The sequence below is a fragment of the Microtus oregoni genome, unplaced genomic scaffold (genome assembly GCF_018167655.1).
Source record: "Microtus oregoni isolate MIOR12 unplaced genomic scaffold, Mior012 000052F_ref0000163, whole genome shotgun sequence".
Taxonomy (NCBI): Eukaryota; Metazoa; Chordata; class Mammalia; order Rodentia; family Cricetidae; genus Microtus; species Microtus oregoni.
In genome coordinates, this window is record NW_024543828.1 from 6,207,756 (window position 1) to 6,279,844 (window position 72,089).

General features: G+C 40.3%; 1 protein-coding gene across 1 annotated transcript; it reads right to left on the minus strand.

Annotated features, from left to right (window-relative positions):
- Positions 1 to 32,897: 32,897 nt before the first annotated feature.
- Positions 32,898 to 36,305, minus strand: LOC121437547 (melanoma-associated antigen 9-like). The gene is given in 4 exon segments (XM_041637412.1): positions 32,898 to 34,179; positions 34,288 to 34,361; positions 35,013 to 35,034; positions 36,282 to 36,305. A coding segment is annotated over 1 exon segment (1,191 nt). The 5' UTR covers positions 34,155 to 34,179; positions 34,288 to 34,361; positions 35,013 to 35,034; positions 36,282 to 36,305; the 3' UTR covers positions 32,898 to 32,963.
- Between the last annotated feature and the right edge of the window lie 35,784 nt (positions 36,306 to 72,089).

Genomic DNA, 72,089 nt, shown 5'->3' on the forward strand with positions numbered 1-72,089 from the left:
AAATCATCATATTTCAAAGTCATTCATTACTATAAGACATAGTAAGTGTTCAATACTTCTCAATATTGTTATTTTAAAGTAGGCTTGTGATTTTCTTAAATCTCTTTAAATCTATGGGCTTTTCTTTTTAGCTTTTTAAAAGAATGGGAACATAAAAAATATTCCAAGACTATCATTTTACCATTAAATTTTGACTTTAAGATAATTATATATTCCCAGAAAGTTACTAGAAATAATAATAACAGAGACATCATGTACTTTTGACCCTATTTTTTCCAATAGTAAGCAGCACATTGTAAAAAAGATTATTGCAAAATACAGACAAGACACAGAAAAATTTACTTCACCCAAGGAGTTCCTAGCCATTTTCCTCCTGCCACTAAAGCTCCTTAATCTTTATCAACTATTGAACTGTTCTCAATTCATCGTGGTATCATTTTAAGAATGCTACATGAATGGAATCATATAGTATTTAAGCAGTAAAGTTTCAATTCAGTAAAACTCTCTGACCCAAGTTGCTGTGAATCTCAATAGCGCATTCATTTGTGCTGATAAATAATTCTCAGATTTATGGATATGCCAAGAGTTGCTTTAGCCAACAGGAGTTGAATAGCACCTACAAGAGCACCTTTTAGAAAGAGCACCTGTTTCTTATTTGGGGCTCTTAAGATAAAGATGTGATATATATACATATATATACATATATACATGTATATATGTGTATATATATAGTGCAGGGTTAAATTAACACAAAGTTCCATTTTTCTGGGATAAATGCACAAGTATAAATTTCAAAATCATGTAATTGAAATTTCTTTTAAGAAAGAATGTTTACTAGATGTTTACTGGCACCTATTTGGCCAGTCACTGGTACTTCATAATGCTCTTCCCATTGGGTCTTCTGTTTGGTCTGGATACATTTTGATTTCCCACTTGCTGCCTTCTTGAGCTTGTGGAGCATAAAGTATACTGTGTCCTATGGGTTCCTATGCCAGTCAGTTTCATTCTACACTCTATCTTTCACAGTCTTCCTAATTTTGTTTAAAATGATACCTAAGCATGTTAGCTGTTCTTACTAAGACTAATAGAGGAAATAAACCTCTACTCCACATCCCCAGGAGCAGAAGACCCTGGGCTGTATTTTGATGATTATATCTGTAAAGTCCGTTTTCTCTCTGCTTTCCAGATCAGTAAACTTCATTGATTTATTTTCGTTAACTGTTTTCTCTTTCTGTAATCCACACTCTTCCATCCAGCACAACCCACCAGATTTTTGTGTTTTCCATTTCCTTTTTTGTAAATGAGCTTTTCCTCTTTCCCGAGATTTTTTAGTTTTTGTTTATAAAGAATATGTACTGCTTTCTTAAACCAGTTTCATGAGAATTGCCTTAAAATTTTCATGATAAAATTCTAGCATTTTCATTATCTTAATTTTAATATTTGCTGTTTGCCTTTTGTAAATTTCAGAACTTATTATCATTACTATATGTAATTTTATCATCATCACTATTATATCCTTATAATGAAAGAGATTTCTTGTATCCTGGATACAAGAACATTATGAACTCTCTATTTTATTTCACCTTCTTCTTAGTAAGAAATCCGTTTGTTGAAGTGTATGTGAACGGCCCCGTGGATGTCAAATATTAGCTACCTTCTGAGCCCCACCATTATCTGTCTCCCCAGAAAAACAAGATACTAACTCACACAACTCTATTACCGACAACTAGAAAGTTAAGCTTCTTCTTTCACTGAGTGACACCTTTCTGGTGGATGTGGAAAACGAACTCTCATCCTTTGATCATTTCCCTTTCTACTGAACACCATGACCACCAGAAGTGGTAGATTTGATGAATAACTCACATTGCCTTATTGTCACACTGTAAATTGGGAGCTCATCTCATTACAGGAAAATGGCACCAGGAAAAAGGAAAGAGAACTTACAGTGCTATGACTAGTTCTGCTTCAAGGTCACTGCTCAGGATTATTACTCACAGATAGGTTGGCTGACATTACAGTACCAAGACAAGCAGAATATCTCCTATTCATATCAGCTGGAAGATGTAAGGCCACCTCTCTGTTCAATGCGTTTACACTACCCTATGGAAGAAATAGTATTTATTACTACTGTCAGACAGAGAATAGAATCTATAGAAGCTACATGCATGATAAATGCTGCCAAATTCTGACATTACTCTAGCATCAGCAACTTCACCTTGGTTGCAAATGTACAACCACACTTTGCCAACATCAGTTAATAATATATGGATGCTATTCCTTTGTGAATATGATTAGCAATAGCTATATATTGGTTAATAAATATCCTCCACAATCCCTTTGTTAAAGTCTTTTTTTACTGTTACTTTGTTGCCTTGTATTGATATTTTTTGAGATACAGTTTCACTGTATAACTTTGGCTGACCTGGAATTCTTTATGTAGAGCAGCCTGGCCTTAAACTCCATTCTCTGCTTCCCAAGTGTTGGGGTTAAAGACATGAGCTGCCACACTTGGCTATTTAAAGGTGAAAAGTGATAGAACCTTTAAGAGGTACAGCCTAGGAGGTCTTCTAGCCATTGAGAGCGTGTCATTGAAGGAGATACTAAGACCGCCCCCCCCAATTCTTTTTCGTTTTATATCCTACACATGAATTGAGCATCTGTATTCCCCAATATGGTTCCTACAATTATAAGCTGCTTTGCCACAAGCCTCAAAGAAATAGAGCAACAAACAATGGACGGAAACTTTCAAAACTGCAAACCCAAAATAAAACTTCCTACAAACTATCACAAGTATTCAGTTACAGGAGTGGGAAACTGACTAAGCACAAAATGTTGTGAACATTCCTGATTTGAATAGGTTCTTTGGTAGACATGAGTCTTGATTTATTTCTCTGTATAATGGGGGTGTGTAAAATTACCAAGGCAAATGTTGTTATACCAACCTTTTTGAAGAAGTGTCAAACTGTTTTCTACAATGGCTAAATCATTTTACATACCCAGAAGCAATATGTAAGACTTCACATTTTGCCACGCTTTTCAATGCTAAGCAAGACATTTTGATTACAGCAATCTTGGAAGGTATAAACTTACATCCACTTATGCTTGTTTGGTTACATGCTTGCTTGCAATAAACTCATAAAATATGAGCAAAGTTGGTCATGTACATGTGACTTATTAGGTCCCAGCCTCCCAAGTGCTGAGGTTGTAGGTATGAACCACCCCGTCTTGTTCATTATGGTTTTAAACTGAAGTCCCTGATGTTAATGATGTTGGGCATCTTTCTTTTTCCTGTCCAGTTGCATAGCCTCTTGGGAAAATGGTAGTTTAAATCTGCTCTCCGTTTGTCAGTTGGGTTTTTTAGTTATTTATGTCTAAACTGTAATTGTTCCTAATGTCTAATGGCTACATTCAAGTCCTTTTTCAGATATATGATTACCAAACTTTTCTCCAGTCTGTGGGTTAGTTTCCTGCTATACTGGTGTTGGTGTTTATAGTATGTGTTTTTAAATATTGATGGCATGCAAGCTTTAGGTTTAGCTTGTGCTTTTGAAATGAAACCGTTCTCAAGAAAACATTGTTTATTTGATTCTCTTAGACTTCCAAGGGTTTTTATGCTTCTGCTCTTGAAGTTGGTGTATAATTTCTGGTAATTTTTGTATGTAGTATAAGTCAGAGATATTTCCCTTTTATTTTTATTTTTATTTGATTTTGCATGTGATTATGCATTTGTCTTAGTAGTTTATTTTTTAAAAGAAAACTATTCTTTCCTTGTTTTGTTTCTTATGGGGAAAGATTCAGTAGTTCATTATTAATTAGGATGTTATTTAAGAGTACTTCACTGAAGCAATTTATCATTTTGATGAATGTCCTGGTTATTAATAGTTTAAAGAAATGTAAGATGTTTTGTATATTCAGTTCTTACTGTACAAACATATTTAACATTTTTACCAATTCAAACATAGAGAAACCCTGGTTTATACACAAAATTACATTATTTATGGAAAAAACTTTATTTTTTCCAATGGAGGCCTCTTTCGTTTCCTAATTTTTAATATTTCATATATGACAAAAAGGCTTACAACATTTTAAATTATTTCTTTGACTATCTTTAGAGTTAAATTAAATTTTGACTTTAAGAATAAGTTGTAAGTTATTCCTTTGTCTTCTACGTTTTGGAACATATTTTTGAAGAATAAATAATAATTCATCATTAAATTTTAGATAAATACACCATTCAAGCAATCTGGGCCTCGGTTCATCTTAGAATATTTTTAAATTACTAATTTGGTTGTATATACAAGTGATGATTCTATATGTAAGTTATTACTTAATATCACGTAAGTAATGTGTCATATAAAAATTCAAAATAATTGAGATTACTGATAGTGTAATATTCTACATTTTTATCTTTATGGTAATTGAACGACTGTATCCACTTAGAAAATCACCAAATTAAACACTTCTAAAATATTCTTTTTTCAATATGCTTACTATACATAATTGCAGTGATATCTTATTTGTATTTTAATAAATAAAGCTTGCCTGAAGATCAGAGTGCAAAGCTAAGCCACAAGCGGCCAGGGAGTCATGTCCCAGACCTTTAATCCCAGGACTCGGGAGACAGAGGCAGACGGATCTCTGTGAGTTCAAGGCTACCCTGAGCTACTCAAGATCGATTCAGAAACAGATCCAGGTGGTGGTGGCAGCTCACACCTTTAATACAAGGGTTTGGGAGTCACACACCTTTAATTCCAGTACTACGGAGGAGGAGACAGAAGCAATATGCCTGGGCGAAGAGAGAAATATAAAGGGGAAGAGACAAACTCATTGAAGTGTGGAGTCTGAGGTTTGATGGAGACACAGTACAGTCTAGGCAGTCTGATGATGGCCCCTTTGGTCTGAGCATTGGTAGAGGTAAAAAGTCTCTCTAGTGGCTTACTGTTCTGCTTTTCTGATCTTCAGCTTTAACCCTGTCTTTAATACCTGTCTCTGTTTTTTTTTACTATTCATGCCACACATAATTAGTGATTTATGTAAAATTTCATCATATATTAACAGGTTTGTATCACAAGGAAGTAAAAACAAATTTTCCAGACCACTTTTAGAAGAGGGTTTAGGATTATCTACTAAAGGTGAAATGTATGTAACTATATATAAGCAACAATTTATCTCTTAGAAATATATATATGTTTCAAGATTTGTTAAATATATGTATGTTAGCATTATTTATTGTACCATTAAGTCAGAAATCAGTATATACAGTCATCAACAATAGAATAGATTGAGCTATAGTCACACAATAAAATAGTGTAGGTTAATCAAAACAATATAGCAACATTAACAATTAAGATGAATCTCACAAATGTAATGCTAAATCAAAGCCGGCAGTCCCATCAAATGCATGCTTAAAAATTAGTAGATCTTTGGGAATTTCATGTCATGTGTTTTCATCATATCTACCCCTCTTAGCTATCGACCCAACTATCTGTTCTAGTTTGTTTGTTGTTTATATACATTAAGTCAAACTTGCAATGAAAATATATTCTTGGGTGTATGCCTTTCCATGCCAATAGTTCTTCAAACAGAGATGGGACTTAACACCACCTCTCCTCTGTGTGGTAGAATTTAGTCTGACTTGAGCTTCCATGGGTTTTGTGCATGCTGCCAAAACCACTCTGAGCTCCTAAGTGTAGCTGACCTGTTCTGTCCAGAAGACACTGAGTTTCCCTGTAGTTGTCTACCACTTTGGCCCATTCTAACTCCCTTTCCACAATAAACCTTGAAGGGAAGAGTGTAGTAATAAGGGCGGCGGGGCTGCGTTCTCAGCACCCCCAGCCGCCTGCCCGGCTAGCTTATGCCCGAAATAACAACACACAAACTGTATTCATTTAATCACTGCTTGGCCCATTCTTTTCTGGGCTAATTCTCACATATTAATTTAGCCCATTTCTAATCATCTGTGTATGGCACCCCAAGGTGAGCTTACCAGGAAGATTCTAGCCTATGTCCATCATGGGTCGGAGCTTCATCCCGGGAGCGGGGCATGGCGTCTCTCTCAGGCGTCTGCTCCCGAGAGGAGAGCTGGCGAGACTCTCACCTCACTTCCTCTTCCTCCCAGCGTTCTGTTCTGTTTACTCCACCTACCTACATCCTAACCAATAAAATGGGCCAAGGCAGTTCCTTTATTAGCCAATGACCTTCCTCCATCAGAAGGGGTATGATACAGTTGCTTCATTTAGGACTGAGCATTCTGAAGTCTTTTATTCTCTGCATCTTGTTTCTTTGTGTGTCTCTACACATTGTAGGACTTTTTGATGAGGCCTGGGAGATGCATTAATCTGAGGGTATAACAATTATTCGCCAAAGTTGACTTAAACTGTGTTCATTTAGCAGTATAGTAATTATAGGTTCTCCCCTAGGGCTTAGGACTTGTTTAGGCACAGGATGATGACCTGACACAATGGTACAAGGTATGAGTTTCATCCTGTGAAACTGGCTCAAATTCAGAAAGTGCTTGGTTTTCCATTAGAGGTTTGTACGTGTCTACCCAGGCCAGTCATTACCATATCCAGCAGGGTTCAGAACTAACATCCACAAATGAGAGAAAACATGACATTTGTCTTTCCAGATATGGGTAACCTCATTCAGAATGATTGTTTCCATCTCCAGCCTTTTAACTATGAAATTCATAATTTTGATTTTATTAATGGTAGAATAATATCCCATTTTAAACATAATACATTTTTATTATTCATTCCTCAGTTGATGGACATCTATGCTGTTTTTATTTCCTGGCTACTGTGATACAACGGGAATAAACATGGATGAGCAGAGACTCTATAGTAGGATGCAGAGTCCTTTAGATATATGGTGAAGGGTGGGATAGATGGACCAAGTTCTAATGTCTATTTCCAGCTTTTTGAGGAAGCTCCACACTGATTTCTATAGTGATTTCACCAGCCAAAAGAACATCCTTGAGGAAAAAACAACTCATTCAACAAATGGTACTAGTCAAATTCGATGTAGAAGAATGAAACTTGATTCTTATTTCATACCCTGTATTAAACCCAGTTCCAAATGAATTAAGGACATCAGCATGAGACCTAAAATTGTGATTCTGATAGAGGAGAAAGTAAGGAATATATTGGAACTCATTGTAACAAGAACGGACTTTGTGAACTGGACCCAAAAAGCACAGGCACTTAGACCAACAATTAATGAATAGGAACTCATGAAATTAGTTCCTGTACAGTGAGACATTATGTTTCAAGAAAAGAGGCAGTCTGCATAATGGAATACAATCTTCACCAGCTATACATCTTACATCTTACAGAGGGCTAGTATCTAGAATATACAATGAGCTAAAAAAAAAAAACAAAACCTCAAACATTCAAAAGAATGGAAGTAAGCAGAGAGTTCTCAAAAGATGAAAACCAAAGAGCTGAGAAAAAAAAATTTTTTTTTAAATGTTCAACATGCCTATCCATAAGAAACTGCAAATTACAATTACTCTGAGATTTAATCTTACCCCAGCTGGAATGGTAAAGATGAGAAAAAAAAATAAAACAAAGAAAAAAAACAAAATAACAACAGCAGAAAAAAATGACCACAAATGCTAGCTTGGATGTTGGCAAGAGAATCACTTAGTCCCTGTGGGTGGGAGTGCAAACCAGTGTAGCCAATATAAAAATCAGTACGAAAATTCCCCAAAAATCTAGAAACAGACATGCTCTTTTTTAAGGTTTCATTTTTATTCTTGTGTATGTGCATGTCTAAGTGTGAGTTTGAATATGTGTGTCACTTGTGTGAGGAAACAAGCAGATGCCATAAGAGGGAGTCAGGTTCCCCTGTAGCTGAAATTACAGGCAGTTGTGAGCTGCCTAATGTGTAGGCACTGGGGACTGAACTCCTGTGCTCTTAAGTTCTTATCCACTGAATTGCTTCTTTGCCCCTCAAATGGATATTTTTATTGTATTATTTTATTTTTTGTAGAGGATATGCACTGAACATAACTGAGAATCAGAAAACAAACTGTGCAAGTCACCTTTCATCAGGTCGGCTCTGAAGGACTGAACTTAAATCATCAGCCTTGGGGGCAGCACCTTCACCCATTGAGCCATCCTGTCAGACCCATAACTTAAGGCATCATAGCCAACCTATCAGTGAGAAAGCGGCTATTTTATAAAACCATAGTCGTTCTGAGAGTTAACATTGCAATAAGAGCAAAAAGCAAATCAATTAAATTCTAAGTATGCCATTCAAGAAAAGACAAGAAATATGAAGTTTTAACTTTAGGAGAACAGAGAAGTAATAGCCAATGCAGATAAGTGTTATGACACAATTAGCTAATTTATTAATGAATACTTGGAAAGCTAAATATCAGTGAAAGAGCAACATAGGCAACAGTCTTCAAACTCCCACACATCACTTTTCTCTGGAGGACCTCATTGAGTATAAATGAGGAAGAGTTAGTGGATTGTAGGACAATTGGAGTGTTTCCCTATAAGCAGTGCATGCTATAAACTCCAAGGTCTTTGGGACAGGAGAAAAAGAAACACTTGTCAGCCACAAGAAAGAAAGAAGAAAAGCATTTTCCACCTTCAAGAATTGGGTGATGAACTGGACTTCTTGGGAAAGAGTAAAATCAAAGTTCATCTGTCCTTAGAACAGAAACAGAAATTTTTTCTGGGTCTGGTAGTCTGCTTTCATACAAAGTGAAAGTCTGCCATCTATAGGACAGACAGAAAACTTCTACCTATGGCCTTCCATAGAGAAAAGGCCGAGACTCGCTGCTGGGGCAGGAGGGACAGAAGAGCTGCAAAGTCCATCCGTCTCTAAGAACCAGATACAGCCTCTGAATGTAAATAAAGTTAAAACAAAGAAACCAGCCTGCTGCCACAAGATAAGCACTGAACAGAGAACTGTAACAGTCCACCACTGCAAAGAGCACGCTTGCTGAGATGGGTGAAATCTGCAGGAAATTCTGGAACACTGAGAATGACTCTCTGGCAACATGCTTTGTGAACAGGTGAAGCAATCTGTGAATGAAAGACTGAGTCTGACAGCAATAACAAATCTCCAAACAATCTAGAGTACTGACTAAATTGACAACATCCCCCACATTAAGAACTCAGCCAAAGAACAAACATACCAATTTCAAAAGGCTTTTTAAATTAAGTCTTTACACTTCTGCAAGAGCTATTTCTCATTCAATCAAAAAACTTAGAAAATACAATAGGCGTATAGCCAGGAAGAAAAGCAAAGAAACAAAATTGACTTAGAGAATACCTAGATTCTATTATATTTCAAACTTTTTAAATTGTTTTTATTGAGCTATACTTTTTTCTCCACTGCCCTCCCTTCCTCTCCCCACCCTCCTACCCTCTCCCATGGTCCCCATGCTCCCAATTTATTCAGATCTTGTCTTTTTCTACTTCCCATGTAGATGAGATCCATGTATGTCTCTCTTAGGGTCCTCTTTGTTCTCTAAGTTCTCTGGGATTGTGAATTATAGGTTGCATTTTTTTTTTGCTTTATGTCTAAAAGCCACATATGAGTGAGTACATATATTTATTTGTCTTTCTGGGTCTGGGTTACCTCACTCAATATGATGTTTTCTAGATCCATCCATTTGCCTGCAAATTTCAAGATGTCATTGTTTTTTACTGTTGAGTAGTACTCTATTGTGTAAATGTACCACATTTTCCTTATCCATTCATCGGTTGAGGGGCATTTAGGTTGTTTCCAGGTTCTGGCGATGACAAACAATGCTGCTATGTATATAGTTGAGCACATGTCCTTGTGGCACGATTGAGCACCCTTTGGGTATATACCCAAAAGTGGTATTACTGGGTCTTGAGAAAGGTTGTTTCCTAATTTTCCGAGAAATCACCACACTGACATCCAAAGGGGTTGTACCAGTTTGCATTCCCACCAGCAATAGAGGAGTGTTCCCTTTACCCCACATCCTCTCCAGCATAAATTGTCATTTGTGTTTTTGATCTTGGCCATTCTTACAGGTGTAAGATGAAATCTCAGAGTTGTTTTGATTTGCATTTCTCTGATGGCTAAGAATGTTGAGCATTCCTTAAGTGTCTTTCAGACATTTTAGATTCCTCTGTGGAGAGTTCTCTGTTCAGGTCTGTGCCCCATTTTTATTGAATTGTTTCTTCTTCTGATGACTAATTTCTCGAATTCTTTATATATTTTGGAGATCAGCAGCCCTCTGTCTGATGTGGGGTTGGTGAAGATATTTTTCCCATTCTGTAGGCTGCCGAGGGAAACACTCCTCCACTGCTAGTAGGAATGCTAACCTGTATAGCCACTTTGGATTTCTGTGTAGCAGTTCCCCAGGAAGATGAGAATTGATTTATCTCAAAGCTATTCTTGGGAATATATCCAAAGGGCACTTAATCCTGCTACAGAGACACTTTCTCAACCATTTTCACTGCTGCTATATTCATAATAGCCAGAAACAGGAAACAATCTAAATGTCCATCAATGGATGAATGGATAACAAAATTGAGATACATTTACACAATGGAATATTACTCAGTCATTAAAAATAAAATTCATAGGTAAATAGAACTACAAAAAAATCATCCTTAATAAGGTAACCCAGATAAAGAAAGACAAATGTAATATGTATTAACTTATGTGTTGTTGATAAGCAGGCTGTCATCAAACTCCATAGGCTCTCCATAGGACTACAGAAGTTAGGTAGAGAATAAGAACCTATAGGCGAGGAATGGCTCTTCCAAAGACGGGAATACATTGGTGTGTATGGATGTGGATTAGAAGACTCCAGACAGGGAAGAGCAGCTGAAGGCCAGGACTCAATTGGTCCCAACAGGTGGAGGCTATAGGTAGGCAACAGCTTGACTTATCTGTGTTCAGAGATGGGGGGCAGGGTGGTCAAATGGGAAGGGGAAGAGAAGAGGGGATGAGGGAGAGAATATGGGGAGAGACAACTAAGGGACATTTGAGGGGTAATATGGAAGTCTAATACTGAAGAAGCTTCCTGCAATATATGCACATGTGAAGGCAATCAAAATGAAATTACCAAACAGGGGAAAGAGAGCTTCAACTGTACATCTCTCATCACCAAATGAAGCTTCCAATACTGGTAATTGGTTACAGCTACTTGAGTTCTTGCCCCAAGGGGTGGATCATGGGAACACCCACACAACCCAGGCTATTACCAAGGCTATGAATGGCTCTCTATAAGCAGATGGTAAGGCCCTACTCATGAAAAAAACACTGACACAAGTCAGTGAACACAGAGAAGTCAAGCTGTTGCTTACCTATAGCCTCCACCTGTTGGGACCAATGGAGTCCTGGCCTTCAGCTGCTCTTCCCTGTCTAGAGTCTTCTAATTGAAGTTACTAAAAGCTGTGCTTTACACCTAGAGGATCAGAGGATGGGATTTTCACCTGTTGGACGTTGACTGCAGTGTATTTAAGCCGACATGGTGCTATTAAAAGAGGGGCTTTTGGTACCAGTGATTGAAGGTCTGTGTGTCGGTCTGTCTCTGCGTGTGTTTCCTCAACCTCCAGCCCCTTGCCCGAAGCTAGCGCATAGAACACGATGGGGGCCGCGATATGCTGACTAGTAGTCATAATACTAAAAGGTACTCTGCACACTGCCAAAGGAGAAAGGGAAACGCCAAGCCAGCTACAAATCCTTGTCTATAAGAGTGACCTATCTGCAAGACATGCTGGTGCAATGGTGCCACACAGCTTGTGGGATTAACCAGCCAATATCTGATTTGAGTTAACACTGAGTTCACGAGATCAGACTTAGTTGACCACCAACCTGAGACTAGATAGGCCAGGGACCAAAGGGAAAATAAAATACTACTTCTCTGCTAAAGGAAAGTAGCAGGAAATGACTCCTAATGACATCCCACTATACTCATAGATCAGTGCCTTGCTCAGCCCTCATCAGAGAAGCTTCCTCCTGCAGTAGATGAGAACCTATAGCTAGACATTATGCAGAGAGTGAGAGACCTTGGAACATTCAGTTCTAAATGGGATGTCTCCATCAAATTCCTCCTCTTGGGGATCAGGGAACTGTGTGGAAGAGAAGACTGAAAGAGTATAAGAGTCAGATAGGATGGAGAACACCAAGGTATCAAGGTCTTCTAGATGCAACAGGGCTAGCATACATATGAACTCACAGAGGACTGTGGCAGCAGGCCCAGGGCCTGAACAGGTCTCCACAGATGGGGTCATAAAAGACATGCCCCACCCATCCCAAACCCAGAAGCTATCTCCAATTGATAGTCACTTGCAAATGAAAAATTAGTTTTCTACAAGGGAGTCTCACTGGGGAAACAAACCACACACACACACTTTTTTTTATCCATACTGGAACTAACTCTGTAGACCAGGCCAGCTTTGAACTCACAGAGGTCTGCCTGCTCTGCCTCCCAAGTGCTGGGATGAAAGGTGTGTGCCACCACTAACTAGTTCAAACAAACCACTCTTAAGGAAAGCCCCAATACCAGAAGTAGATCGCCAACACAAAATAAACTCAATGGAATCTTCGGAGGTTCTTTGTCTTATAATATTTAGTTGGGGCATTTTTTAAAAATTTTACATGTCCTTTGTGCATATATATGACTTCTGTTTCAGAGACTTATGAGATTCCTGTGCGAACATGTGTGTCTCTGAATCTACATGTGTTTCTTATGCTTTTTCTTTTGCTCTTTTTCTTTCTCTTTTTTAAAAATATTTATGTATTTATCATTGATAACAGTGTTCTGTTTGTATGTATGCCTACACGCCAGAAGAGGGTATTACAGAGGGTGGTGAGTCACCATGTGGTTGCTGGAACTTGAACTCAGGACCTCTGGAAGAGCAGTCAGTGTTCTTAACCCCCGAGCCATGTCTCCAGCCCTGCTCTTTTTCTTGTTTGGTTGTTTTGTCATAACCCAATTTGTTTTCATATTATATTTTTCATTATTATTATTCTTTTGATATCTGTTTATTTTCTAATGAGAGATAGAGTATGAATGCAGTTGGGAGGAGAGGTAGGTAGGAAATAAAAGGAGTAGGAGGCAGAGAAACTGTAATCAGGATATATTGTATGAAAAACAATCTAGCCAGGCGATGGTGGCGCACGCCTTTAATCCCAGCACTCGGGAGGCAGAGGCAGGTGGATCTCTGTGAGTTCGAGACCAGCCTGGTCTACAGATCTAGTTCCAGGACAGGCTCCAAAGCCACAGAGAAACCCTGTCTCGAAAAACCAAAAAAAAAAAACACAATCTATTTTCAATAAAATAAAAAAGAACAAACATAAAGCGATCATATATACAGATAACATTATACAGACTGTGAAGATTGTATTTATACATTTAGAAGTGTGTGTGTGTGTGTGTGTGTGTGTGTGTGAGAGAGAGAGAGAGAGAGAGAGAGAGAGAGAGAGAGAGTGAGAGAGAGAGAAATTAAAGAAAATGAGCCATGAATTTGAGAGACAGCAGACAGGTACATGGGAGGAGTTAAAGGGTGAAAGAAGTGGGAAAATGGTGTTACAATATCTTAACTTCAAAATATAAGAAATTATCATTAAAAGGAGGAAATGTTGATGACAAGTGTAAGAAAAAATTACATCAAAGCCAAAGCAAGTGACACTCATCAAAAACTATAAAAGTTGGAAAATAAGAGATACATCTTCAAAATGTTGATGAAAGGCAAAGAAGAAGAATTCACAGGCTGAGAAACTCTACTGCCTGCAGGCCTGTATTTGGACATTTGGCATGCAGATGGAATATGATAACAGGTGGAAATGTGGATCTACATAAAGAAATGAAAAGCAACAGAAATGGTAAAATGAGAGTAAATTGAAAAGGCATTTTATGTTTATAAAAAGACAAGTTAAAAAATGATAGAGTATCTAAAGCATGGATTGGCAAATTCCTGCCTGCAAGCAAAATCCAGCCTGGGACATGTTTATGTATGCTTGTGAGCTAGGATATTTTTAAAGAATTGGAAAAAAATACAAGAGACACCATATGTACTGTAAAGCCTGAAATACTTACTCTGTGGTCTTTAATGGGAAGATCTTGAGTCTGCAGCAAAATTGAAAACAATGTACTCAGTAATTTATAGCATATGCAGAAGTAAAATATGTGTGACACAAATAGTTCAGAAAAGGAGGAGGAAGTAGCTTATTACTCTTGTGACAGTCTCACACTATACCTAAAATGACATATTATTCAATATAGAATACGGCACATAAGTGTTGATACCATAAAAATTAAACTGTCATTATAAATAGATAAGGTATATAATTGATAGTGTGACTAAGGCAGAACCATTATCACAGTTTAAAATATATATGGCTGGAAAACACTTTAAAAGATGGGGTGAACAGAAAACAACTAGAGCATGGTGTGTTTGAAGCCAAGCATATTAATAATTTCATTTAACATGTGTAGTCTAGGGTTAAGAAGATGTTAGCCAAATCTACTTTGTCTCTCTCAATACCAACAGCAATGATACACCCTAGGAAGGAAGCATGGAGCAGCTAAGGATTCTGGAAATTAAATGTGGTATCCCACATCTGTATATTCTGATAACTTATCTGAGAGGTTCTAGAAGAAATAACATCTCAGTCACACTGATCATACACAGTATGTCATTTTTCACTTAAAAGGAAACAAGGAACCTTTGGCAAATTCTAGAAATGGATCAAGAAATGCATGAGGGAGCCAGGACAACTTACCCCAGAGACCACATTCTTAAAAATCAAGCAAGGGGCTTGCATGTTCATTTGGAAGCTGCCTCTGTTAACTGTGGTAGTGGCCAATCAATGTTTGTTTTAACTTGATGCCTATACCACAAGAGGGTACCCATGCTCTACACTGCTTGGGTGGCTAGGAACTTGCAAACTGGAAAGCTAAGAAACCTAGGGTAGAACCAAATACAACTGGAAAAAAATCAATGAAATGATTCCTAATGATATTAGGTTATACTCATAGATTTGTGCCTTGTCCAGTCATCATCAAAGAGGCTTCTTCTGGGCACAGATGGGAGCAGGTAAAGAGACCCAAAGCCAGACATTATACAGAGATAGGGTCTAAATTGGAGGTCTCCATACCTTCCCTCAGAGATCAGGGAATTTCGCCCAGAAGATGGTGAAGAAAGACCACTGTAGGAGTTAGAGGGGATGGAGGACATCAGGAGAACACAGCTCACGGAATCAACTAAGGAGGGCTCACATGGACTCAGAGAGACTGAAGCAGCAAGCACACACAGGGCCTGCAATGGTCAACACCAGGTCTTTTATGTAGATGCTATGACTGTTAGTTTAGTTTTTATGTGGAACTTCTAACAGTGGGAGTGGGATATATATCTCTGACTCTTTTGCCTGCTCTTGAGACTCTATTTCTCCTATTAGGTTGAATTGTCTAACCTTGATGAGGAATTTCACCTTCTTATTGTATTTTGTTTTGTCCTGTTTGGCTGTTATCTCTTGGAGGCCTGCACTTTTCTGAAGAGGAAATAGAAGGAGTAGATCTCATGGAGTGGGATGGGGGTGTGAGTGCTAGAAAGAGGAGAAGGAGGAAAACCTGTAAAGCACCATTAATAAAAACTCAGAGACAGAAATTGGGGTTCAACCTGAAGATCTGGGGATCAAAACAGCCAGCCACTGGTTCTTTCCTCGACCTCAGTTCAAAAATGGTGATCCTGAGTGGTTGCACAAGTTTGCATTCCCACCAGCAATGGATGAGGGTACCCCTTTCTCCACAACCTCTCCAACAAAGGCTATCACTGGTGTTTTTTATTTTAGTCATTCTGACAGGTGTAAGATGGTATCTTAAAGTTGTCTTGATTTGCATTTCCATGATCGCTAAGGAAGTTAAGCATGACCTTAAGTGTCTTTTGGCCATTTGAACTTCTGTTGAGCATTCTCTCTTCAGCTCAGTGCCCCATTTTATAATTGGGTTGATTAGCCTTTTACGGTCTAGTTTCTTGAGTTCTTTATATATTTTGGAGATCAGACCTTTGTCAGTTGCGGGGTTGGTGAAGATCTTCTCCCAGAAAGTGGGCTGCCTTTTTGTCTTAGTGACAGTGTCCTTTGCTTTACAGAAGCTTCTCAGTCTCAGGAGGTCTCATTTACTCAATGAGGCCCTTAATGTCTGTGCTGCTGGGGTTATACGTAGGAAGTGGTCTCCTGTGCCCATGTGTTGTAGAGTCCTTCCCACTTTCTCTTCTATCAGGTTCAGTGTGTTCGGACTGATATTGAGGTCTTTAATCCATTTGGACTTGAGTTTTGTGCAAGGTGATAGATATGGTTCTATTTTCATTCTTCTACAGATTGACATCCAGTTTTGCCAGCACAATTTGTTGAAGATGCTCTCTTTTTTTCCATTGTATACTTTTAGCTCCTTTATCGAAAATCAGGTGTTCATAGGTTTGTGGGTTAAAGTCAGGGTCTTCTATTCGATACCATTGGTCGACTTTTCTGTTTTTATGCCAATACCAAGCTGTTTTAGCAGTGTGGTGGTTTCTCAGGAAATTTGGGATCAACCTACCCCTGGACCCAGCAATACCACTCTTGGAAATACACCCAAGAGATGCCCTATCATACAACAAAAGTATATGCTCAACTATGTTCATAGCAGCATTGTTTGTAATAGCCAGAACCTGGAAACAACCTAGATGCCCTTCAATGGAAGAATGGATGTAGAAAGTATGGAATATATACATATTAGAGTTCTACTCAGCAGTAAAAAAAAACAAGGACTTCTTGAATTTTGCATACAAATGGATGGAAATAGAAAACACTATCCTGAGTGAGGTAAGCCAGACCCAAAAAGAGGAACATGGGATGTACTCACTCATATTTGGTTTCTAGCCATAAATAAAGGACATTGAGCTTATAATTCGCAATCCTAGAGAAGCTATATAAGAAGGTGAATCCAAATACAAACATATAAGCATCCTCCTGAATATTAACCTTCATCAGGCGATGAAAGGAGACAGAGACAGAGACCCACATTGGAGCACCGGACAGAAATCTCAAGGTCCAAATCAAGAGCAGGAGAGAGAGCACGAGCAAGGAACTCAGGACCGCAAGGGGTACACCCACACACTGAGACAATGGGGATGTTCTATTGGGAACTCACCAAGGCCAGCTGGCCTGGGTCTGAAAAAGCATGGGATAAAACCGGACTTGCTGAACATAGCGGACAATGAGGACTACTGAAAACTCAAGAACAATGGCAATGGGTTTTTGATCCTACTGCACGTACTGACTTTGTAGGAGCCTAGGCAGTTTGGATGCTCACCTTACTAAACCTGGATGGAGGTGGGAGGTCCTTGGACTTCCCACAGGTCAGGGAACCCTGATTGCTCTTCGAGCTGATGAGGGAGGGGGACTTGATCGGGGGAGGGGGAGGGAAATGGGAGGCCGTGGCGGGAAGGGGGCAGAAATCCTTAATAAATAAATAAATTTTTAAAAAAATGGTGATCCTGTCTCCTGGAATCTCAGAATGAGACTGTTTTTGAGACCTGTTGCCTCCTGTGTTATAATCCTCTCTAGTTCTGGGATTAAATGCATGTCCACTACTGCCTGTTTTCTATAGCAAGCTAGTGTGGTAACTGGGATTAAAGGCGTGTGTCATTGTGGCTACTGGGATTAAATGTGTGCCATTGCTGCGTGGTCTGTAAGGCTAGCCAGTGTAGTTGTTTTATTTTCCCAAGCCCCAGGCAAGCTTTTTTTTTTTTTTGATTTTTCAAGACAGGGTTTCTCCGTAGCTTTCGGTTCCTGTCCTGGAACTAGCTCTTGTAGACTAGGCTGGCCTCGAACTCACAGAGATCCGCCTGCCTCTGCCTCCCGAGTGCTGGGATTAAAGGCCTGCACCACCACCGCCCGGCTGCAAGCTTTATTTTTTAAAATACAATTAAAATGCCACTACAACCATGCCAGGATGTATTGTATGAAAAATGTCTATTTTCAATAATAATAATAACAATAATAATATAGAAGCTGCTTTGTGAAACCTGGTAAAAGCAATATACCCTATTACTATAAGATAAAGGGGTAAAGAAGTGAGAAATACAGGGCAATGGAGATAGTCCAGTAGTTAAAAACACTGATTCTTGACCTGGTTTCACTTCCCAGCAACCACATGATGGAAGGATTCAATGCCCTCTTCTGGCTTTCAGAGATACCGAACACACAATTAGTGCACACACATACATACAGGCAAAATACTCTACACACATAATAAAACAAATCTGATATGGGGTGCATTGGTCACTCAATGGTAGAAGTCTCCCTTCACACATAGGACAGTTGAGTTTAATTCCTGGCCAATGCAATATCTCTATTATCAACCACAGTCAACAACAAATGCTGAAAAAGATATGGGGGAAGGGAATCTTTATTCATTGGTGGTAAGATGGCAAACTAGTCCAACTTCTTTGGAAATTAATGTGAAGAATGATCAAAAAGTTAAAAGTAGATCTAGCACATGGCCCAGCTATAACCATCCTCAGTATATGTCCAAAGGACTTAATATCCTACTCTACAGAGACTTGCTCAGACATGCACACTGTTGATCAATTCACAATAACTAGGAAATGGAAACAACCTAAATGTCCTTCAATAAATGAATAGATAATGGGAAATGTGGTATACACACACACACACACACACACACACACACACGGAATACTATTAGGCTGCCAAGAAAAATGAAATCATGAACTTTACAGATAAATGGATGGAACTAGATAATCCATCTCCAAAAAGACAAATGCATATATGCATATATGCACTCTCAGCTGAGGTTTTGAATGTCAAATCTTCAGATATGACTGTTTAAGCCAGGGTAACTGCAAAATACAGAAAAGATGAAAGAAGAATATGGCAGGGATGGGTAATAAAGAGGGGAATAACATGGTAGAAGTAATTTGGGAGATGAAATGGAAAGGGGAGAATTTAATTAGGGAGGAGATAAATACAAAAGAAGGGCAGAGGGTAAAATAACAAATAATAAAAACGTTTGTAAAAGTCATAAGTAATCATAATAGCTATCTACTTAAAATTCCCACATAATACATGTAATTCTGTGTACACATATACATACATAGTTCAAGTGGAAATTTCCCATTTGGGATGATAATGGTCTCCTTCCTAAAGATCATAGACTAACAAAAATTCAAACACCAGTCATGAGAAGCTCCCTTTTAAGTTGTTGGTCAGGGTTGTCCAGGAATTCCCAAAACATTAAAGATTATTGTTGATGACTTTACTTGTTTCCCAGAAGTAGAAGGTAAATTATTATTGCAGAAAAAAAATGCACTTGGGACATATAGTCCAGGGGACCTCAGTCGGGTGTGATCTGTAATTCTCCTCCATGAGGACCAGAAGGCACCATCCTAGCTTCCAAGGAAAAGAAACAACCAATTTTTCTACACAATTATGAAGCCTATGGACTACAGTAATCACCAGCATGGTGCAAGATACATAAGGGTGCAATTGTGTCACACATACCTTGGCAATAACCAACAGCTCTGTACTTGGACTTAAGACAGGCCCAACAAGAGGGAAATCAGTCCTGAAAACATACACATACAAGTAATATTATAGATATTGAGAATATCGTATATTTTATTAATACACATGCATCATACACACCCATAGCACACACAACACACACATAACAACAATTAAAATATAGTCCATTAATATAAAAGAAAGCAAGGATACATGGGAGGGTTTAAATGAAGAAAAGGGAAATAATATAGCTATATTATAATCTCAAAAAATAAACTACTAAAACATTTTTCTCCTATTTCTTATGCTGCTAATTCATATATTTACCTCATCTTTCATATTTTATCCTATATTCTCCCTATTCCTATTTCCTACTTTTTTCTCTATGTAAATTTATTCTTTGCTCTATAAAATTATAAACTGCGTTTTTGAAATCAGTAGCACAATCTCTGAGCCTTATGTAATGCAGGTTAACACAAAAAATGATGCCAAATAATTCATTATATCTATTACTGCAGGTGGCTTCCTCCATATAATACTGGAGAATATAGACAAGGCAAGGCACCTAGAAAACACATAAAACAGAAAAGTCATTGTTTTTTACTGCTGAGTAGTACTCTAATATGTGTATATTCCATAATTTCTTCATCCATTCTTCCATTGAAGGGCATCTAGGTTGTTTCCAGGTTCTGGCTATTACAAACAATGCTGCTATGAACATAGTTGAGCATATACTTTTGTTGTATGATAGGGTATCTCTTGGGTATATTCCCAAGAGTGTACCCTTCAATGGAAGAATGGATGAAGAAAGTATGGAATATATACATATTAGAGTACTACTCAGCAGTAAAAAACAATGACTTCTTGAATTTTGCATGCAAATGGATGGAAATAGAAAACACTATCCTGAGTGAGGTAAGCCAGACCCAAAAAGAGGAACATGGGATATACTCACTCATATTTGATTTCTAGCAATAAATAAAGGACATTGAGCCTATAATTTGTGATCCTAGAGAAGGTAAGTAAGAAGGTGAACCCAAACAAAAACATATAGACATCCTCCTGGATATTAACCTTCATCAGGCGATGAAAGGAGACAGAGACAGAGTCCCACATTGGAGCACCAGACTACAACCCCAAGGTCCAAATCAGGAGCAGAAGGAGAGAGAGCACGAGCAAGGAACTCAGGGCCATGAGGGGTGCACCCACACACTGAGACAATGGGGATGTTCTATTGGGAACTCACCAAGGCCAGCTGGCCTGGGTCTGAAAAAGCATGGGATAAAACCGGACTCACTGAACATGGCAGACAATGAGGACTACTGAGAGCTCAAGAACAATGGCACTGGGTTTTGATCCTACTGCACATACTGGCTTTGTGGGAGCCTAAGCTGTTTGGATGTTCACCTTACTAGACCTGGAAGGAGGTGGGCGGTCCTTGGACTCCCCACAGGGCAGGGAATCTGGTCTGCTCTTAGGGCTGATGAGAGAGGGGGAGTTGATTGGGGGAGGGGGAGGAATATGGGAGGCAGTGGCAGGGAAGAGACAGAAATCTTTAATTAATAAATAAATAATAATAAAAAATTAAATAAAATAAAACAGAAAAAAGGCAAAGGTAAAAATAAAATCTGGAAGACACAATATACCCCAACAAATGGTCAAACTACAATAAAGAAACAAGCAAAAAATTGCCACTATTGTTACTCCTGGTCTCTGTCTGGATTAGATGTTTTCAGATGGTGGTACTTATCTGAAGAACTGAAGTGCAGACAAATAAAAAGAGCTTTTTATTCCAAATCAAAGCAAAAGTGCAGGGCATATATGCTGTGAGAGTGCAGAGACTACTCAAGCTACAGTGCTCAAAAGTAGGAGGTTACCTTGTGGAACCTCCTTTTATAGAATTCAGGGGGAGGAGTTACTTGCTAAGAGGCAAGTTGTGGGATTTCTCATTTTGATTCATAGGCTCAGGTTATACAAGCTTTTGTTCACTGTGTACTTCTTTCCTATGACACATCTATTCTTAATCATATGCACATATAATCCTGTTCCCTAATAGTTCTTTCTGAGGGCACAAAATTGCATTATTGCTAGTACAGCTAAAACCAGTACAGGCTGGTTTGCCTTAATTTCAAGGATGACTCAGGATGTATTTGGTCACTGAAGGCAAGTTACTGAGGAGTTTCTAGGGAGGAGAGGCCTGATTAATTGTTTGAAGTGAAATATACATACAGCTCAATGCAGGCAAAGATCCAGCTTACTAAGTGCTTTTTTAAGGAAAGGGGTGTGTATGTCATGTCAAGCAGGGTTCCAGGCTGCTAAACAATGCTGGCTACCTCACTCTATCACCTCTACAATCTCATAACATCTTTATCAGATACCAAAGATAATAAAGAAAGCTGAAGTCCCAGTGAGAGAAGTCAGAGTCCTACAAAGAAGTGATCACATGAGGGATTCAAATAAACAGATCAATGAAATATGGAAGTCAATTAAGAGCTTAAACAATAAAGTTAACAAAGTGGACAAAAGTAAAAGATAAATTCAAACACATGGAGAAAAAAGTCAGCAGGGAAAGTGAGGATCAAAAAATAAAAATTCTAGACACAAGTAAATCAAACAAATGAAGAAAACCACAGGGTGGGGGTCGGGGACTGGAGAGATGGGTCAGCAGTTAAGAGCCCTGGCTTCCATAGGACCCAGGTTCAGTTCCCATCATCTGCACAGTATTTCACAGCCATCTGTAACCCCAGTTCTGGGAGTTCTAATACCCTCTTCTAATCTCCATGGGCACCAGACACACATACAGTACACATACATACACGCAGGTGACATTCATACATAAGTGAAATAAATCTTTAAAAAGACAGTAGCAGTCATCCATTAATAGACAAGACCAAGCAGAAAAACAGGGATGGAAAACAAGATTGAAAGAACACATTCAGACCTGCTTAACAAAATTAATACAGATGACCAAAACTTCCAAGATTACTGAGTTAGCAGAGTGTGTGATGGTCAAGTCCCGTCCAGAAAATAGCATTCCATATTCATGAACTCAGACAAGCTGTGGTTACCTGCACAACATCTGAAGATCAGTTCAGTCAAAATTCTGGAATAGATGGAGCCAGTGATCTCCAGGTCACACTCCGTAGTGAAGGAGAAGCTATTAGCAGTGGATAGCTGATGCAGAAGAGCAAGCCATTCTTTCTGAATAGATACCACTGATAGGTTTCCCATGATCCAGTGGATGGCCACACACTCATGCACATATGACCAGCACTAACTGTTCTAACTGGACTTAATGGGTTATAAACGGACAGACAAACAAACTTGTAGTTGAGAGGGAGGTATGAGAGGAATTTGTGGGAAGAAGTGGAAGTGAATATAATGATGTTTAATTGTATACCATACAAGATTCTCAACAATGAAGAACATTGTTTAAAAATAATGCACAAAGTGAAAAGAACTAATATAAAGCATAAAGACATAGATATTTTACCCATGAAATTAGAGCAGTCTACACATGGAAGCATTTAGAACCACAAATAGAACAATTAGGGAAGAATCCTTTATAATTTATCACAGTCAACATACCAAAAATAGAAAGCAAAGCTTGGTAGTGGTGTACACCCTTAATTCCCGCACTCTGAAGGCAGAGGCAGGTGGATCTCTCTGAGTTTGAGGTCTGCCTAGTCTACAGAAAGAGTTCCAGGACAGCCAGAGATGATACAAAGAGAAACCCTGTCTATCCAAACAAAACAAACAACAAAAAGCAAAAGTAAAAAGCAAGGAAATGATATTAAAAGCCAACTCAGAGACAAAAGCAAACATATCAGAATAAGTTCAGAGAGCATGAGATTATACATTTCAACATGGTAGACTAAATTCACATAAAACCTGAGAAGGCTTGGAAAGGCATTCTAGACACCAAAAGACAAAGTTTAGCCGCATTTTTTTCCAAATGGGCTTTGTCTGCTGGCAGCATGCTTCGACTCCTTTAAAAGAGTTTTTCCTGATTCAGTGGAAACAGGAAAAATACTGTACTGTTTTGAAATGCCAGATTTCTGGGCCATGCTGCCAGCATGACCTCTGGCTCTTCCAGGAGGCCGAGCATTTAAATGGATTCTGTAAACAGCATGTCACAAGCAGCTTAATGGCTTGACATAGACTGGCTACATACTTGAAACTGGAGCAATGTGCAGGGCTTGAAGAGGCAGGGAATGGACTTCTACTATGTTGAACTAGGCAGAGCAAGCAAAAAGTACCATAATTACCCTAGCAATGCCACAGCTTATATTCTTAAGCACTTAGCATTTTAAGAAGTGCTCCTGCTCAGAAAATAATTACAGATATTCAATAAAGATAAATCCAGATAAAAAGACCTCTAAATGGGTCACAGTGTTGGATAATTGTACATAAGCTTGGGAGAGAAAAGAAAAGGAGTATAGAGAGTTGGAAAAGAAGTCAGTGCTTAAAAAAAGTCTTTAAAGAGAGAGTACAGTCATAGATTAAAAAGAATAAAGAAAAATAAGCTATGTAAACATAGAAAATTTACAGAGAGTCTTGATTATGTATGTTATTGTATTTCCTTTGAATTTTTTTACTATGAAGGTGCTAAGTACAGAGAGACATTTCATTGTATATGCTGCTAAGTTAAACAAACATATATATTATAAAGGTATCATTACTTCAGAATTTGGGTCTAAGGATATGTTACTTTGGCAAAGAGGTTCTTCTTTTGTTTCCACAGAGGATGAGAACCTGTGAAATCCTCCCAGACTAATGTAGTTTGATGGACCAAGAGCCCCTGAAAGGTTGCCTTTAACACCCCTCAAAAATTATTTTGCCCAATAAACAGAAGGAAGCAGTTTGGACAGAACTACTCCCATATTCCCAAATATTGTCTGTTAATGTTTGTTTACATTTAAAGGGGGATATGCTATAGAGATTTGCATTGGTATGGATCTCGGTTTATTGAAAAAACTTAAGGTCAATTTTGTTATGTGGATATTTCTGTTCTTGACTAAGGTATTGGGTTTATGCAGCTCATTTAAAAATATAATGCACAATTAAGAAATATAGGTTAATAAATAGTCATTCATAATAGTCAATCTTGTAGTCATGTTAGTTAGGTTTTCTAGATATATAGCGATATATTTCAGTTACATAGGTATTCTTCAAATCTTTCAGAGACCTTCAGAATATGACATTTAAAATGTTTTAATAACTTAGGACTTTTCATGACATTGACACACTTCTGCTCCTGGCAACACCAATTACTTCAAGAGAAATATGGGCATCAAAGAAGCTCCTTATGGAGTTGGTTAGCCATTTGGGCAAGAAACTGCTCTTGCCTGGACTGTTTTATGAACTGGACATGAAGGACCCATAGAGAAATGACTGCTGAACTTGCCTAAAGGTGAGATGATGCTTCATGGTTCCTGCTTCATGAAAGAGTCTGCTAGACATTCTGCAGGACACAGAAGAAAGTAACTGACAAACTGCCAATATAAGTGGAACTGTCTTTGAAATGTCCTGCTTCATGAAACAGTCTGTTGGACACTATTGGCTTGTAGGCTGAAGAGGGATGCCCCAACAATACAGAAGAATTTTGGATGACTGTCCAGGCAGCAAGATATCTCTGTCATTTCTAGAGTTTTGGAAGTTGCTTACAATGTACTTCCTGTTTACTTAGGTAATATTATATCCTTCTAGAGTCTTTGATGAAGTTAAAGAATAGATAGAAAGTAGATATAGTTTTTGTTAATTATGATAAAAGATAAAGTAGATATAAATATTGTAATTGCAACTCTTGCAATACAAGATACCTGTTTTGTTATATGCAATTTTACTATGTTAAAATTAAAGCCTTCCTTTTTGTTTCAATATAAAAGAGGAGGTGATGTGGGATTTCCCTCTGTATGCTGTGATTACCATTAATGAATAAAGAAACTTCTTTGGCTTTTTAGCAGGTCAAAACTTAGTTATGTGAGAAAAACTAAAGTGAATGCTGGGAGAAAAAAGGGTATAGTCAGAGAGAAGCCATGTAGCCCTGCCAGAGCCAGACGGGACTTTAGTCAGTAAGCCACAGCCACATGTCAAAACACAGATTAATAGAAATGGGTTAAATTAATATGTAAGAGTCAGCCAATAAGAAGCTAGAGCTAATGGGTCAAACAGTGATTTAATTAATACAGTTTCTGTGTTGTTATTTCAGTTCTGGGTGGCTGGGATGAATAAGTGGCCTCCATCAACAACTTAATACTATATATACATGAGGAAAGAGAAAGTCAGAATCATTCATGAAAGCAGAAGAAAAAAACATTTTTCATGAGGGGAATAGTGCAACAAAGGATAACCAGAAAGTCTGCCAGTCTCTAGTAAGTGGTTCCACATCCACAGTCCTGTAACAGCCTCTGTTTACTTCAGGGGCTCACAAAATCAAACAAAGGAAGGGAACATGGAGATGAGATTTGCAGGGAGGAAAGAGTTTGATACAGGTGAGAAGGAGATAAGAATGTTTGGGTAGCTGAAGTAGCATAGATGCAGTACATACATGTATGAAATTACCAAGAATATATTTTATTAATGAAAAATATGTCAGCATCCATGAAAAGAAGCACAAAATTTGACTTATATTAATTAAAATAATCAACTGATTAAAACTGGTCTAGAAATATTATCATTGATGGAATCAAGCAAAGACATTAAAGCAGCTATTTCAACTCTATTCATTTTTTGTTTGTTTGTTTGTTGTTTTTCAAGACAGGGTTTCTCTGTAGCTTTGGATCCTGTCTGAAACTAGCTCTTATAAACCAGGCTGGCCTCGAACTCACAAAGGTCCGCCTGCTTCTGCCTCCTGAGTGCTGGGATTAAAGGCATGTGCCACCACTGCCAGGATATTCTGACTCTATTCTCTATACACCAACCTGTGGCTGTAGTGCAGTGGTGGGACACTTGGTCAGAGATCTGGCTTATAGCAGCATAAAAGAGAACTAAACAGGGCAGTTTAAACGTGCCAGGTCATGAAAGCTACTATACAGACTCCCAAGTGAACTCTCAGAGGACTATAATGTCTGAGTTTTAACAAACTACAGTTTTAATTAAAAATTAATGAGTTTGAATATACAGCAATAGAATCTTTCAGTAATAAATCCTAGAGAGAAAAAATGAAGCTACTAAATAGACTATAATATGACTACAAGCATATATTTGGAGATCCCCAAAAGAAAAAAGTAAAAGGAGGAATGGCGAAAATTACTTAAAGAAATGGGTAAAGGTTGCCCTGGGCTAGTCGCACATCCATGTGATCTCAGCTAAGGCAGAAGGATTTGTCATGAGTTTAAGTCCAGATCAAGGTGGGCTAATGAATGTGATGCTATCTTAAAGGTAAAAGATGAAAGAAAAAAAGACAGATGGGAAATTTGAGGATAAGTATACTCTCAGAGACTCAAGAAATTTGAAAACTCTTTAGGATTCTTTATTTTTTTATTTTATTTATTTTATTTTTTTTGGTTTTTTGAGACAGGGTTTCTCTGTAGCTTTTGGAGCCTGTCCTAGAACTAGCTCTTGTAGACCAGGCTCGCCTCGAACTCACAGAGATCCGCCTGCCTCTGCCTCCCGAGTGCTGGGATTAAAGGCGTGCACCACCACTGCCCGGCTACTCTTTAGGATTCTTGACCACAAAATTATACCAGGGTGCACAGGAATCATATCCCTTAAAATTACAGAAAAAAGACAATCCTAAAATTAGACAGAACTCCCTTTTGCATACTGAAGAAAGTATGAAGACAGCAAAGAAAGTCTGTCAAAATTAAGAACGCAGAAACCAAATATTATGTGATTCAACTTCTATGTAAACTGCAAAATAGGTCAATTTATTGAGGCAGAGATTTTAACTTGAAAAGGGAAGAACCACTGTTAAAGGGTATGGTGCTGGTATTAGGAGTCATGAAGACGTTCTGGAACTAGATACTGAATACTACCTAACAATTTGAATACACATCTTCACTTTATTGAAGAAGTATATTGGCTCCAAGGATTTCTATACTCAATGAAACTGTATTTCAAGACGAATGGTGAAATGAAGACTTGTGGGTCCTTTTGTTGGTGGTGGTTTTTACTTTTGCAAATACCAAGCCTTTTCATCACCAATTGATGACCACAAGAAATGGTAAAGCCTCCAGGCAAAAGAGAAAGTGATAAAAGGTAGAACTATAGATCTACAGAAAGAATGAAAAGCACCAGAAATTATACCTGCAATGGTAAATATAAAGGAAGCTCTCCTTGCTGGAGAAATGTCATCAGAGATAATTAACAGGATGCAGTAAAAAGAGGCAAAAATGGATCCAAGGTAACAGCATATGCAGAAGTAAAACTGTCCCTCTATATTAGACAGAAGCTGAGAAAAACAGAACTGAAAGGGAAGCACCAATTTTGTGTTTCTCACTATCCCGAGCAGAATCTGCTTGTTGTCTTCTAAGACACGGGGCTCTGTTATATTGATCAGATGATCACGCAAACACACAAGGCACTAAGTGAAAAAACACTCATTAGGTAAAGAGTTTATAAGAGAGACATTAGAGTCACTGCCTAAAGCAGACTCACTAGATAATCAGAGCAATTATCTGATTGTGAGCTTCATCTTGGACAACACTGATGCCATGACTAGAGTCTTAAAACAACCTGCATCACAGATGTGAGACTGAAAATGTGTGTGTGTGTGTGTGTGTGTGTGTGTGTGTACATACACTCGTGTGTGGACACACACACATGCACCTGTATACAAAGTTAAGAATATCGAGTAAAGAAAGTAAAGGTAAATACCAATACCTCAGGCAGGGGCATCAGAAGAAAACATGGGGAGGAGACAGATACAGATAATTTTAGGGAAGTTTTATAATATCATGGAAGAGTGCATAAACATTCCAAATCCTGAATTAAAAGGGGGAATGAAGACAGTTAAAAGGGGGAAAGAAGGCAGTCAAAAGGAGGCCGGCACATTCCTTTCCCTGCTTCTTGGTCCACTAAGGAAAATGTTGTATTGGGAGCAGCGGGCTACGTTCCTTGTGCCCGGCTGCCCACACGGCTAGCTTTTCCCGAAATAATTACACGGAAACTGTATTCTTTTAAACACTGCCTGGCCCATTCGTTCCAGCCTCTTATTGGCTAGCTCTTACATATTGATCTAACCCATTTCTAATATTCTGTGTAGCACCACGAACTGGCTTACCAGGAAAGATCTTAACCTGCATCCGTCTGGAGCGAAGAATCATGGCGACTCTCTGACTGGGCTTCTTTCTCCCAGCATCCTATTCTGTTTACTCCACCTACCTAATTTTCTGTCCTATTAAAGGGCTAAGGCAGTCTCTTTATTTAATCAATGAAATTAACACAAAACAGAAGACTCTCCCACATCAGGCAAATTCCTGTCACCACAGCTGGAAACCTCACCTGCTACCCAGCCTTCCCTGCCCTGATGCCCTCCACCCCCTAAATCTTAAGCCACCATAAATTGTTTCTCTCTTACATTGCTTTCTGTACAGTATCTGGTCAAAGAAACAGAAAAAAAAAACCAATACACTAAGAAGTTTCATTTTTAAAATTTATTCTCTCAGATATTACATCCCAACTGCAGTTTCCCCTCTTTCCTCTCCTTCCAGTCCCTTCCTCCAACACCCACTCCCCATCTACTCCTCCTGTTTCTTTTCAGAAAAGGGCGGGCTTCCCAGGGACATCAACTAAACATGGCATATCAAGGTGCAGCAAAACTAAGCACATCCTCTTATACTAAGGCTGGACAAGGTAACCCAGTATGAGGAGTGGGGTCCTCAAAGGAGGCAAAAGCTTCTGAGACAGTTGGGCTCTGACTATCAGGAGTCCCACAAGAAGACCAAGCTCTACAATCGTTACATATGCAGAGGACCTATGTCAGAACCCTACAGGCTCCCTGGTTGGAGGTTCAGTATCTGTAAGCCCCCAAGAGCCCAGGCTGGTTGATTCTGTGGGTTTTCTTGTGCTGTCCTTGACCCCTCTGGCTCCTCCAATCCTTCCTCCCCATCTTCAATAGATTTTCCCCAAGCTCTGTCTAGTGTTTGGCTGTGGGTCTCTGCATCTGTTTTCATCAGTTGCTGGATGGAGCCTCTCTGATGATTATGCTAGGCAGAATATATTATGCTATAGCAGAATATCATAAGGAATCATTTCATTGACTTTTTTTTGCTGGGCGTGTTTGGTTCTATCTTGGGTTTCTGGGCTATTGGGATATCTAGTCACTGGTTCCTGGTCCTCCGCAGTGTCAGACATAGGTTCCCAATCATGGCATGGGTCTCATACTGGACCAGCCATTGAATGGCCACTTACACAATTTCTGTGCCTCTTTTGCCCCAGCAAACAGGAAAAACTGTAGGTTGAAGGTTTTGTGGCTGGGTTTGTGTTCCAGTCCCATCACCAAAAGCCTTGCCAGGTTGTAAGAAATGGCCAGTTCAGCCTCTGTACCCCCTTTCAAGGAGTGACTCCCATTTCAAGGAGTCACGCTCATAGATTCCTGGGAGTTTCCATTGCACTGGGTTTCTATTTTGCCCATGAAATACCCCCAATTCCAGTTATCTCTCCCAGTCCTCTCTCCCTCCTCCCTTGATCTCCCCAATCAGCATCTCTGCCTCTCTCACATACACAAACACATACTCACACACATATTGGAGTTCCCAATTTGACTTGAAAAGTACTAGTTTTTGTTTTGTTTTGTTTTTTTCTAGACAGGGTGTATCTGTGTAGCCCTGGCTGTCCTGAACTCATTCTGTAGATCAGGCTGGCCTTGATCTCAGAGATTCATCTGTTGCCTCTGCCTAACAAGTGCTAGTATTTAAAATGTGCACCACCACCTCCCAGCCTAAAACTTTATCCTTAAGCCTGAAAAAAGAAAATGTCAACCAGCATGTGGCTAGTGTTATTAAAAAAAAATGTTTGACTCGACGTTGTAAAGCACCTGTAACGCCAGTGCTCAGGATGGAGAAGTAGAATGTTACAGACAAGCTAGCGCTATGCTAGAAAACCCTAATTTAAAAAGCCAAACCCAAACCCAATCAAACAAGTATATGCTAAGCCACTATTCAATTACAAGAAACATTTGGGGGAAAGACAAGAAGATAAAATATGACCCCCAATATGTGAATATGACCCACAAGTTGCTATACAGTATGTTTTCCCAAGCCCTTTACTGTTTTGACACAACCTCATTGCCATCTGGGGACATTTGGGAATGGAGACTAAGGGGCCAGTGATGTATCTCAGAGAGGAGACTGCTTTTCTAGTGTGCACTAGGCCCTGGCTTCAATCCCTAGCAATGCATAAGACAGCAAGGTGGCTCACATCTGCAATGCCAATATTTGGGAGCTGGAAGCAGGGAGATCAGAAACTCAGTCATCCTCAGCTACATCTGAATTTTGAGGACAGCCTGTGCTACATAAGGCCTTATCTATAAAAAGAAGATAAATAGAATGCCAGCTGGGAAGCAAGAGGACAATGTGGACCCAAGATGAACTCCTGTCCAGTCTTGCCACTCACCAGCCATGTGATCACTTGATCTTGAGGGTAACTCCCAAGCACTCCAAAGATGGCTCTTGATGGAGCTAACTTCAACACTAATATCATGTGGGACCATTATAATAATTAGGCTAATAAACAACTGGCAAATGTCTGCATATAATTGTGTATATAATGAATGCTATCTTTATTATTTTGACACAAATTAATATTCAAATTGAGCTTGAATATTAATTTGATCTCACCCATACTCATTCAGAGGGAAAATATGCTCAACAGGAGATTCAATAAATACCAGCCCAAAATACAGATTTGCAAATAAGTCACGATACTTTCTCTCTAAAAACTAAACTATCTTAGATGTGAGTCATTCTTCCCAGGCTGAAGAAATATGAAGAGCCTAGAATTAAAAAAAAATGGTCCTCCCCTACCAGCTGCTCATCCTCTGGATATATTTTCTAAACTATATTGCCACATTGCCACCAGATCCTAGATCTTAGTTAGATTTGACCAAACAACAATACCTTGTCTCAGGCTCTCCCAGGCAAAAAGAAAGAATGGCCGCCTGGTGGTCTCTAGGTAGCAATCGGAAGTATTCTTGCCCGGTTTACCAGGGGACCTCTATGGAAGTCTGGTATAGTGGTGCACACCTTTAATCTCAGCACTTCCGGAGTAAAGGCAGGAAGATCAGCTCAAGGCCAGCCTGGTCTAGAGATCCTGTCTCAAAATCCAAGACAAATAAACAAAAATTCCTTAATACAGACAATGGAGCAAGGCAGAACCTCCAGGATGCCTTCCCACACAAGTATCAGCCAGGGATTTCTCTCTGCTTCAGCTGGAACCCCCAGAGAACCACTTAATTTGATCCTGTGATTTTTCTCTTTTCAAAGACTCACTAAGAGTTAGGTCTCTGGCATTGGCTCAGGGCATTTGCACTTGAGCTATTTACAAATAAAACCTCACAGCCCAATTTACTTCTTCTTGCTTATTATGTCTTTCCAATCATCTCCCCAGATTCCATCTCTAGGAAGGGAATGTGGTTATTTATCCCCATACTCCTCCTAATAACTGTGCATGCTCAAAAAAAAATCTAACTTGGCACTATAAGATGGCTCAGGTATTAAGAGCATTTTTTCAAAGAACTAGGTTCGGTTATCAGCACCCACAAACTCCAGATTCAGGAAAGTTGAAGTTCTCTTCTGACCTCTGTGGGTAACCAGGGACACGTGTGATAAACACGCATGCATTCAGGCAAAATATTCATACACATAAAAATAAAATAAATACAACTTTAAAAATATATCCAAGTGATGTTTGGCAAATAAATGAATCAATAAGCAGAGATTTTAAAATTTTATTACCATTTTTCCTGTTTGCTTAAACAAACCAACACATTACAGATCTGACTAAAAGTTTTTTTTTTTTTTTTGGTTTTTCGAGACAGGGTTTCTCTGTGGCTTTGGAGCCTGTCCTAGAACTAGCTCTTGTAGACCAGGCTGGTCTCGAACTCAGAGATCCGCCTGCCTCTGCCTCCCAAGTGCTGGGATTAAAGGCATGCGCCACCATCACCCGGCCTGACTAAAAGTATTAAAGCAACTCAAAGATTGACCATTGAATAGTTTCCCTACATTTTCTCAAAATCTGGTACAAGAACAGATGTAAGTAATCAAAAACTTGCATTGCAAAGGAAATGGACCACACTTTCAATTATGAAGACGAGCACTGAAAAAAAACATCTAAAGAGAAAATAGATGAATCAATTATCATCATCTAAAACCAGAACACAAAGTTGCACTATAGTGTGTTCTCCGCATGGCCCAGACTAACACTGACATTCTCCCCCTTACTTAAAATTTTGACTGTCCCTTTTAAAATCAGTAATTGGGTTGCCCCATGTTGTTATCAAAATGGTACTAATCCTCCATGGGGCCATTTCTGGAGCCCTCATCTCTCAATGCCTGATTATATAAAGATGAGAAATACATTGGTTCCCTCCTTGTAAATTTGGTCAAAAATTCAAGAACTTTCATCTTGGTGGTTTCAGAGTAGGCTCTTGGACCCCACAGGAACACATAACGTGGAGGATAACTCTCGGGCACCTGCCTATATTTCAGATAATTTTGCTGCACTAAATCTCTAGTGAGGAACTCCCTGGGCTCCCCATAAATGAAATGCTCCTTCCCATCATATATTCCTAACATATTCAGGAATTCCCACATGCTTTCTTCAGAGGCACAGTCCCCCTCTATGAATATTACACCCAGAATAACTATCAGGAAGACATTTCTAGGCAACCTCCTGTTGTTGTCATCATATGTGAGATTTAGTGTGTTGGTAAGCACGTAAGAGCTGCTTACAGGATCATCTTCCTTTATATCAACGCCAAAAATCATCTCTAAGCACTTAGCAGCTTCCTCAAAGATGGCAGGGAATTGTTTCTTGTGGTCTTTGGTGAGAAACCCGAGCATTTCCATTTCCTGGATAGGTTCTTTCATTCTATATTTCAGGAGCAGGAGATTCACCAGTTCAGTGACCTTTTGCTTTTTGAGATTTTGCCATGCGGAAACTTCGTCTGTCAACTTCGAAGTGTTTAAAAGCTCTTTTTCTGGGCTGCCATATTCTTCAACTAAGTTGATATATGAAGTAAAGGAGTAAGAGCTCTGGTAACTCTGTGAAATACTCAGCATTCAGGTAGCAGACTCTTCTGCCTCATCAGGATTGCTCCAAAACAGAGGATGTGATAAGGAAGCGGAAGGTGAGGAAGCACAGAAGGAGGGCAAAGTGAATCTTAAAGAGGCAGATGATGTAGACAAGATGCTGTCGCTATAAGTGGCTGCCCCTGCCTCCTCGGCCTCATCTTCGTCGTCCTCCTCTTCCTTTTCATCCTCTTCCTCCTCTTCTTCCTCTTCCTCCTCCTCCTCTTCCTCCTCCTCCTCTTCCATTTCTTCCTCTTCCTCCTCATCCTCTTCCGTTTCTTCCTCTTCTTCCTCCACCTCCTTCTCTTCCATTTCTTCCTCCTCCTCCTCCTCCTCCTCAGCTAATCTATATATTTCAAAAGCATCCTGGAAAACTTTCCAGAGGCTGAAGTGTGGATAGTATGACATGATGAATCTGGCTGGAGATGGTAGGCTGGAGTATAAAGCAGGACAGTGGGTGAGTAGGGAGAGGGAAAAGTATTGTGAGTGGCCCAGCTAAAAAATTCTCACCCCCTCATGAATCTAACAAAAGTATACTTACAAAACTTCTTTGTAGGTGATTGTCTCAGAGCCCTGCTAGCCAGCTGCTTTCCTTGTTGTGTGTCCTACTGGAACCTGAAGAGGGATATGAGAAAGGTCCTCAGCATATAGGCAACTGGAAGATCCTAGGGCCCCACAGTGAGGTATGTGTCTGGGTACTTTGGGAACTCCCTTGGTTCTGGGCTTTGGGTAGTGACCTTGGTGCCCATTCAGGGTGTGCTTCTCACCTTGACTACTTGACTCCCTGGGACTTTTCTATGTTGTCATTTGAGGGGAGATGACTCTCATCAGAACCCTCAGCTCAATTTCTGATTGACAGCTCTCGAAGATGAGCTGAGAGGACCTCCCACACTGAAGACTGCATAAAACCTGAAGTACTCAATGCAGCTGGAAATCCCAAATTCCAGGAGGGCCCCCTTTGAGTTTACTTTTATTATAGAAGGTTTTAGAACCTACTCAGCTGTTGGACTGAGACAACCCCTAAGGATAACACCTCACATTCCCGAGACAAAGAAGAAGAAATAAGGGAACCCCACCCTAAGTATTATCTGTCAAGGGCCTTTCCTACATGCTATCCAAGAGCACCAAACTCTTGTTTCCATCTCCTAAATAAGAGATGTACTCCTTTCTCAATCGGAACCCTCAGAGCCTGGGGTTATACCTCTGCTGGCTGTAACAACTGCTTCTGCTTTACTCTCGGTACAGTTTGCATGCCACTGGACCTACCATATGCGAGCTGGGCAAGGGCCTGGAGCATGAAAGAACACACAAGAGACCTGGGTTATTCAAAAGGAGATCAGCTGAATGCTGTTTATTCAAATTTAAGGAAAACCTTAAATACCTACCTGCTGCACAATGGAATGCCCCCCAGGCAGGTGGGAAATTACCACACCCAAGGTGGAGTCAACAATGCCCTATAGCTAGTCAACAGGAGGGGCAGAAGGAGCGTAGAAACTAACAGGATATTTTAGCTGGCTGACCAGAAAATGTCCTCAAAATGAAACCCAGGAGCAGGGATAGACCCATGGGCCCTACAGGTCCCCATTTTATATAAATTATATGACTAGGCCTGTCTTAGGTGGCATTGGACGTCAGGCAATACTCCTTACCCATCATGGGAAAGCACCAGGTCAAAACACACTTCCTGTCTTGGTTTGGGAAGCCCCCCAAAAACCTTTCCCATCATTGGCTCACTAGTCAACTGTCACTGGGTTCTGCCAGATTTGTGCTGAAAGATCCTCCAGAGGAATAGCTAAGAGGACTCACCAAGTGGCGACATTGACCTGAGCTTGCCTTTGGCTCTAGCTCCATGAAACCATGAAGATGATGCTCCAGTACATATAAGCACTCCTTAAGGAGGCTGAGCCTGCTCAGTCATTAATAAGTCTGCCAGCAAATTGGAGCCCTTTAAGTAAGGTCTCAGCACTGGCAAAAAACCACGCCATCGCATCAGCGCAATCCTCCTGCATTTCACCTCTCCACATCAGCGCAATCCTCCTGCATTTCACCTCTCCACAACAATCTCCTCCCAAAAGGCAGGCTGCCTTCCTTCTTTTACTAACTTCTTTCTTATCAGTGCAATCTCCTTTTCTAAAGTGTCTTTTTTTCTCTTTTATATCCCTTTTATAACTCTTAACTTCCTGTTCCTCAAAACTCTTAATAGAACTCACAGATTCTACACCCTGAATCTCCTCAAAGGTTTTGGTCAAATACTCTAATTGCTCTTTTAATTTTACCTTCTCCCAATCAGAAATATGAAAGCCCCCTGCTTGTAGAAACCAGGGACTAAACTCTCTCAAAAAATTAGGCAATAAACTACCTTATACAAAAGAAAACTGTCTTAAAGAACTCTTGTGCTGTTTAGTTTTAATACCAGTGCCTTCCTTGCCTTGCTTCTTTAAAAGAACTAATAACTGGCCCATTAATCGGCCGTCAATACTGGAACAGAATTACTTGCACCCATTTTCAATTCACACTCACCAATCAATTTCTTACCTGCTGGCCAGCATTCCCAGGGCGATCTCTCAGGGGTCCCCTACATCCCGATCTCACTGATGGGTCTCCAACTGTAACACCTGCTTCTGCGTTACCCTTGGTACAGTTCACACACCACTGTACCTACTGTAAGTGAGCTGGAGAATGAAAGAATACACAAGAGACCTAGGTCATTCGAAAGGAGGTCAGCTGAACGCCATTTATTCAAATTTAGGGAAAACCTTAAATACCTACCTACTGCACAATGGAATGCTCCCCAGGCAGGTGGGAAATTACCACGCCCAAGGTGGAGTCAACAATGCCCTATAGCTAATTACCAGGCAGGGCAGAGGGAGCACATGAACAAACAGGATGTTTTAGCTGACTGACCAGAAACTGTCCTCAAAATGAAGCCCGGGAGCAGGGGTAGACCCATGGGCCCTACATCTGGCAATGGTTTGTTCCTCTGAGCAATGCTTTGAGATCACTAAGATAGAGGAGATGATGTACCACATCCCTCAGGGAATCTACAAGCTGACAGCATGGGAAAGGAAGCAGTCCTAGTAAGGGAGGGAGGGAGGTTGTACCCTCAGTTCTCACTCAGAATCATTATCTTAACTGCTGGTGGTCCCGGACTCCTTGCTATGCTGACCTGACCTATCTCCTCATCACACTATTGCCTCTGCAGACCAAGTTCCTCAATCCCCTGAGAATTCAAGGCAACACAGAAAAGGTACTAGACTCCCCTTCTCGGCTAAAGTCACAGACAAACACAAAGGCTTTCCTTCGCCTCCCTGGAACACTGCATAGAAAACTAAAATGGCATCAAATTCAATGACACCTGTCCCGGGTCTGTTGAGAAAGGACAGTCATCTTTACTGTTTAGCAAGGACTGCCTCAGTCTCCTTTGACCCGAAGTGTGTCTGTTTAACCAAGACCTCACCATCCTGAAACACTATAGTTCCTTGGCTCTTTGGAGAGCTTGTGGCAGAAGTCAGAGTCCATTCCATTAGAACATCACAAGCTAAAAGAAAGGATGGCCTCTCATAGTTATTGATTTAAAGGATTGTTTTTTCACTATACCTTTGCAAAAAGAAGATAGAGAAAAATTTGCCTTCACAGTGCCTACTTATAACAATTCTCAACCTTCGAGGAGGTACCACTGGACCGTTCTCCCCCAGGGTATGTTAAATAGCCCCTCCTTGTGCCAATATTTTGTGAACCAACCATTGCAAATAATATGCAAGAAATTTCCCAAATCTATAGAATACCATTACATGGACGACATCTTGTTATCCGATTCAAACATGGATACCTTGAATAGACTGTTTGAAGAAATAAAGATACTTTTACCTAAATGGGGATTGCAATTAGCTCCTGAAAAGATTCAGAAGGGAGATTCTGTTAATTATTTAGGTTATAAAATAGGTTTGCAAAAAATTAAGACACAAAAAGCACAAATTAGGAGAGATCGCCTACGGACTCTTAATGACTTTCAAAGGCTGTTAGGAGATATTTCCAGTCTACGACCAGCTATTAGAATAACACCTGATCTAATAATTCATTTGAACAAAACCTTGGATGGTGATAAAGATTTAAACAGTCCCAGAGAATTAACAGCTGAAGCAGAAAAGGAACTGACAATGATTGAGGAAAAATTACAACAGGCACATGTGGACAGGGTGAATCCAGAGCTCGATTGTATTCTCGTCATACTACCATCAAAAATTTCTCCTACAGGAATTTTAATGCAGAGAGATGATATTATTTTGGAATGGATCTTTTTACCACATAAACCAAGTAAGAAACTGAAAACTTATGTGGAAAAAGTCTCTGAGTTAATTATAAAAGGCAAGCTGAGACTTCGTCAACTAGCAGGCATAGACCCAGCAGAAATTATAGTGCCTTTCACTGCTGATGAACTAAAGAAATTATGGGAAGATAATGAACCATGGCAAAGAGCTTGTGCTAATTTTTTGGGAGACATTAATAACAACTATCCAAAAAGCAAGAGGCTTAACTTCATAAAGAGAACCTCTTGGATTCTTCCTCGAATCGTCTGTGATGCTCCAATAACTGGAGCCCGTACATTCTATACTGATGCCAATAAATCAGGGAAGGCAGGTTACAAATCAGAAGACTTGGATAAGGTGGAACAAAGTCCGTATAATTCTGTCCAGAAGGCAGAATTATATGCCATTCTTATGGTGCTAAGGGATTTTAAAGAACCTATTAATATAGTTACAGATTCACAATACACGGAAAGAGTTATTTTACATATTGAAACTGCAGAATTTATACCTGATGATACTGAACTAACCTCATTGTTCCTCCAGGTTCAAGATTTGATCAGGAACAGGCTTTGCCCTATGTACATAACACACATCCGATCCCATACGGGTCTGCCAGGTCCTCTAGCACAAGGTAATGCAGAAATTGATCAATTATTGATTGGTAGTGTGCTACAAGCCTCTGAATTTCATAAAAAACATCATGTTAATAGCAAAGGTTTGAAGAAAGAGTTTTCAATTACATGGCAACAAGCTAAGTAGATTGTAAAGAAATGCCCTACTTGCTCTTTCTATAACCAAATGCCACTGCCTGCAGGGGCTAATCCAAAGGGCACCCAAAGGAATGAAATCTGGCAGATGGATGTGTTCCACTTTGCAGAATTTGGCAAATTAAAATATGTACACCACACCATAGACACATATTCAGGTTTTCAATGGGCTACTGCCCTGAGCTCAGAAAAGGCTGATTCAGTAATCAAACATTTATTGGAAGTTATGGCCATCATGGGTATACCTGCGCAAATAAAGACAGATAATGGTCCAGCATATGTATCTAAGAAAATGAAACGCTTTTTTGATTATTATAATATAAAACACATTACAGGTATACCAAATAATCCTACAGGTCAGGCAGTTATAGAAAGATCAAATCGTACTATAAAGGATATGCTGAACAAACAGAAAGGGACTGAAAATACCCCCAGAAATAGATTACATAATGCTTTATTAACCTTGAATTTTCTTAACGCTAATGAGAAAGGAAGGACAGCAGCAGAAAGACATTGGATAATGGAAAAGTCTGCTGAACTAAATCAACCGATTTATTTCAAAGATGTGCTGACCTCTCAGTGGAAGCCAGGAGATGTGCTACGTTGGGGAAGGGGTTTTGCTCTTGTTTCCACAGGAGAAGAAAAATTGTGGATACCATCAAAATTAATAAAGTTTCGATTTGAAGAGGAGAAACCTCTTGGAAAGGAGAAATGACAACTCATCCACAACGATGATATTCATACAGGTGGTAAGAAAAACATATAGAATGGGGGCAGGGTTCTGTTCTTATCTCCACAGGAAAACACTCATCTTTGAGAAATTCAAGGGACCCTGGATGTTTGGATACTGACAGATGGAAAAATACCTGCCCAATAGGAAATATCAAGAAAACTGAATGGGTTGTGTAAGTAATATTAAACCATATTTCTAAATTTATAAAGCTGGTTTTGAAGTTGGACTCTGGCTCAGTCCCTCTCCAATTCCAAGCCTGTTAGTAAGAGCAAAACCCAGAGTTTCTGGAGTTTCTGTCTCATGTCAAGAGCCATGATATGGGACAGAAAGAAATATGAGTTTAGAAAACATCTTTGCTTTTCTTCATATCTATCATACTTTTCATTGAATATATCTATCATGTCTTTCATTGAATATATATATATATGTCTATATATGTCTATATGATTAATGTTTAAGTTTTTCATAATGAACAATGAGTTTTTCCTGAAGTGACATTTGAAGTTTCCAGGAAGAAGATGGGGCCCCATAACAACAACTCCACCTGGTTGATATGACGTCATGATACTGATAGCGCTACTACAAGACCTGCTTTGGGTACCAGCTGCACAAGACAGTTCCAACTTGGTTAGCTGAAATGGTGCACATCTTATACAACATTTTGGCCAGACCTGCACGAAAATACTCAGAGACTATTTGCAATTTTAAAAGACATTATCTTGAAATTTAACCATCATTTTACTTTCACAGGATCCCCCAGAAAGAACGTCGCCCCTATGACAGCTGGAAGTAATTCTAGAGAACGACGTCCCCTCTCCCAGTAAAGTTTGCCCTTGGGTTTAGGGACATCATTTAGGGGTTGATTATAATTAGTATATGATTGAGGGTTGGGGGAGGAATTTTATAAGCTCAGGGATCATTTTGAAAAAAAAAGAGGGATGATGGGATAATAGACAAATATATTGGTATAGATTCTTGTATATTGATACAAAGTTAAATTATATTGACTATTGTACGCATGCATGTTTCTACCTCTGTTTAAAACATTTTTATGTATTGACATATATTGTATTGATATATATATATATTGTATATATTTACCATATTGCAGTGTACATTTCTACCTCTGATTAAGATACTTATATAATGTTTGTGTATTGATATATATTTACCTACTGCAATGTATATTTGTACATTGTTTATATTTGGAGGTCATTGTCCTCATTTGTTTCACAGTCGTTTATTGTCTTAGTCTTTAAGTTAGATAGATATTGAGAATTATATAGACAAATTGTCATCTAAGTTTGTCATTTATAATTAGACTAATCAGGTTCTTTAGATATATAGAGATTATACTCAGTATAGATAGATAATCTTCAACCTCTTCAAAGAGCTGTAGAAAATGGCCTTTAATCTAACTCAGAGTTTCGTGATAGTGAGACACAATTGCTCCTGGCAACACCGCTCTATTCCCGAGAGAATGTTGAGCACCAAAAACACTCCATCTGGAGCCTTTCTATTTGGCAGAACTGGCCTTTGGGCAAAGAAATGCCCATACCTCAACAACTGACACAGATACAGAGCGTGCATCAATGGATAAAACAGGACTGTCATATCCTGCCAAGACAGGGTAAGATAGTTTTGAAAAGTTCCTTGCCTTTAATAATGGTATGTCAGTTATGTTAGGCCTTAGCCAAAATTGGTTGACTCAACGTTGCAAACGAGACTTTGGGTGATTGCCCAGGTAGTCAGTTGTCTCTGTCAATTGTTGCACATTTTGGATATATCTCGTTTGTTGAGTAGTGTTTATTCCCTTCTCAGATCTTTGACTGAGTTGAAGATTATATAATTGTAGTTACTCTTTACATTATTTGGACTTCTTGAGATAGAATGTTAAGCAAAGCTTTTGTTCTCAATATTGTTTGTTGTATTTATTATTTGTTGTTATTGTATGTAGTTGTATTTGGTTTAGTTCTGTCTTATTTAGACAAAAAGGGGAGATGTAGGGATAAGTCCCGCCCCTTAAGGGGCGTGTTCGCCTCGGGCTAATGTCTGCCTATAAATTTGGCGAGCAAGCTCCAAGCGCTCGCTTCTGCTTTCCTGGTCTAAACGGGAACGGTGGTTCTGTAAGTCTATTTCTACATTAAACTACATTAAAGCTATATATATATATATTTACACTTTTGGTAATAAAGAGGGCAAAAGAATTCCAGATTGCAGAGGGCCCATAGGTTGAATAACCTTGTTGATGGCCCCGAGTTCTGTCACCATTCTCCATTTACCTGATTTTTTCTTAACCACAAATACAGGAGAATTCCAAGGGCTGGTAGATTCTTCTATATGTCCAGCATCTAATTGTTCTTGTACCAGCTGTTCTAAAGCCTGTAACTTTTCCTCAGCTAAAGGCCATTGCTTTGTCCATATTGGTTTCTCAGTCAACCATTTTAGAGGCAAGGCTGTTGGTATCTCTGAAGGGACATCAATTGCTTGTTCTTTTACAGCCCGAATGGCCGGTTTTCTCAGTTTGTAATATCTTTTAATATTATTCTCAGAAATATAGGCTCTAGATTTAGCAGGAATGTTAATTTCAGTATTCCATTGTTGTAATAGGTCACGACCCCATAAATTCATTGCGATATTGGCTACATATGGCTTTAATTTTCCTATTTGTCCCTCTGGCCCTATACATTCAACCCATCTCGTGCTCTGCCTTACTCGAGATAGGCTTCCAATTCCCAGGAGCTGAACATTTCCATTCTGAAGAGGCCAATACGGATGCCAAGATTCTGGGGTAATGATACTTACATCAGCACCTGTGTCCAGCAGGCCAGTAATAAAAATGCCATTTACACACACTCTCAGTTTAGGTCTTTGATCATTTATAGAAGTTTGCCAAAACACATGTAACTTATCTTTCTGATCATTATTGCTTGTAAAAGTAGGCATGGGGCTTCCTAATTGTCCTGATGAGGCACGTTCTCTGCAGAAACTGGATATGACTGAACCATGTTAGCCATGGGGGCCTGTGAGGCCCCCCCCTCTCACGTTTCCCGGCTGTATCAGGTTGCCTTGTCTATCTCTTGTAGACCTGCATTCATTCATCCAATGTCTGCCCTTTCCACATCTTCTACATAAACCTGAAGGCTGCGTCCTCCTATTTCTGTTATTTCTAGAAGATGCATTATTATTATTATTTCTGAAAGATGCATTATTATTATTTCTGAAAATCCGTTGTCTACAATTCCTTTTCATATGACCCATTTTTCCACAATTAAAACATTTGGTATTCTGGTGTCTCCTTTTACCATTGGAAATTGCTTCTTCTACCCATGCTTCAGTGCCATAATCAAATGTATCAACATTGAGTGCATGCAAGACCCATTCTTCCAACGGTGCTGATCTGAGCTTTAAAGGACCCAAAATCCTTTTGCATTCCACATTTGCATTTTCATAAGCCAAAGACTCAATCATTATACGTCTTGCTTCTGGGTCAGATATTCCTATTTGTACAGCCTTAGTTAATCTTTGTAAAAAGTCACTAAAGGGTTCTCTCTGACCCTGTTTAACTCTGACAAATGATTCCATTCTCTGTCCTGGGTCTTGTACCCTGTCCCAAGCCCTTAAGCCTGCTGTAGTACACATGGAGAGTGTGTTTTCATCCAAATTAGCTTGTTCCTGAGGGTCAGAAAAGAGCCCTTCACCTAGAATTTGATCTAGGGAAATGTCAATTCCCTTTGCTTTTTCCTGCTGTTCTAAGAGTCTAGCCTCTTGCCTGAATAAGCATTTCTATTTCAATTGCGGTCCACTCTCGAGTACCGCAGAGCTCAGCTGGAGCCAGTCTGAGGGGGTTGCTCTGCTTGTCGTGGCCCAAGATCTTAGCATCTCTTTAACAAAAGAGGCTTGCATCCCAAAAGTCATGACAGCCTGTTTTATTTCCTTGAGATCATTCATACGCACAGGCTCCCATGTATCCTCCTTGATGACCCTAGGGTTTTTGGAACCAATCACCTTCTCTGTTGTTATTACTGGAAAGGCAGGTAGAGCTGTAGGTAGAGCTTTGTGGAAATTGTCCCGGAGAGACTTACCCACAGATGTAGTTAAAATTTGCCTTTCTACCCTTTGCTCTTCCTCATCAGAATTTAGAAATTCCTCAATCTTTTCAATTCTATTCACCATTGCCTTCTGCAATGTCTGAATCTCCTGTCCAGAATTATGTTCCAAAGCTTTCATTGAGGATTCTAAAGCATGAAGTTTGTCCGTTAGAGATAACATCTCATCTTTGGACATAATTTTTATGGCATAAACCGTGCCTTCTTGTATTGACAATCTTTCCGTCAATCTGTCATAAGCTTTAGACAAAATCCGATTGTCACATTCAGCAGTTTTGATTCTCTCAGTTAATGTTTCATTTCCTACAGAAAGGGACTGAATCTTATGGTCCAGATCAGCTGTTCCCTCTTCCATAGTAATGAATTTCTCCTTAACATCAGCCTGAAGAACTTCAACCTGATTCTTGAGAAGATTGTTATCAGCCTGGAGAACTTCAAACTGATTCTCGAAAAGATTGTTATCAGTTTGGAGAACTTCAACCTGATTCTTGAGAAGATTGTTATCAGCCTGGAGAACTTCAAACTGATTCTTGAGAAGATTGTTATCAGCCTGGAGAACTTCAAACTGATTTTTGAGAAGATTGTTGTCATTCTCAATTGTTTTTAAGCGTTCAATCTCTACCTTAAGAATCCTGGATTCGTCTCGTAAAGACTTTATCATATTTCTATTATCAAACCATTTGGTGCCAATGAAAACTACGAATCCCAGAAGGATCCATATATGTGGGGTGATAGACACCTCTTGTAAAATCTCCCACATGGTACAATTAAAAAAATCATTAAATTCTTGAACAGTAATGTGTTCAGACATTTTATTTATAAAAGAAAATTTTTTACCTGCAATGATCGGTTCCTGCCAGTGGTGGTCTCTGTGTTTTTGGAGCCTGTCCTAGAACTAGCTCTTGTAGACCAGGCTGGCCTTGAACTCACAGAGATCCGCCTGTCTCTGCCTCCCAAGTGCTGGGATTAAAGGCGTGCTCTACCACTGCCTGGCCGGCCTCAAACTTGTGATCCTCCTGCCTCTGCCTCCTTCAGCAAATCCTACCGGCGTGGGCCACCACAACCGGCCAAGTCACTTTGTAACAGACCAAATCTGACACTGTGGCAGCTTTTGTTGCAAAACCGCAAGTACTTGAGCTTCTGCTAATTCAGGCAGTGGGGTTCCGCTGCAAAACTTAGCCAAGGCAGGCAGAATGGGTCTGTGTCGCCGAGTGTGTCAAGGACTCGGCACTGGGGCCGGAGTCACGAACTGAAAAACAGCACCCGGGAGGGTGCTGTGTTAGCTAGCGGGCTACCCGCTTGAGTCGGGGGCAAAATAGCCCGACGTTGGACGCCAAAATGTAGCGGCGTAAACGAATGCAGACAGAGTGTAAATATATATATATATACATATATATATATATATATGTATATATATATAGCTTTAATGTAGAAATAGACTTACAGAACCACCGTTCCGTGGAGACCAGGAAAGCAGAAGCTAGTGCTCGGAGCTTGCTTGCCAAATTTATAGGCAGACATTAGCCCGAGGCGAACACGCCCCTTAAGGGGCGGGACTTATCCCTACACTATACCTTCCTTGGGCTGGAAAAAAAGTTGAGTTAGATTCTACAGGATTCCTTTCCTGAATCCCATTCCATTCAGAATGGGAGAAGAAAAAAGTAAGGTAGAGAAAAATGAGACTTCTTCCATCCTCACCCAGGACCTTCAACTTGATGCCCAGCAGAGTCAGGGACCCATCTCTACACTGACTAGCCCTCACAGAATGTCACCCCGTCAGATCAAAGACCCTTGCACCTCATCCAGAAAGAAGATGAAGAGACACATCCGACAACCCTTGCCAGCAAGATCCTAAGGTTTACAGCAGAAACCTGTTTAGTGCAGGGCCACCTCACTCAGAGCAATATTCATAAATATTATCACCATGGTTCTTTCTCTTCCTATGTTGATAGCAAGAGAGGGTTTCTTTTTTCCCCCTGATGCAACTAAATTGGCCTTGATAAAATCTGGGAACTCCTTTGCAAAGGTTTCCAGGTGATCTTTGACAAATGTCGTCTTTGTTCCCTGAGAACCTGGTCTTTTGTGAAGCATGGCCAAGTCTTGTACTTTTGTCTAGGGTCTCCCAGGGTTGACAGCTGACAGACCCCATGGTTTTAATGAGAGGAGGAGCTGCACCATCCGTTCTCCCTCAGGCTATGTATTTTGCTCCCTGATATCAAAGCCTCACTTCCAGGAGACAAATTTCTTCAATTTCCTGTAGAAATGACAAAGCACATCTAGCCACTAGTGCCCATATCTTGAATGCACAATAGGGTTTTGGAGGGCCTCTTATAGTTCTACAATAGTAAGAACTGTAAGCCATCCTCAAAGGATTTAGGATTTATATTTACTCCTGGCAAAGCCATTTAATGCCTCTATTCTGTGCATGTGAGGATGCCTTCCTTAGTCCAAAGTTCCCATCTCTTTCATATACCATTTTCAAAAAAAGAAGAGATAAGAACTCTGCTTGAGCCTGGACCGTCTCTGGACCAACATTACAAGTTGGTGTCTGCAAGGCTCTCACTATCCATTATGTGTAGTCTCCTCATTCTTGTCCCCAAGTACTCTCAAGCTTGAAGCCTATCCAGCCTCCTGAAATGAGCCTAGCCTCCTCAGAAAAACCCACGGATTCCTTCCAAGATCAAAGTCTAAATACCAAACCCCAAAAGCCAGAATAGGCACCTTAAGGCTAACAGCAAAGGTCACAAGGCTTTCCATATTGATATTCTGAAACCCTGTCACTCCTCCAGATTCTTCATTTTAATGCCTTGGCGACACCAGCCCACTTCCCTTTGCCGAGTGAAGCTAAGGTCCCTGGGGCAAGAAGTCTAAGAGACTCCTCCAAATCCAGTAAAACTCTACCCCCACCCACACTTCTCAGAACATGGGGCCTGTGGGGAGTTCTGTCCCTCCTCCTGACAATGCAGGACCCAGCACTGAACCCTCCTCTAGCAGAGCCACTTCAGGAAAGCCACCCTTCCTTCAACCGTCCTCGGTGAAACCCAGGAAATGACAGGACCCACCAGCCCTGTCCCTCTCTAAAGCAACCTAGGGACAAAACACGGTACCAGTTATCAGTAGGGAGAGGAAGGGTCTCGCCCTTCTCTCAGCGGGGGTCGAGACCACTCGCAGCAGGTCCACAAACCAACGTGGCTGGTCCCCAGCCATGTGGCGGCTGACAGGTCCTTGGCTAGCGGTGTGGGCGGGCGACGGGTGGCAGGTGGAGGCGCAGATGCTGCAAGTCTCCAGGACTGCTGGGGACCCGAAAGCAGCCAGTCTCAGAGACCTCTCTGCAGGGAAGGTGGCTGGTCCCCAGCGGGGACAAACAGTTAGGCTGCGGGTGGGCGAAAGTGTCGGAAAGGCACATCGTGTAGAGTAAGGCTGGACATTTATGAGGTGGGTTATGGCAGGGAAGGGGAAAGGGGAGAAGGGGAAGGAGAGGAGGGAGACAGAGAAGTGGGAGAAGCAGAGAAGTGGGGAGAGAGGCAGAAGCTGCCTCTTCAAGAGAGGGATCGGAAGAGAAAGCTCAGCCAGGAAGCTGAAGATCATCCTGCCTCAGCGAATGGGGGAGGGAGCGGGCGTGGCTTGTCTCTTAAAGAGACAGAACAATTATTACACTCCACACAGAATTTGGAAAAGATTAATTATAAGCCATGAACCTGCCTGGAGACCCTAACGATAGGCGGAGCTTCTGCATCTCCCACATCCAGGAAGAAGATGAAACCCTCAGAATGATACGACCTTAGAGAGCCTGGAACATCATGTGGACATGGGCAGATGTTTTTATATAAAACCAGGGTGCCTCCCCTGCTCACCTATGTACAGCCTCCATCCGAATGCCCCAGTTCACTTAGAACTTCCAGACATCGAACTTGGAGACGATTATTACATGACCCTGCCTAGACCCTATTGGTAGATTGGATGAGGAATCATCACGTTCCCCGGGGGAGGGGAGAAAAGGAATTCCAGCTACCCCTCAAAGTTATCCTGATCAGCAACAACCAGCAATGTTTCTCAAGGCCGGAACCCTCCCTCCCTGAACCAAGTCGAAGCCCCTTTCAAACAGCAGGCAATCTCCTGAGCAGCCCAACCCTTGTGGAAATCTGGAAACAAACGGTAGACACCCAACCAAGCTGGAGCCTCCCACCAACTGTCTATGCAAATAGAATTAATGACCCATTTCTCTCAGGAAGGGCAAATCTCCACCCTTCCCTTGGAGTCTTCTCAAGCAAGGTTGGAAACTCCTGGAGTAGGGATGGGTTGGTATATACGGGGTGGTAGTGGAATCAAAGTTAAGAGTTTCTACCCAGCAGGAAACCTCCTGGGGAAAAATTGCTGGGACCAATAATACAGCACTCCCAACATGTGTCGGGGAGGAAAGGGTTCCAAGTCCACCCGCAAAAGCCTCCCTTTAATATGTCCAAAGGTAGGACTCCTTGCCTGGAGACCAGAGTTCAGCCCTCACACCAAAATCTCACCTCCCTCCTCAATGAATAAATTCGTCAGGAGCCTTAGGCTGTAAGCCCGTGAAGTGGAAAAGGGGTAGTCAGACTACGCCCTAGTGGGCGGGACTTCCAGGCCAATTTCCTGTCCTCCCTTAAACGATTGGCCAGGCCTAGGGCCCCGCCCTCTGTTGCTGTGAAACCATGGGCCTCAGAATACACAGAGAAAATTCTAGAAACAACTGGGGGTCAGGGACCCGGAACTAGGCACTTGTGTGAATTAGGACTAGGCAATCTGGAAGCGACGGCCAGGCAGGACTACTATTCTGTCTATCTGAAGGGAAAGGGCCCCTTTAGTCTTTCGATTCCTCACCCGATAACCCAGGAAATTTCCAAGACATACCCTAGTTAACCAATGCCTTATTCATTCAGACTTCCAACATGGAAGTCATAGTTCACCACACACCAGTGTGTTTACTGTGGGAGGGCGTGGCTGCAGGGTTCACAGCTAGTGGAGTGGAGAAAGCTCATTCCAGTTTGAACCCAGGCTTTTTGCTTTGCAGTTTCTCTCTCCAGGCCTAAATTCACTGGATTTTAAGCAATAGGTCCCATTGTGAAAAGCCAGCAGGGGGCAAGTGAGGAATCAATAAACTGTTAAGCCCCAGGGCTTCCCGGAGTTTGCAAATAGATAGGGTGGGGCAGAGGCCAGTGTTCTGTCTGTGACAGTAGAAATGCCTCTAGCCTTCCCCAGGTTATTTATATTTAATCTGGTAAAGGCATAACTCCCATTCCTTTTGTTGACTGATCAGTTCTTCAGGCCAAAGCCCTCAATTCACTGAAGATTTTCAGATATAATAGCCTGGTGATGGTGGCACATGCCTTTAATCCCAGCACTCGGGAGGCAGAGGCAGGCGGATCTCTGTGAGTTCGAGACCAGCCTGGTCTACCGAGCTAGCTCCAGGACAGGCTCCAAAGCCACAGAGAAACCTTGTCTCGAAAAACCAAAAAAAAAAAAGCTGAACTCAAGGGACTGTTCTGCCTAAACCTCCTCTGGACAACAGGCCCTGGGCCCTCTCACAGTTCAAACCCAGAAAAGATCAGATGTCAGCTGATTGCTAGACAGTGAAAAGTCTCATAAGACCCCTTAATTGTAAAATTTAACAACCATGAAAACCTGTACCTGCTTTCTCTGTTAAAGTAGGCTTGGTGTCTCTAAACCTTGGCCTTCAGCTCCTTGGATTGTCCTTCCCTGCAAACTGGAAATAAAGAGGCCCACTTATTCTGAGTGCGCCTCCCAAGTCGCCCAGTGCTGACCTCTGCACTCAGCAGAGTGGCTGAGGTTCTGTGGGATGATCCTGTGGGTTGTTTCTGCTCAGAGTGAACTGGTTCATCTCTTAGTCCTCACTCGTGGGAGTCGTCATTGTGCATCTCTCCCTGTCTGCCATCTCTGAGCATTTTCCTTACCAAAACTTGCAGAGGATGGTTTTGAGTTCTGGGCCAGATCCTAGAAGTGGGAGAGGCTGCACGGGTGACAACAATTGACCCCCACCCCTGCACACAGGGTATTTTCACCAGCGGTAGCCTCAAACTTTGGAAACATTCTCATTTAAAACGTTTTTATAAAAGTAATTGAGAAATTGACAATAATTCAGGTTTTAGAGAGTCTTAGGTGTTGTTCTTAATTCCCGTTTGTCCTATGGGGCAAAGACGATTACGCAGGGAAAAGACACAGACACTCGGCGGTACCACGTGGTAGGTACACTTTTAATGGGAAGGGAAAACACACTAGGAAAAGTGAAAGGAAGGGACCAAGGGAAGGGTTAAGAAGGGAAGGGAAGGGAAGAAGGGGCGAACTCGTGGCTTGTCCTTGCTTTTAACAGAGGATGCAAAGACTTCTGGGAAATGTGTCCCGCGCTTGCTGTCCAGAGGGATGTTGGGAGTTGTAGTGTTGCAAGGGAACAACATTTCACCCTTTTGGTTTGATTAAAAAAAAATTGGGGGACCTTAAAGGGTAGGGAATGGGGGCATAGTCCAGTCTCTCATGGCTGCTTCCTGCTGACTTTGGGCGTTGAGGGGTCCAGGGAATGTCCGATTATCTTGGCAATGTCCCACTGGCGTTTGCGGTCGCTGGTGCAGTTGGTCACTGATGTCCATGTCCAGGGTTGCTGGCTGGTGTAGTCGGTCGCTGATGTTTGAAGTCCTGGCTGTCGTCTGAGGCGGCTGATTGAAGAAATCTGTGTGGCTTTTCCTGAGTAGCTGGGTCATCATTAAGATGCTGGAAGGCAAAAGTTGCATTAGTAAAAGAAAAAATTAAAAAGAGGGGGGGGATTTTTGGAGAGCTGGGGTGAAGAGGGGGGGGAGAGGGAAATTAAAAGAGGGGGGGATTTTTGGAGAGCTGGGGTGAAGGGGGGGGGGAGAGGGTCTTAGGATGTCCGGGGTTAAGAAATGATAAAAAAATTAAGTGATACTTAAAAAATTAAGTGATACTTATTTCCTTTGTGATACTTATTCCTTTGTGTTTGATCCGTTGGGCTGGCATCCCGGAGCTTAAGGAAACTGTCTTAAAAGAAATAGATTCTAACCATACATCTCTTAACATTTTAGGGAGCCGCTGCTGCAGTCAGCGGCTGACCTGTTACGTAAGAGCTTTGTAGAGGAGAATCTGCTTACCACTTGTCTTCGCATTTGTTGGGGGTACCTGTAACGACAGCTAGACGGTTATTTATGAATTTAAAGAAGGGAGGGTGTGTTAACACAGCGACGGATCGGGACCATTGTTGTCCTTAGACTGTAGTAGGGGGGCTGAATCCGGCGTCCTTTGGAACTTAAGAGTTCAGGGTCCGGTTTGAGTCACCGTGTATGAAGGATTATCTTGAGCTGTGGAGATAAACGGTTTAAGATATGACAGGTGCATCCAATGAGGAATTCCTTTAAGCTTGGCAGCTGTGGGAGTTAAAAGAATTACTTTGAAAGGGCCCTGCCATTTAGGGGAAAGGGGTGAAGGGCGCTGGCCTGGGGGTGAGAGTAATACCTCATCCCCTATTTTAACTGGCGGCGGACATGTATTAGCACATGGTCGAGGTAGTGAGTGATCTGTGAAGTCCCATAGTAGTGAGCGTAAGTGGAACAGGAGGGGAGTGAGCAGGTGGTCAGGAAGGGGGGAAGTCTCCGATGAGAAGCCGGGGGTTAAGACCGGCCGCCCATACATGAGTTCAAAGGGTGAGATGAGGAGGGGGCCCCTTGGAAGGGCTCGGAGTCGGAAAAGAGCTAAAGGCAGGAGCCTTACCCAGTCGAGGTGGAGTTCTTGTGACATCTTAATGAGGGCTTCCTTTAAAGAGCGGTTAGTTCGTTCTACCTTACCTGACGACTGAGGATGGTACGGTATATGAAAATTCCAGGGGATCCCGAGCGCTTTAGACAAATTTTGAGAAATCTGAGAAGTAAACTCTGGACCGTTATCTGACTGGAGAGAAGTTGGGAGTCCAAACCGAGGAATAATCTCTCGGAGGAGAATATCAGAGACTGTCTGGGCCCTCTTGTTAGAGGTGGGGAAGGCTTCAACCCACCCAGACATTGTATCCACCAGAACCAGGAGATATTTAATCCTCCTGACTGTGGGCATATGAGTAAAATCCAGCTGCCAATCAGTTCCCGGAAGGGAGCCCCTTGCTTGGTGGGTAGGGAAAGGGAAGCTACGATATTTAGTCCTGGGATCTGACTTTTGGCAGATCTGACAGGAGGCTGTTGTAGCTTTTAGGAGCCTGATATCCTTAGGTGTAACAAAGGGAGAGTGGTGGTTAGTGACAGTGGGAGCTTAGAGGGGCCTTGGAAGATCAAGGGGGAGGCGTAGGACAGGGAGGAGATGCTCCAAGCTGCCTGTGTGGCCTGTGGCGGAGAGGAGACAGGGAAGAAACGGAAGACACGCACGACCTGTTGCAGGAGAAGTGGGGCGAGGCTGGCCCGGAGAAGGAACGGTAATGGGTGAGCTGTCGCTGTCGCTCAACTGGGCGGAGCGAGAGTGAGTGGCCCCCCCCCCCGAGGCGCGGTGGGGGGGGTGGAGGCAGGGGGGTTGAGGTTTGTCCGCGGGATCCATAGCAGCGGCAGGAGCAGAGGGTCCCCGGAAGGATGGCATTGCACCAGCCTTCCAGATGTGGGGGTTGGTTACAGAGCCCACGACTGAAACGAAGTCTGTCCGCAAAAGGCAACTGGCCCGAACCCAGCTACCTTACGGGGGGAGGAAAAGCCCCGGCCCCGGCTGGGAGGAGACAATTACCGCGAACACGGCAAGCCAAGAGCGCTGGCGTCCCGGGCGTTCTTGGGGCGTGCTAACTCTTAACTGCCCCGAGCCCAGCAACCGTACGGGAGAGAAAGTCCCGGCTGGGAGGAGGCGATTAAGCTCTTTAGGGCACAGGGCCCGGAGGTGCCACAAAAAGTGGCCCGAAAGTGGACAGGAAAAAGTTAGAAAAAAAAGGAAGAAAGAAGGAGAAAAAAAGCCCGGAGCACCGAACTCCGGGTGCGCGGACTGAGCGTTTCGGCCAAGGGCAAAAAAAAAAAACGGGGGAGGCGGGTTAGCAACCTAGCCCTAGACCAAGGTGTGCAAAGAAAGCCGGCCGGACAGTCTTTGAACGCCCCAGGGGGAAGGAAGCCAACTCAGGGTAACTCACGGATCAGGATGAAGCTGTTGAAATGGCCGTGGAAACAGGTGGTGGTGAGCGAAGGCTGTCCGTTCTTTGGACCTTGTCGGCGAAACCCAGAGGCAGAAGCCTCGGGCACCGGACAGAGAGGTCTCCGAGTCGATGCGGCGGCACCAAAATGTTGTTCTTAATTCCCGTTTGTCCTATGGGGCAAAGACGATTACGCAGGGAAAAGACACAGACACTCGGCGGTACCACGTGGTAGGTACACTTTTAATGGGAAGGGAAAACACACTAGGAAAAGTGAAAGGAAGGGACCAAGGGAAGGGTTAAGAAGGGAAGGGAAGGGAAGAAGGGGCGAACTCGTGGCTTGTCCTTGCTTTTAACAGAGGATGCAAAGGCTTCTGGGAAATGTGTCCCACGCTTGCCGTCCAGAGGGATGTTGGGAGTTGTAGTGTTGCAAGGGAACAACATTAGGTATTAATGATTAAATAATGAGAGGAAGGATTGAGAAAAATGGAAACAAAGGAAAAAAGTATAAATGAGAGGGAAAGAGCATAGGTTAACATGTGAGAAATAATAGAGCAAATAAAGTAGGCACAGAAAAAGAAAACAAAGTTATATGAGCCTATTCAGGTGAAACAAGAACTAAGACAAAACAATGAAGCAATTAAAGTGCAAGAGTGTAAACATACAAAATAAATAAATGAAATGAAATAGAAGACACAACATTAGTCAGCATTTCCCTGTTACTTAGAAAGTAGTTTTTCCTATCTCCTTGCTTGTCTTTTGTCTAAGGCTAGGCAGGTGTGGGAAAGGTTGGAACACTTCATGATCAGTCCTTCAGGCTAAGGCCCTTTAATTCGAGTAAATTACATCCATTAGCCAAGAGGTGGTGGCACGCACATTTAATCTCAGAAGTCAGGAGGCAGAGGTAGGAAGATCTCTGTGAGTTCCAGGCCAGCTTGGTCTACAGAGTTCTAGGACAGCCAGAGATACACAGAGAAACCCTGTCTCGAAAAACCAAAAAAAAAAAAAAGTTCCATCCATCATCCCACTAAGAATGTTTCCTGTGGTGTCCTGTACTTTCTGCAGGAATTCCCCAGTTTGAGACTTCACCCATCACACCCACCCTTGCTTGCCAATTGCAATCCAATGTCTTCTGTGGTGTGCTGCTGCAGAATCTTAGTTTTCACCTGGGATGTTCTGTGACCCCACACTCTCGGAAGGTAGACAAGGCCTGCTCACACTTGTGCTTATCTTTGATTCTGAGTGCTTTTATTTCTAGCCAAATTTTTCTTCTCCTCACTATTCCACAATTTGACCTGAGATTCTCACCACTCATTGGTATAAACCATACCCATTATAGCACACTTCTCATGTCCCTGTGTTGACATATGCCAGATCAGTGAGTAATAGGGGCAGGACCTTTCTCTCCAGCTTGCTATTTATAGTACCTACATCTAGGACTGGGCCCTACTACCTTCATGGCAGCTACCACTGACCCAGACCTGGGACAAGGAGCACAGATAATTCAGAGAGAAATTTGTAGATTTCAGCTTGAATTGTTTCTTTTTCCTTCAACACTTTCTCTCCTAGGAGTAGAATCTTGCTTTTGTTTTGTTTGGTTTCTTTGCTTTTCCTGTTCTTCTCATTCACTGTCATACAGGCAGCTTCTAACCCTCCCTCTGACCAAGAACTACTTTGGATATTTGGATATTTGATCAAACATATAAAAACAAGTACTATCATTTCTCTTCATACTATGCAGCTTCTCTACACCGGTTTGCCCTAGAATAAGGGCAATGCCCTACCCACAGGCAAACAAACAGAAATCCAGTGTTGGGAATGGGTTATTTCTTTGGTAGTAGTTAGCCAATGAGGTCTTATAGACCCCTAAACATTATATGCTATTACTAATGCTATAGGTTACCCTCTAAAGCTTGATAGTAAGGACCTATTGCTGAAGACATCATATACTGGAATGATAGAAAAGCTGGTGCTGATTTGGAAACTACTTTCCTACTGGCCAACTTTCATAGTTTTAGAGATGCTGTGCATGCTAATGGAGATGGAAAGTAATCATCAATTGTGTCCAGCTGTGAACCATGTAAGCTACAATAATGGACCTAGAAAGACACATCCACTGGTACAATAGTGGCACGATATAATGGGAGTAACCAAGCACTTTCTGTTTGGATGTAAGTCCCATTGTACAAGATGAAACCCATAGCTGGTACAATTACTAGGCCAAGAAGCTGTAGCTAGAGAGCTACACACAAGCCCTGGAAAATTAACCTACTGCTATTGCTCTCCAAAAATGGCATGGCATTAACTACTAATGCTTTATTGTTGTGCCCACAAATTAGTGCATCAGTAAACATTCATCAAAAGAGTTTCTTTTTGCAATAGATGGTAATTAACACAAAGATCAAATTAGTCAAGATTCAGAGAAAAGGAAATTAAGGGTTACTGAGCCCTAAATGGGGCATTTGTATAACTACCCCTTCTTCAAAGCCTCAGGGATCATTGTAGAAGAGGAGGTAGAAAGAGCATAAAAGTCGGATATAGTGGATGATGCTAATGAAATGGTGTTTTCTGGGCACCGCAAGGCTATACATCTGAACTCACAGCAGTTATGACAGCATGGACAAGAGCTGTAAAAGCTCAAGCCAGATCAATTCCCAGCATGCAAAGTAGAGCTGAACACCAAATCCCACACCTACACTAAGAGCTACTGGCCATTATTAGCTGTTAGAAGAAGCCCACAGGGAGATTGCGCATTTCAGAGTGGAATGGAAGCACATTAGTTCCATAAAAAGAGAACACAATGTTCAGTGAGTAAGGAAGATGGGTGGATTTTGGAGAAGTTGGCAACGGTGCTATGGTCAAAACACATTGTACAAAATTCTCAAAGGACCAATAAAAAAGAAGATAAACAAGTTAAAATGTAAATCAAAAAAGTGCTGGGAATTCAAAGATTAAACCATGCACAAATATTTTTCATTCTACAAAGCCAATATTGCCCTGACACCAAAACTGGACAGAAGCACAACCACCACCAGAAACAAAACAAAAATAAAACTCTAAGTCAATATTTCCAGTGAACATACATGCAAAAATCTATAAAATTTGATTAGGTTTAATCTGAGTATATGCAAATAAGGACATTCACCGTGGTCAGGGATTCAGGAATTATCCATATATAGAAATCAATAAGTGTAATCACATAGACAGAGTGAGGACAAATATATAATCATGTCAATACATGCAGAAAAACATTCAGTAGAATTGAACACACCTTTACAATAAAAATTTTGAATATTTTAATTATTGAAAGGCTACACTACAACATAATGAAGCACATATATGACGAATTTACATCCAACATACTAAATGAGAAAAACCTGAAATCATTTTCTCTAGAATTTGCTGCTCAACTCATAATACTGTAAAGTACTAAAAGTTTGAGCCTTAGCAATTAGACTGGAGAGAGAAATAAAATGCATAGAATGGGAGGAAAGGATGTCAAAACATTTCTGTTTGTAGATGATATGACTCTACACACATAGAAACCTAGATTCCACCAAAGGCAATTAGAAATAACAAGCAAATTCAGTGATGCTGTAGGACACAAGCAATGCTCAAGAATATCTTTTGTGCAGGAATGGTGAGCTTGCCAAAAATAAATCATGAGTTTTATTCTATCCACAAAAGGTATAAAAGATAAAAGCCTAGAAATAAGGTAGCCAAGGAAGTGAAACAATAAATAAATTTGTATAATATTCATGAAAAAAGCTGAAAATATACACATAAAAATAATGGGACTATTTCTGAAATTTTGTATTTAGCCATGTTTAATATAAATTTTAATGAATATTTTCTTATAACATTTGTTTCAAATATTATTTTCCTGTTGTATCCCCGTTAAATAAAAAGTATGCTGAACTATTAACCTCTTGTGTTTCAGAGTTTGACTCTAATTAGATGCTAGGCCTTTAAATATCTATGCAAGATGCAATGAGCTCACATGAATGGGTCCTAATCTAATATGACTGCTAGAAGAAAGGGCGAGGATACAGAAAAACATATAAGAGAGACTGTGTGAACACAAAGGGAGAAAACAGCTGTGTAAAGTCAGGGAAAGAGACCTCAGGAAAAACTAAGTCCCCTACAACTACAGGGAAATAAATGTATATTGTTTAATTTACTCCGTCTGAAGTATTTTTATGAAACTCTAGTAAGATGATAGTCAAGTAACGTAGGTGATTATACTGAAGTGTATTTTCTAAAGTTAAATCACTCCTCAGACATGGTCTACTCATTGTTTTGGTTTCATTTTGATTTTTAGCTAAAGTCTTCCTAGATAGTGCGGGCTGCTTGAACATGCTTTGTAGTCAACTAGGTCTTAAGTGCATGTTTTCCTGCTTCAACACCGAATCTCCTGCATCCCTAAAAATGATTCACTTAGGGTTTGAAGTGGCATGGCACTTACAAGCTTTCTTTTATTATTTTGGAAATGCAGAAGCATATACTTTATTAGGAATAGAATAGTCAAAAACAATTGACACTCAATATTAATAATCATTAATATATGTGACTAATCTGCCTCTTCACCAACCCCATTCCCTGCTGCTGGAATGATATGAAGCAAATTGAAACACAATGTTACTTCATCTCTTAGTATTGCGATGTGCATTCTCAACAGCTAATCTCATAAACTATGAACTTAAAAACAATTACCAATGCTAAAAGGATAGGTTCATCACTGACTGAAAATGTCACATTTTCATAGTTACAAAATGGATTTATACTTTTAAAAATATTTTTCTTTAAATTGTTATTCAAATATATTCTATACACTGTAAGTTATAGAATAAACTTAAGCATACGTAACTGCTAGTAAAAAATATGATTATTTCCTGAAAATGAGAGAATCTATCACTAGAAATGAGTCAATATGATTAACTACATGGAAAGTCAAATATTGTCTAAAACTACTTAAACCATGATAAATATCTGACATGGTGAAATTTAGTGAAGGAAATTAGCCATGTAATGGCTAATGGAGAAATCAAATGCGGAGATTTGGGAGACTCAACACTTGTGAACATAAGGGACTCACTTCCACCTCTAAACTGAAAACATAAAGAAACTAAATTGTGTTATAGGAGCCTGGGTGTTCCATTGCGCAGGATGAGAAGCCAAAAATATGTCAGCAATGTTTCTCCTGTAACAACAAAATACCTAACACCATCAACTTAAGATGATTTTGGCTTACAGGTCCATCAAGGCAGGAAAGATGTGGCAGCAGTATCCCATAACATTTGGTCACACTGCATCCAAAGTCACAAAGGAAGGTAGTAAGTGCTTCTGCACTCTTCTCCATGCCTCCACACACCTCCTGTGTTCTCCCTCTGGACAAACTGTTCATTTCTGAGCTGGGATTTAGACTTTACCTGCTCATCTACTCCATTTTAACTCTGAGCTCTGTGGATGCAAAGACCATGCTGTGTCTCCCACAGTAGACACAGTGTCTGCAAAGTACTTGTAGCATAGTGTGCACCGTCAGTATGTGGTTGTTAAGTCACTTGAGTTTTCTTCCTTTTGAATTGTTAAATAAATTACATGATTATTTTAATGATATTTTTCTGAAGTTGGAAATAACACAAAAGATATGGTTTCAGTGATGTAAACATGGATAATATTATAACAATTGCTTCTATATAATCAGACCATATTTCTACTAGAAGTATGAGCATCAAACATTTATAACCTAGGAATCTCATTACTTATCATATTTACATTGCAGTATTTGGGGGGAAAGCGCCTTGGAATTCTCTTAAGATTACAAAGTGAAGAAATTATGGGAGGAATACATTGGTAGTCTGAGGAAAAGAATCTTGAAAAGTTAATTTCGGTATTTCCCATAAATTATTTTAGTACGAGAATTTTCTCCAAACTTGTGAGCAGAAAATAGAACTCTAAATCTCAAAGACTGACAGAATATATTTCTTCCAGGGTTCAATAGAAACATTGACATGACTACCTAGCCTAGGTGCCCACATGACTACAGTATTGCACAGCTGTCTAGTTAGAAACAAATTCTCTTGGTCGTCTAGCATTCCCAGCATCAGATTATACAGCCATGGGTCTGCAATACAGGAAAGAACTTGAAGAGAAGCCTCTCTCTCTCTCTCTCTCTCTCTCTCTCTCTCTCTCTCTCTCTCTCTTGACAGGGTTTCTCTGTAGCTTTGGAGCCTGTCCTGGAACTAGCTCTTGTAGACCAGGCTGCCTCAAACTCACAGAGATCCACCTGCCTCTGCCTCCTGAGTGCTGGAATAAAGGCGAGCACCACCACCATTCGGGGAAGAAGCATCTCTTGTCACCTGCCCCACCTTAGACATGTTGCATCTTAGAAAATTCTTCATACAGACTGAAATATTGCCCCATGTAACTATTTATTCATTAGTTCTATTTCTACTCTATGGAACCACAATGACTTTACTGAGACAACCATTTGACGGCCCTTGATGTCTGGAAATATTTGACATGTCATCCTCAACCCCTTTGTTTACCTCCATTAAAATTTACAACAAAGCTAACTCCAAATAGCTACATTAAGCTACTAAAACCTATCAATTGAAAACCCTACACTTTGGGCTGGGTAGATGGTTCAGTGGGTAAGAGCCCTTGTTAGACAAGCAAGAGAAACTAAGTTCAATAGTCCACACACATATAAAAAGTCCGACACAACCACACACATGTCTACAACTCCAGAACTGGGGGAGAAGGTAAAAGTCAATACAGAAGACTCTCTGTGGCTTGCCAGTAGCTGTACAGCTTAGCTCCAGTTTCAGTGAGAGACTATCTCAAGTAATGACCCAGAGACTGATAGACCACGACACCAAATTTCTTTCACTGGCCACTATGTACCACACACACACACATACATGCACACATACACCATACACAAATATACAATTTTTTTCAATAAAAATCACTCAGAAAATCCACATATATTTTTTTGTGAGGTATTTCACTAGAAAAACAATGCTGGTTTTGAAACAATGATTCCCCCATCTCCCACATGCTAGAATTACAGACACATGTCAATATGCCCTACTTTCTATATACATTACATTATTTTCTGAACCTACAGAATCCAAGTAAATGAAAGTACATTTAAATACAATATTTACTATATAATATATATATATATATATATATATATATGGTTTTGATCTTGAAGGTATTCATGTATCTGAGAGTCTTCTCTTCTAGACTATATGCTCCAGAATTAAATGCATAGCTTGACAAAGTCAGTACTCAAGGGTAGAAATGAATTAAGATGGGGGTACCCAACGACTTTCAGTATCAGAGAACCACATTTTTCTCCTTAGCATCCAGATCACCACCGTGTGAGCGGACTGCATGGTAGTGACTGGTAGGCAGCGCTGCTTAGAATGGGAGGAGTTGGAACAAGGCAACTGGATTCCAGCCACACTCTGGTTTCGCTAGGACACTAATTGATATTTTTTGAAACATAAGTATATTATTATGAGTTGCAAAATTGGTTGTTACATTTTTAAAGACTTCCTGTCCATCTATACAAAAATGTGACATTCCATATTTCCCTTGCAGCATTTAGATTTTTTTCAAAAAATCTCTTTTCTCTCCCAAGTTCCACATCTGCAATTCATTTAAATAATTATACTCAATACATTTTACTTGAATGTTCTTCCTTCTCTTCTTATTTATTTCTGATATTTTTTGGAAAATTGCTTAAGTGATGAAACACTATTGCATAACATATCTGCAGGCAAAAGCGGAAAGTGTGGATTTACAGTGTGTAAACACAACGTTATGAATATCTCCCTAGAACTGATGTTTATAACAAGCAGGCAATTTTTGCCATACTCAAAAGGAGTCATAAAGTTCACTATAATCTATAACTTATCACTTGGACAACAGAATGAAACTCCAGGCAGATATTTCCCCGTAGCAAAGGGACAAAACAACAAACCCAAATCATGCTGGGCTATGAAAGTATTACAGCGGGATGGGATACTAATTTCAGATATAGTCTCAATGTTCTAACTGTCAGAAGAATAGAAAAATTCTTGAGGTAAGGAATTGCCCTGTAGTCCAAACTACATTTCCTCTTTCATGTTATGTCAAATGTTGCTAAATAACCTTTTAAAATGTGTTTGCTATAGAAAAACATGAAAAAGTATGCAAAAAAACGGAAATAAAACCACTGACGGGAGATAGAGGAAAATACAGAGCTAAAGTGCATGCTTCCTACACTCAGATATGCATTTGGCACATTAATCTTTCTGTCAGAATGTGTGGGGCTTTCTCCCTACCAGTCCCACTTCTGCAATGGACACGAGCTAAGTGACCTCTCCTGCAATTCAGTCCTAACGCTATTAAAGTAGAGAGAACCTCAGCTCCCACAGCTTGAGGGCTCCACCTCCAGCAAGACAAAAAAAAAAAAAGCCGGGCGCCTTTAATCCCAGCACTCGGGAGGCAGAGGCAGGCGGATCTCTGTACGGAGAAACCCTGTCTCGAAAAATAAAAAAAATTAAAAAAAAAGTGTGCTGCTGCTGCCTGCCAAAAAAAAAAAAAAAAAGGACTGGACACTTGAGAAGCCAATCACCAGCCCCTAGCTATGGCCTATGCTTTTAACAAACAAGTTTTAAACTCGAGCTTAGTCAGATCTCATCTTGCTTTATTTTGATCTAGGTAGAGAATAGTACAAAGGATAAAGATAATGAAACCAAAGAGCAAAGTTCTCAGGAATGGGCGAGAACGAGTAAGGAAAAGATGACCAATGCCTCTTGGGTGCTTCACCCTACAGGAACACCCAAGTATTCTGATATTCACACCTAGGCCTTTTGTGGTTAAGAAAATCATTATACAGGAGCAACTGATTATCTCTCGAGCCTCTTGCCACAACCTTCAGCACCCTCTCTCCTAGGAGGCTGGAGAGTAAAGGTGAGAGCCCCAACCTTTTCATCATGTGTGGATATTTCTGATAACTGCTCCCATGTAAAGGTATCTAGAGCCCCATACACACCAGTAGTTATATTGGTACACGTAAGTTACAAGACCAACATAAAGTCAAGCCAATGAACATTCTAGCATGGAAGAGTGTAAGGTTAACAAGTCCCCAGCCCTAACTGAGGAGCTGTTCACAGACAATTTATAGCTTCTTGGGGAGGAAGTGCCAGTTTACTTTAATAGTGTGGCCCATAATGGGTGGACCAAGCTCATTTGAATGACACTACACCAAATATGTGTTTTACATATTGCCACAGCACATGGATAAGATTCTTTAAAATATTGGCGCATTTCCTCTACTTTTCCTATTGTTGATGCAAAACCCCACAGCTCTCATCTTAAAGGGAATAAGAAACTGTTTATTCTGGAACCATTTTAAGTGACTATGGCACAGGAACACAGAATTAAGGTACTCTAAACTCCATATCTCAACATGGAAACAGTTTTATAAAGTTTTTATAGTTCTACAGAAGAGAAAAAAATCATAAATCAAGGCAAGTTTAAAATACTTTGTGAATATATCAGAGAGGTACGCACAGTGGGATGGGGGAAGCTTGTCTATTGGCTTGAGATGCTATCTGATGACATTCTCAGCTTTTGGAATGGAAGTAGCTAGTTGTCTACTGAATCAATAGATTCTAAAAGTTGTTTTAATCTATTGCACAATATGTTAATGAAATATGGGGGACAAGGAATAGTTACTCTGACGGCCATAATTTAGTCCAAGATAACTAGCCTCTGGCCTTACAATATTCCAATCTCTCCACAGTACTGAAATTCTAACCAGCAAATCTGTCTCTGCAGGCACAGCTTCCTTTCAGGAGTTTTTGTGCACAGCCAGATGCAGCTTCTTTTCAGAGATTCACATGATGCAAATATAGAATATTGCTTACTTATTAGTCAGTGAAAGCCATGCATGCTCAAATGCCTTTAATCTCAGCACTCAGAAGCAGAGGCAGGCAGCCCTCTATCAATTCAAGGTTAGTGTGGTCTACATGGTGAGTTCTAAGAAAGCCAGGCAGGCAGGGGTACATAGAGAGACTCCATTGAAAAAAAGTACAAAGTGGCAGTTAAAATGGGGATCAAAAATATATTGCATAATGTATTATTCCTAGAACAAGATGGGACATTTCTCCATACCAACAACCAGGTACGCAATGGACACCATTTAGTGTCTTGCAATTTAATTTGGCTCTAATACTATCAGTGTGAATATGGCCATATACTGGTTCTTCCACACCTAACTGGCTGCACAGCCGAGGAGAACTACAAAACACAAAGCATCCAACCTAAAACAATGTGAGAAAGTGTTCAAAATTCTGACTTAAAAACTGCTTTGAGAGGCTGGAGGGATGCTCAGTGGTTAAAACACTAGCTGCTCTTCCAGAGGACCTGGGTTCAATTCCCAGCACCCACAGGGCAGTTCATAGCTGTCTGTACTCCAGCTCCAAGGGATCTAACACCCTCACACATACATAAATGCAGACAAAACACCAATGCACATAAATAAGAATTTTGAAAAACTGCTTTAAGATTTCCTCTCACTCCAGTCAGAATAGCAAACATCAAGCAAACAAAGAACAGTAAATGCTGGCAAGAATATGAAGGAAAGAGAAACCTTTTCAGGCTGTGGTGGCTACAAAAACTTATCCTATCACTATGGAAGTCAGTGTGGAGGTTCATCAAAAAATAATATCCAAAGTAGAACTGTACTATAATCCATATATACCCCTCCTGGGTATATTCTTCTCTGTGGAAGTCAAGTCAAATGGATACCACACATACTCACTCACACACACACACACACACACACACATACACACACACACACACACACACACAAAATATGTTTATTTTTTGTTTAAAGAGTCCTTTCTATACTTGGTATAAAAATGCATTAGGTATGTATTTTACAAGTATTTTCTCTTAACCTGTGGCTTTTCTTTTTGATTCTTTTGATGGTATCTCTCATACAGCAAAAGAGCTTTCCATTTTCATGAGGTTTAGCTAGCTTCTCTAGTTTTTCAAGAATCAGCTTTTGGTTTCAGGCAAAAGAACAGTCATCTAGATTTTCTTATCGTCTTGGGCTCTTACAGTTTTGAATTTTGCACACAAATCTGTGGTCTCTTTCAAATCATGCAGATGCCCTTCTGTCCCACACTAGCTTTTGAAACAGCAAACCATTTCCATCACATTGTCTTTGCAAACAGAAGTTTACTGAAGCTATGTGAGCCTTGGACTGAACTTTCTATTCTAGTCTCCTGGTTTCTACTTGTCTACAACACCTTACCGCCTTAATGACAGCGGCTTCATGGCATTATATTGGACAGCATTATTCCTTCAAATGTGGTTTCCTTCAATATTGTACTAGATTTATCCTTTGCCTTCTAATATAACCTATAGGAGAAATTTGACAGTACTCACAGAGTGACATATGAGGATTTTGATTAGGATTTCATTAAATCTAAAGATAATTTAGGAAGAGCTAAACTTTGACAGCATTGTGCCTATCTATCCTTCCATGCACATGGATATATCTATTCATTTAAGTCTACTTTGATGTTTCATCAGACTTTTGAAGTTCCTCTGTAGTTTTAACAAAATATATCAAAGGGTATATTCATTTACTCTTTGATATAAATCTATAATCTTCTCTTCCAGACATGTACAGTAATGAGAGTTCTGCTGATCTTTCATATAAAATACAGTCATAGAAAATGAATATAATTTCAAGTAACATCTTATCTGAATTAATAACAACATTAAAATTAAAAATCCTTTTAATTTTCATAATTTCTTTTCTATCTCTCAATTTTCTGGCTCACATATAATCAAGACTACTTTTTAGAGGTCCACCTTTATTGTGCCTTTTCAATGTTTTTGATTTTTTTATTAATTATTTTTACATTTAGTTCATTCATGGGAATAAGAAACTGTCACAGTACACGGGTCAGAGTCCAATTTACAGGCTGAATTCTCCTCCTCCACTATGTGGGTCTGATGTGGGAGTGTCATATATCAATCTGTTGATTTCATTGGCTAAGTAATAAACAAACTGCTTGGGCTCATAGCTTAGAACATAGGTGGGTGGAGTAAACAGAACAGAATGCTGGGAGGAAGAGGAAGTGAGCTCAGACTCGACAGCTCTCCTCTCGGGGGCAGACGCCTCAGAGAGACGCCATGCCCCACTCCCAGGCAGACACACACGATGAAGCTCCTACCCAGGATGGACGTAGGCTAGAATCTTCCCGGTAAGCGCACCTAGCTGTGCTACATAGAATATTAGAAATGGGCTAGTCCAGGTGCGAGAGTTAGCCTAGAAGAGGCTAGATAGAAATGGGCCAAGCAGTGAATAATAGAATACAGTGTCTGTGTAATTATTTCGGGGCATAAGCTAGCCAGGCGGCCAGGGTGCTGGGAACGAAGCCCCGCCGCTCTTATTACAACATGGGTCTTGTGATTAAACTCAGGCCATCAGATCAATAGCAAGCACCTTTACATGTTAGGTATCTCAGGTGTTCAGATTGCTTCTTTTTATAGTTTTATTTCTCTGATTCCATATTTAATTAAATAAATTTGTTATCAAATTTTAAATTTAAGTGAATTTTTAAAGGGTATGTGTTGATACCAATGATCTTCTGCTAACATTCAACTCAACTAGAGAGGAAATTTGCATGGGCTCACAGAGATACCTAACTGCTTTAGTTTAATATAGGTGCCAAAGACCTGGTCCTTTGGTGCTACTCAGTCTTCTTAAAGGTCCATAACACCTTTATGAGTTGGATCTTTATGTGCTGTCCTGAGATCTTTGGTGACATGCCCTTGAAGTGACTTAGGGGACCTGTATCTCCTCGTACTTTGTGCTTCCTGGTTCATAGTGTAAGTGCTGTTGCTGTTATTTTTTCCCACTGCCATGACTTTCCACCATAATGTGCCTGCACACCATCTGCCCGTCAATTTCTGGACAGGAGCTTCAAAAATTATGAATCAAAATTATCAATTGCCTCAGGTATTTGGTTGAGATTATAAAAGATGACTGATAAACTGCTAGTTCTGAGCTTTTCATATCCTGCAAATATTGCATATTTCACACAAGATCAAAAGCCATTCCAATGTCAATTATCAGAATGGTTATTGAACATTATAATTTTGAAATTGATTAAATTCAGTTTGTTTTATTAAGCAATGTCATTAAAAGACATTCTAAATAGAAAGAGTAAAAACATACTCTTCTGTCAATTTGTTGCTGTGGTTGTGAGTCTCACTCTATAGCTCAGGTGGGCTTAGAATTTACGGCAGTCTTTCTGCCTCAGCTTTTTCAGTGCTGAGATTATATGTGTGAATTAACACACCTGACTTGACTCCTACTAAATGTAGAACAATCCCAATGCTAAAAGGAACAGAAATCAATTTTAACCACCATAAAACTGTCATTACAATAAGGTTTTTGTTTTGTTTTGTTCTTTAAAAAAAATCAATGTCATTTTAAAGGCTTTTGGGGAATGGGAAGCACAGTGTGGCTTTGCATTTAATCTCTACTTATAAAGTATATTATGTATGCATGGAGATCTTTAAAAATCGTTTTTGTGGCCAGAACCCAGCACATGAGCTAACTGTAAATGTAAATGATAGCTGCTGTTTATCATTATTCATTGACCTCCCAACCAAACAACCAACCAAACAAACAAAACCAGTGGTGTACTTAGGACAGATGTGACATACTTAGCACTTGGCACAGGATCATTTCAGGAGAGTCTGTGAAAGGAAGGATTATTTGCAAAGATCACAATATCAAAAACCACAACAGAAAATGCAGACACTGCTGACAAAGAACTAAGACGCTACCTGGTAGACAGACCCAAAAGCCTAGAAAAGATCTCCTCACAGGGTCTTTTCTCTCACATTATGGTTTCTGGTGGTGTGTTTGTACGGGATTCCTGTGAGAGAGAATATGTGTGTGCGTGCATCTATATGTGTTTTGCATGCTTTTGCATTGGGTTTTTCTTTTTTGTTTCTTGCTCTGATTTGTTTGTTTTTATTTTCTTTCATTATTTTTAGATGCCTGTTTAAGCTTCAATGAAGGAATGAAAAGGTGTGATTTTGGGTGGGTGAGGAAAAAGGAGAGATCTGCTAAGAGTTGAAAGGATACAGTAATCAGAATATATTGCATGAAAAAAATCTAATTTCAATAAAAAAAGAGGCATCTGAAATCCAAAGAACCACTGAGAGTTTGTTTCAGAAAACTCCATAAAAGGAGCCAGGTGAATACTCCTTTCCATCTCTCTAACCCCATTCTTTCTCTACAGCCTTCTGAGTGTGTCCCTGTTATCTGAGACTTAACCTGTGCTGAAAAGCACGGGAAGCCATGGATAGAATATATTCAATGCCAGCCTTCCAAACCAGAGTATAGAGTGGGGCAAGGTAGGGAATAAACTGAAGCAGGAGAGGAAGCATCTCTTCAGCATCTCCATCTTGTTGACTGACTTCTATACTCTTGCTCACTGCACAGAGACATATTTAATACTTCCTATCTATATACTCTAATATATATGCCATATTAGAGTATGTATTTATATAAATATATATATGGCATATGTATTTGTCATATCAAGTATTTAGTTTGTAAATTTTATTGAGTTAAGTGTTACATATTTATGATGTACACTCTAATTACTCAGTAAAATTAAACTCTCCAGTCTTTGTTTTTTAATTCCTGTGTGTGGGTATTTTGCCTGCATGTATGTCTATGTACAATGTGTGTGAATTCCCAGGGAGGTCACATAGAATTATCTGAAATTGAGTTACAGACAGTTGCAAGCTGCCATTTAAGTACCAGAAACTGAAATGGCATGTCTGCAAGAACAATGGGTGTTCATAACCCCTGAGTCATTTCTCCAGATGCTCCTTAGTCTCCTTCAGGTTTAGTGCGACTGAATGGCTTATTTTTGACAATTAAATTATGAGTTTATAAGGTAAAATGCAAGCCACTGTATTTGCTTCTCATTGGTGAAGGAGCCAATGAAACATAGAACAAGATGAAGAATTTTATCAGTTTGGGACACTGAGTAGCTGAAAGAAGCCTCCAGATAATCTGTACTGTACCTATAATAGCAAAAAGCCATTGAAATATAGAAGGTTTTGTTAATCTATTATAATTTAGTTTGTCTGAATTGATACATTGTGCATGGTTTAAAACTTCGAATAAATATTATCCTATTTGTCATTCAGCAATGCTTTGCTTGACAGAGATATTTACAGTGCTTATCAATACACATAAAATTCATTTCATAAATAAAGATGCCTAATTTATTTATCTATTGTTTCATTGACAGAACACTTAGGATACTTTACAGCTTTTGCTATTTTTAATATGATGAAATTAACATTCTGGTACATGCCTTCTCTGGCAATGTACAAGAATTTCCCCAGGGAATACACTCAGGGGAGGAACAATGAATGAGATTCTTAGCTTTTTCAAAGAAAATAGCATATCAGGAGGAGGCTTTGATCATTGTGAACCATAGTTTCTACCAGAAAGGTTTTCAGAACTCTTTGTCCCTCAGGAGTGTTAATCATCCTTCTCTCAGAACACTAAAACATGATATTTAGGAAAAATGTATTTTGAAATTGGTCTGACCTTGAGAAGACTAAAAACATCCTTAAAAATTAAAGAAACCTACTATAGACAGGATTGATTATAGAAAAATAATATCAGATTGGGGTGAGTTTCTGGCCCACGGCGCCAGCCTGGGACGGGGAGCTCGGGGGTTTCTTGGCCCCCTGTCCTGCTTGGGCTCTCTGCAGGGCCTCTACTCCCCGGGTGCTGCCTCTTTCTTCCTGGCCCACCCAGCTTCCGTCCAGAGCCCTCCCCACTTCACCCCCACTGCCCTCTTTTGGCGCGTGGCATCGCCCAGCCCAGCCTATCTGGGCACTGAGTCCGAGTACCCGGGGCTCCCGGGGGGCAGCAGTTCCTTTGTTTCTGTGGCCTGCCTGCACCAAGCGGGGTAGGCGCTTTGTCTGCGAGCTGCCCAACCAGCACGGAGGCCTGATCTTTCGGCGCCAGGAGACCCAGCATTGGGAGAGCCAACATTGGGGAGAGACAGCGTTTGGTAGGCAAGGAGACCTAATCCGGTAAAAGAAGATCCATAGGGAGCATTTGAAAGAAGAGATGGGCCGACGTCAAGGCAAGAATTCGCCCAACAAGCTGAAAAGCAACATGAAGCTACCAGAAACAAGCGACCTCACAACGGGAGGACAAGAACCCCTTAATCAAGAGGAAGGAGAAAAGATTGACTTCATGAAAGTGATTGACACCCTTAAACAGCATGTAAAAAACGCCCTTATAGAAATGGATGAGAAATATAACAGAAAGTTTGAAGAATTGAATAAATCAGTGAATGATACCCTAGAAAACCAAGGAAAAACAATCAAACAGATAATGGAAACAGTTCAAGACCTGAAAACTGAAATGGAGGCAAAGAAGAAAACACAAACAGAGGGCCGTCTGGACATGGAAAATCTAGGTAAACAAATAGAGACTACAGAAACAAGCATAACCAGCAGAATACAAGAGATAGAAGAAAGACTCTCGGATTCTGAAGATACCATAGAGAAAATAAACACACTGATCAAAGAAAACAGCAAGTCCAACAAACTCTCATCACAAAACATTCAGGAAATATGGGACACAATAAAAAGACCAAACCTAAGAATAATAGGAGTAGAAGAAGGAGAAGAAGGGCAGCTCAATGGTCCAGAAAATCTATTTAATAAAATTATAGAAGAAAACTTTCCCAACCTAAGGAAAGATTTTCCTATGAAGGTGCAAGAAGCATACAAAACACCGAATAGGCTGGATCAAAAAAAAAAACATCCCCTCGCCATATAATTATCAAAACACAAAGCATACAGAATAAGGAAAGAATATTAAGAGCTGCAAAGGAAAAAGGCCAAATTACTTATAAAGGTAAACCTATCAGACTTACACCTGACTTTTCCATGGAAACCATGAAAGCCAGAAGGTCCTGGATAGATGTACTGCAGAAACTGAGAGACCATGGGTGCAAGCCCAGATTACTATACCCAGCCAAGCTTTCATTCACTATAAATGGAGAAAATAAAATTTTCCAGGATAAAAACAAATTTAAACAATACGCAGCCACAAATCCAGCCTTACAGAAAGTAATTGAAGGAAAATCACTAACCAAGGAGTCCAACAATGACCACAATAACTCAGACATCTAGAGACCCTTCACCAACACAAAACAAAGAAGGGAAACACACAAACTCTACGACTAAAAAAAAATGACCGGAGTTAACAACCACTGGTCATTAATATCACTTAATGTCAATGGACTCAACTCACCTATAAAAAGGCACAGGCTAAGAGATTGGATAAGAAAACAGGATCCAACATTCTGCTGTTTACAAGAAACACACCTCAACCACAAAGACAGGCACCTACTCAGAGTAAAGGGCTGGGAAAAGGCCTATCAAGCAAATGGACCTAAGAAACAGGCAGGTGTGGCCATACTAATCTCTAACAAAGTTGACTTTAAACTTAAATCAATCAGAAGAGATGGAAAGGGGCATTTTATCCTCATAACAGGAACAGTTCATCAGGATGAAGTCTCAATCCTGAACATCTATGCCCCTAATATAAAAGCACCCACATACATAAAAGAAACATTGCTAAAATTCAAGGCAGCCATCAAACCGCACACACTAATAGTAGGAGACTTCAACACTCCTCTCTCACCAATGGACAGGTCAATCAGACAGGAACCTAACAGAGAAATAAGAGAATTAGTGGAGGTAATGAATCAAATGGACTTAACAGACATCTATAGAACATTCCATCCAAATAGGAAAGAATATACCTTCTTCTCTGCAGCTCATGGAACCTTCTCGAAAATCGACCACATAGTCGGTAACAAAGCAAACATCCACAGTTACAAAAAATATTAGTAACCACCTGTGTCTTATCAGATCACCATGGATTAAAGTTAGAATTCAACAAAAATGCTACCCCCAGAAAGCATAGAAAGTCATGGAAACTGAACAGTCAACTATTGAACCATAGCTGGATTAAGGAAGAAATAAAGAAAGAAATTAAAGTCTTCCTGGAATTCAATGAAAATAAAGAAACAACATACTCAAACTTATGGGACACTATGAAAGCAGTCCTAAGAGGAAAGTTCATAGCACTAAGTGCCCACTTAAAGAAAACAGAGAAAGCTCACATTGGAGACTTAACAGCCCACCTGAAAGCTCTAGAAAAAAAAGAAGCAGACTCACCTAGGAGGAGTAGAAGACTGGAAATAATCAAAATGAGGGCTGAAATCAACAAAATAGAAACACAGAAAACAATACAAAAAATCAATGAAACAAAAAGCTGGTTCCTGGAGAAAATCAACAAGATTGACAAACCACTATCCAAGCTAATCAAACGGCAGAGAGAGAATTTGCAAATTAATAAGATCAGAAATGAAAAGGGGGACATAACCACAGACACAGAGGAAATTCAGAGAATCATTAGATCTTACTACAAAAGCCTATATGCCACAAAATTGGAAAATGTAAAGGAAATGGATACTTTTTTAGATAAATATCATATACCAAAGTTAAATCAGGACCTGGTGAACAATCTAAATAGACCTGTTAGTCGCGAAGAATTAGAAGAGGTTATCAAAAACCTCCCTACCAAAAAAAGTCCAGGACCAGATGGTTTCAATGCGGAATTCTACCAGAACTTCCAAGAAGATCTAATACCTATACTCCTTAATGTATTCCACAAGATAGAAACAGAAGGGTCACTACCAAACTCCTTTTATGAAGCCACAATTACTCTGATACCAAAACCACTCAAAGACTCAACCAGGAAAGAGAACTACAGGCCAATCTCACTCATGAATATCGACGCAAAAATCCTCAACGAAATACTGGCAAATCGAATCCAAGAACACATCCGAAAAATTATCCGTTATGATCAAGTAGGCTTCATTCCTGAGATGCAGGGCTGGTTCAACATACGAAAATCTATCAATGTAATCCAGCATATAAATAAACTGAAAGAAAAAAACCATATGATCATTTCATTAGATGCTGAAAAAGCATTTGACAAAATTCAACATCCATTTATGTTAAAAGTCTTGGAGAGATTAGGGATACAAGGGTCATACCTAAATATAATAAAAGCTATATACAGCAAGCCGACAGCTAACATCAAATTAAACGGAGAGAAACT